This window comes from Chenopodium album, chromosome 11 (assembly GCF_948465745.1).
Source record: "Chenopodium album chromosome 11, dcCheAlbu1.1, whole genome shotgun sequence".
In the NCBI taxonomy this organism is placed as follows: domain Eukaryota; kingdom Viridiplantae; phylum Streptophyta; class Magnoliopsida; order Caryophyllales; family Amaranthaceae; genus Chenopodium; species Chenopodium album.
Genome location: NC_137844.1, coordinates 13,192,542 through 13,264,630, shown reverse-complemented (window position 1 = coordinate 13,264,630; position 72,089 = coordinate 13,192,542). Strand labels below are relative to the sequence as shown.

Below are 72,089 nucleotides of genomic sequence, written 5' to 3'. Positions count from 1 at the left end.
TTCCAATGAGATCTTTTTTATGCATATGACAATAATGTTAATCAAAATTACGCACATGAAATACTTAGAACTTTTCGAGTCTCATCCACTCATTCTAAATCATTGCCAAAATAAATTTTACGAATTAAAATAGAAATCCTCCCCAGTGGAGTCGCCAAAAACTGTAGGGAATATTTCAAGCATTACCCCAAACTTGAACCCCACCGTGATCATACACTAAAGCATGGTGGCGTCCAAAGGGAAGGAAGCAAGAGCAAAAGAGTTGCCAACAAGTTTTAGGAACTTGTAAACCGTTCACGAGGTGAAGGTTACACCCCTTAACGATCCATGAGATCGTCAACTCCAATAGGTATAGAACCAAGACTGGTGTTCAGGGATGAAGGTACAAATCCAACCTAAAAGAGATTGAACCTGCCCTAAATAGGCCTAACATAAAAATCAAAGCTTTAGCCCTAACATGATACTAACATGATATTAGGAAAGACAATAAAAGGCATCGCAGGAATCATAATAAGCATATTTGATATTATAACCTTTTCCCTAAACATGATACTAGAAATCAAAATAGGAACCTAAACATGATTTCTATATCATAATATCAATAAAACAATTAAAGCACTTACTTGGATACCTCGTATCTCTTTCTAATAACAAAACACACACGTTAGTAACTTCAAGGAAAATATAAAATCAAATAATCAAATTAAATAATTAAAATAGAGATTTGAGACCAAACCCTCAGAAATTAAACCTTTCACGTCTAGGACGAAGGCAACTTCGAACTTGGCTAGGTGTGTCTAGATCTTGTGAATTCGGAATTTTGTTTGTGAAAAGTTTAGAGAGAGAGAGATGATGATGATTGTTAATGAGAATTGATGATCGTAGATGATTGAAAACGGAGGTTTAAGGACGCTATTTATAACCAAAATCAGCCCGGATATGATAAAATAGAAACAGAGTTCGAAAAGAAATAAAACACGACGCTGTCATCGCAATAGCCTCTGTCGCCGCGCGATAGAGCATGTCGCCGAGCGACAGGCCTGTCGCCAGGTAACAGCCTATGGTGCGGCGCTGCAGACAATTTTTCCACACGTTTTCCTATTTCTGATAAAATTTAGCGTATGAGGGATAAAACTGTAATTTTATTTAAAACGCTTCTTTTATTCTAAATAAAACTCATAAAACTCATTTATCAATGCTAATCACATTAGGATTCAAAAGAACCTTCTAGAAATTCTAAAAGACTATGATCAATCCTAATTGCATTAGGAACCATAAATCATAATAGGCCCTCCTCTAGATCATTGGGCCGCACATAAAAGTCAACCGGGCCCAGTTTAGTATTTTGGCCATAACTTCCTCATTATTCATCGGAATTGGGCTTATAATATATCGCCGGAAAGCTCTTTTCGAGCCCAATCCAAAAACACTATTATTGGACCCCTATCATGGACCAAACTAAACTGGATTGGCTGTTTTTATAAAATAGGTTTTCAAAAACAAAGAGAAAGAAGAGAAATAAAACTAACCGCAACACTAAACTTTTCACACGTTCACTTCATTCTATTATGATTCGACATGAAAAGTATTCATCACCGGGTTTGGTTTTTGGAGAGACACATTTGGGTGTCTACAACACCATATTCAGTTATGGATAGAAATAACTTCTAAACGTCTTTTCAAGTATATGTCTAAAACTCATAGCCTCAGTGGGAGCTCAATGGCTCAGTGGGAGCTAGTAACTTGACAACACGATATTAACCATGATTTATATGTTATATTTGATCATATCTAATTTATTGTGTTTTCTTCATTCTCCTAATCTTTTTGAGCTATTATTCTTCCTATTTTGATATCGCTTTCCTCGGTTTGTTTGTTTTTGTTTTTATAGGAATAGGGCTCGATTTGTGTGGAATTCATTTTGATCACGAGATACTTCTTTATATGGATCGATTCTAGCATCAATGGAGCATTGTGGCAACCTACTCCACAACTTGGTTGTGGCGTGCAATCAGTTGGCCACAACCTGGTTGTGGGCGTCTATATTGGAGCAAGGGAAAGGCGAAGACAGCCCGCTCCACATCCTGGTTGTGGCGGTTTTCTTCGTGCCACAACCCGCCTGTGGCAGCTCGTTTTGGTGGCGTATGAGAGTCCTATTTAGATAGAAAAACCTAGTTTTATGCTAGGATATAAATAGGTTTTAGATAGTCTTTTATCGATGACTTTTACATACATTATTTTAGAGCTTTTGGTATTACGTTCTTCATCATTATTTTCTAGGGTTCTACTTTAAAGATTCAAGATTTCATAATTAATTCCAAGTATTGATTTCTTTTCTCAATTCTCTTATTTTATTATTGTTAATTATGTATTCTTTATTGATTATCATTCTTGATTTTATTATTATGTGTGAGTAGTTTCAAATCTAAGGTTAGGTTGAACCCTAACATGGATTAATGCGTTGTTTAATTCCCAATTCCCAATTTAATTAAATTATAATTCCTTTTTTTAGGGTTGGTTTTATTATCAATAATTAACTAGAAATAGTATTATTGAATGTGATTAGGTTTACAACGAAAGTTGATTCTTAGTTAATTTTAGAACCCTAATTAAAAGTGAGAGCTTTTATGCATGAAAATAGCTAATTGTTCTTGCTAGGACTCATAGGATGCCGTTCTTAATGTTTTTAATATGTATGATTCCATGAAAATAGGTATGATTGCATGTTAGGGAAGCTTTTAGTTGATCGAAAGAAACTCTTAGTATTGTTTCAGGGAGCATCTGTCCCTGGAATATTTGTTGATTTAATTGAGGGAAAGGGATTGTATAACATTGATTCATATTAGTGGGGATACTTAATCTTGGATGTCTTTAGTTCTTGATTAATTCATTATTGTAATTCTCATTGCTTGATAGTTCGTAATTGTTCTAGTATAGATTTCTCGATATTAATTGGTTACTTGCTTAGTATAAATTTGAGTCTGTTTAAATAGCCAGTCCTTAGTTTCTTGGGATCCGACCCTTACTTGCTCAACTACATAGTAGAGTTAGTTCGGTTATTTTTTTTCGGTACGCGATACGCCTATCATAACTCAGTGGGAGCTCATCGGCTTAGCAAGAGCTGGTGGCTCAGTGGGAGCTTTATGGCTCATTAAAGGCTAAGATAGCTCAAGTGAGACTACGGGCATTACCTCCACAATATAATTGAGAACATAATGTTTGTTTCTCTAAGTAGTGTCTTTCTGGAAAGTAACTCATTTCCAAAACGACAAGTGGGAGGAAAATGAACTCGATGACCATTGATCTTAGCTATAACTAGAACTGAGAATCTCGGAAGACTCCAAAGGGCTTCATGAGAATGAGTGATCAAGAATACTCAAAAGGACTTTACAAGTGCCTTAAAAGAGAATTCATTACTCATAAAACTTATGAAAAGTTGGAGTAAGATCAACATAATGAAAGGGCTTTGAAAGCGCCTTGAAACTTAGTGTTTGATGCAATCACCTCGTATACGTATAGAATTCACCAAAGGTTTGGATTGAATCCTATAAATTTTCTATTAAGTTAGAAATAAATCTAAGACTTACAAGCATACTATTTACTATTAGATAGTAAGGGAATAATTCCTTGTAAGATAGCTACGACAAATCCAAATTCCGAATAGAGGTTAGAGGCCATAAAATCCAAAATAGACTCCATGTTTGAAAATCATGATTAAAACTTGATTAATTTGCATGAAGGGTGAAAGACCTATCGATCGCAAATAAGATTTCAAGGAGAACACTAACAAATGTGGAAATGTATATGCATACATAGCTAGATTGGTTGAAAAGGATATAATTAAAGTCACAGTGTTAATTTTAATAAAAACCTATTCACCAATCGAAATGCTCAAGTCTTTTCGTGATTATTCTAGCAAAATTGCACATATGAAATATGGCAAAATAGATACCAAAATCGCTTTCCTAAAATAGGAATTTGGAAGTGACTATAAAAATAGAAATTCTTGTGGGTAAGAAGTTTAGTGGGAGCAAGAGTCAATCTTGTAAGGTTTAACAAGAAGTTTACGAACTCTGTTGTAAATTAACTATCAAATTCTAAATGGTTAGATTTGAAAGTATTTTCGACAATGGACCAAGCAAAAGACGATACTTAATACATATTGGGAATTAAGATCTATTGTATAGTCTTAAAAAAATGTTTAAACGAGTAAAGGAATTTACCGTGTTAAACATGAATTGAAGGACTTTTAAAGGCTTTCGACCCATATGTATAAAACTATGTAAATGTTTGAACTATGTATAAGCTAGGCTAAATACTAAGTCAAACAAGAAAGACTCTAGTAGAGACTTTCAACCGTATCACATAGCAAACAGTTTAGCAAGACTCAGTGAAACTGGATGAGCTAAAATGTAACATGGATTTAATAAGATTGATAATGATTCTACAATTAAATCCATCATGTGCGCTACGACATGGAATCGTCAAATGACTTACTTTCTTGGAGCATGAGAAGAATAAAGTACCAGTCAAAATAAATCTAAGTCATGGATCGTTAGATTATGATCAAGAACATACAAAGTACTTGGATAAGTAAGGGATGGATTCTTGAAGAATGGAAACAAATGTAATTTGAGAATTAATGTTGCAAGCACAAACCTTAACAAGGATCAGATCCTTAACAAAGAAGCCATTTATAAGCACGAGCTAATTGAAGCGTCATGGCTTGAGAATGGTAACATGGATGTGTATCTATGTTTAATGTGCAGAAATTTAAGGTAAATTTCCGCGATCACAAGTGATTAGGGTATCCCAAATCATTGTGAGCCGTTTGGAGTGAAACCCAAGGAAAGCATCATCAGGAAGTCTACTAAAATATATGTTGAGAATATTGTTGCCTTAAAGGCAATAATAAGGAAGATGTTAAATGGAAAGTTCATTGTTAAACGTTAATGATTGTAGGGTGTTGAGTTAAAGATCTCAATCATGAAAATGAGTGGGAGCCATCACTTGGACAATAAATCCTAAATCACAGATAATCCATAACACTCTCAAATTTTATCATCTTATTATGAAAATGATCAATAATGAAGATGCTAAGATTTCCAAAGTGATTATAACTAAACCTATTTAATAAGTGAACGACAACATTCACAATTGTACGAAAGTAATCAAGCATATTAAATATGGGTGTGATTTCTATAAATGTTTTATAAAGAGTATTACTCTTAAAACATTTAGAAAAACCATTTATCATAGGATGAAACGTTGAAAGGTTTCATAGTGGAATAAAAATTATTACTAATTATTCCACAAAATTATTTAATTGTGGTTTAGAATTAAATTATGAGTCCATTCAATTTTGAGAATATCAAAAAAAAAAAAAATAGGGTATCAAGACCAATCTTGGATAAAGAAACACCTATTAAGTAAACATTGAATATTTTAATCGAAAAGTATCCCTAGTCAAGGTCATTTATATGATAGACGATTAATTACGACTTGAGATTAGTGTGTAGTATGATTTATAGCACCGTTTCTTGTGCTACAAGGACATGATTGTCATAAATCATTTGCACAGGTATTGGTTTAGAATCATGCCGGATCGACCTATGAGAGTACTGTGAGTATTGTGGCTATCGGAACCTCTTTCCTCGACCATAAGTATTGTGAGTTATCTTTTTTGAGTACTAGTCCGCTTTGATGTTCGTCAAACGTTTTCCGTACATGGGGATTATAACGGTAACACTCGGGCGGCTAGGTGCCCTTAGTAAGAGTACTGACAGTACAAGATTAGGAATGTCCCCCTACTAACCATAGGGAACATGTCTTTGTTGTTTACAAGGCCTCTCGAAGAGCGAGACTGTAAAATGCATGGCCGTGCTCAGATGAATTTTAAGAAATCATCTGCTTATTGACAGTCGAACTCAGATTTCGAGAAACACTTCTAGACGTAATAAGGATGACGAACAATCTTACCTTATAGTTCATGAAAAGATATTAAGTGACATAAGAAATAGGCTGTACACTAAAAGCACACTTGTCCGGAAGGACAAGTGGGAGATTGAAAGGAATGGTGTCCTCCGAACAAGTGTATTATTCCGATAGAGGGTTCGGAGCTATTAGAAAGCTAATTATTCAATAAGGTCAAGTGATCGGAATGCCTAGGTGAAGGTCGCTTCTGATTAGTAATATTAATGAATAATTTTATATTACATCTTAATCTTGACTGAACCCTTCGGGTCACACCCAAGCAACTGACGATCTGACATGATGAATGAATCCGGAAGAAATTAATGAGTCGCTCGAGTAATATGAATTTAGACGTTAGATATTGAGCTAGGAGCGTCGAGACCAAGCGTCGCAAGTCGAATCGAATAAATAAATTGACGAGACGTAAAATAATCAATCGACACGACATATTAAGCTAACACACACTGCCGCAAGCAAGGCGTAAGCACCAAGCCGCTAGCTAAGGCTTGCGCACTTGCAAGGGCTCTTGCGGGCTGCTAGCAAGTCATGCTGGCCAGCCCGCATCGGCAACCAAGCAGCGCACAGCAGCCTTGCGGGCTTGCGGTGCATGCTGGCTGGTCAAGGCACAACAGCGCACAATAACCTTGTGGGCTTGCGGTGCGTGCTGGATGGCCGAGGCCCAGCAGCGCAAGGCAGCTTTGTGGGCTTGCGGTGCATGCTGGCAGGCAAAGCCCAAGTCGATGACCTGTTGGGCATAGTAAATGAATGGGCTCGATTTCCTTGGGCCTTACTCCAGCTAGTTCTTTAAGTCGGTGTCTGACTTTAGTGGCCTTTAACTCCACGCAGCTTTTGGATTATTATGCTTATAAAAGGATGGAATATTAGGGGGGTTAGAAAGCTTTTCTTTAGTTTTAGTTTAAGTGGGATTTGATAGTTTTGTTAGGAGTTGACTTTATCTTTTTAGTTTCCAGTTTCTTTATGCAACTTTTAGTTAGTTTTCATAAATTAGCTTATTTAGTTTTCTTCAAGTTTATGAAGTTTGGTGACTGTAGATTCGTTTCGTTATTTGAAGGATTAATGTTTGCTTCTTTGTTTCGACTATAGTTTAATCTGATTGTTTTCATATTAGTTTTATTATTATTATTTTAATTATGCTTTGTTTAATTGCCTAGATTAGTTCAGTTCTAATTATGTGCGACTAGATTAATTCTAGGGTTTTTGGGGATCCATGATTAATATGAAGGGTATAAGGAGGGTGAGCCCATCGTAGGGGATCCTTCTACTTAAATGCCCATGTCCCTTTAAAAGCCTAGGACTTTACACTTGTTAGGGTGTATTAGGATTTTAATTCTTGAATATTAGGGGGACCTTGAATTAGAATTGATCCTATCATTAAGCTTTTTTGTAAGAAACAAGTAGGAGTCGCCCATGAGTTTTAGGAAAACTCATAAACCTCGTTCATGCCTTTCTCCTAAATAGAGTTCAAGGGATATTTAACACGAATCGTAAGTTTACCCATGCCTAAATTGGTTTACGTGTACCAGAAATGAGTTCGGGAGCGAGGGTACTAAAATAACGTTCCCTTTAGGGGGGAATCACTATCCTAGCCCTGGTGCAGCCTCTACTAGCTCTTCCACTAGTAGCCTACATGGCTTGCGTGTGGTTTCAAGGCCTAGAGAAGTCAAAAGAGGCCTTGACCGGTTTTCCTTGGTGACTAAGGAGGTTGACCGGTCATGCCCTCTTATGATTGGTGGGTTAGGTGGCTTGGGGATCAAGGAGACCATGAGGTCCTCCTTGTGGTCCTTACCTAACCATTCCCATGTGTGTGCCAAGTGTTGTTTGATTATTTGCCTTGCAATTTAATTTAATTTAGAATTAAATTAATTGCTTATTTTTCTCACTCTATCATTTCTCCCATGTGGAAAGATGATGGGAATTTTGGAGAGCCTTTGCCTATAAATACCAACCTTAGGAGTTGGGATTATTCACTTGAGTAAGAACTCAATAAGGCATCTCCACTTGAGAGAAAACCTTTAAGTTCATTAATTACTAGAGTAGTGGTCCAACTTGGCTAACCTCCAAGTAATAGACAGGTCGGGGTTGTGTTGAGGGTGGATATCGTCGGAGGCCGTTGCACTTGCGAGGCTTAGCTTTCTCAAGTAAGAGCTCCAATGGTCAAGCGAAGCACGCTTCAAGGATAATTTAGTCTTTTCCTTAATCTTGTTATTTATGTCCTTTTGGTTTTATTAATTGTGAGTTTTCTTGGGCTCGGGTTTTATTTTCCGCGGTGAGTCGGACTCATCAAAACCTAACACTGAATTCAGGTCTTCTGTAGTCGAGTCTTCTAAACCTTCTATAGTTGCATCTCCTTCTATCCCTTCTAGTTCAAAACCTACTCCTAGGATAGTCAGTAGTCAAGTCCCAACGGACGTTTTTTTATTTGATGTAATGATTTCCGAGTTCAATAATACGTCTTCATTTTCTTAGTCCTCGTGTCATTCTCTCACCCAAGATTACGAGCATTGCTTATCTAACAATGAAAGTGACAAAGAAATAATTAAAGCAATGGAAACACTTGAAAATAAAACACCAGTAATTGAAGACACCGAAACAGTTGACATCTCAAAAGATCCCACCATTAAAAGAGAGGTTAAAATTGGTTTGACTCTTAACGAAGAAGAAAGAACTGATTTAATTAATCTACTTAAAGATTAATTGATGTTTTTGCTTGGTCATACGAAGATATGCCAAGAATAAATAGAGAAATAGCTCAACACAGTATACCACTAATTCCAGGAATGAAACTTGTAAAACAGAAGTTACGTCGAATGAAACCTAACGTAGCTCTTAAGATAAAAGAAGAAGTTCAAAAACAAATAACCGCAGGTTTTATCAAGGTATCCAAATACCCCGAATGGGTCGCAAATGTGGTACCAGTTCCTAAGAGAGATGGAAGGGTAAGAATGTGTGTCGACTACAGAGATCTAAATAAGGCAAGTCCAAAGAACGTCTTCCCTTTACCACACATTGACATTTTAGTAGATACTACAGCAAATCACGCGTTTCTCTCGTTCATGGATGGGTACGCAAGGTACAATCAGATTCTTATGGATGAAGAAGACATGGAAAAGACTACATTCATAACACCTTGGGGCACTTACTTTTACACGGTGATGCCATTCAGGTTGAAAAATGCGGGTGCAACTTACCAAAGAGAAGCGACTGCCTTAATCCACAACATGATGCATAAAGAGGTTGAAGTGTATGTGGACGATATGATTGTAAAATCAAAGGACCGTTCAGGACATCAAATAGCCAAGTGTGCTTTTGGAGTCACCTCAGGAAAACTCTTAGACTATGTCATTAGCTCTAGAGGAATAGATATAGATTCAACTAAGATCAAAGCAATCATGTCAATGCCGCCGCCCAAGATCGAGAAACAGATTCGAGGGTTTATTGGCCGGTTGCAATGCATAAGTAGGTTCATATCCAAGCTAACCACAATATGTGAACCAATATTTAAGAAACTAAAAAAGAATATGCCAGTGATATGGGACAATGAGTGTCAAAAAGCCTTTGATAAGTTCAAAGCCTATCTCGCTAATCCTCTTGTATTAGCGCCAGGGCTTCCAAGAATCCCTCTTTGATTGTACCTAACAATCACTAAAGAAATAATGGGAGCTATGCTTGCACAAGAAGTAGAAGGTTAAGATGATAGGAATGGTGTCCTTCGAACAAGTGTATTATTCTGGTAGAAGGTTCAGAATTATTAGAAAGCTAATTATTCAGTGAGGTCAAGTGATCGGAATGCCTAGGTGGAGGCCGCTTCCGATCAATAATATTAATGAATAACTAATATTATAGCTTAATCTCGACTGAACCCTTCGGGTCACACCCAAGCAACTAACGATATGACACGACGAATTAATTCGGAAGAAATTAATGAGTAGCTCTAGTAATTAATATTTAGACGTCGGAAATCGAGCATAGAGCGTCGACACCGAGCGTCGTAAGTCAAGTCGAATTAATTAAAGACGAGATGGTAAAACTAATTAATAAAAAATTTACCTAAAATACCCCTAGCATCGGAATGCCCCTAGCAAACCGAGTGCTAGGGGCAAAATGTGCTTAGAGCACATACCTAGCATGCACCAAGCCACGCACATAGCAGCAACAGCCCGCATGTGCGTGCGTGGCTTGTTGTGCTTGTGTGCGAGGCAGGTATGCTAGTGCCTTGCTGCTGGCGCGCCAAGCACAATGCAGCCAGCTAGCAGCGCAGCTTGCTGGGCTGCGTGTGCTAGCGTTGACACAGCAGCAGGCCTCGACCAGTAGCCCACACTTGTGTGCGTGGCTTGCTGGGCCGAGGCAGCAGAAGCGCGCCCAAGCAGCCACGCCAAGGGTAGTAGCAGCTAGTTGGGCCGAGGCAGCAGCCCACACCCGAGCTGCCTTGGTGCCCAAGGGTGGGTGCCACGTGGTAGTGGGTAATTGGGGGGTGTTTGGGTGTAAGTGGCCGATAATGGGGAGTGTTTGGGGATCAAGTTTGGTCCCCCCTTTCCTTGTGGTCCTCACCTAACCCCTCCTCTAAATGTGCCACTTGTTGATTAATTAGTTGTTGGCTATTTAATTTTATTTTTGATATTAAAATAAAAGGAAAAATATTAATTTTACCAACTCTCCCACATTGATGGGAGAGAGGATTTCACTCATGAGTTTCCCTATAAATACCCAACTTGGGGTATGGGAAAACTCACTTGAGTAAGAGTTAGAAAAGGCATCTCCATTGAGAAAACCTTTAAACTCATAATTACTCGAGTAGTTTGGTCGGGCTTGGTTAACCTCCAAGAAAGAGACCTAGTCAGGGTCATGTTGCGGGTGGATACCGTCAGAGGTTATCGCCCGTTGCGAGACTTAAGCTTTCTCAAGTAAGAGCTCGGTAGACGAGCGAAGCATGCTTCAAAGATAATTTCGTCTTTCCTTAATTCTTGTTAATTATGTCTTTTGATTATATTAATTGTGAGTTTGATTTTGGCTCGGGTTTTATTTCCGCGATGAGTCGGACTCATCAAAACCCAACATAAGAAAACGCCATCTACTACTTAAGTAAAAAGATGCTCGAGTATGAAGTACGATTCACACCGCTTAAGAAATTGTGCCTCACATTAGTGTGGGCCACAACCAAGCTAAGACACTACATGCTCGTCCATTATACGGTCAACGTACTATCTCGAATGGACCTACTTAAGTATCTCTTCGAGAAATCTACACTCAACGAGCGAATATCTAGATGGATAGTCAACTTAGCCCAATTCGACGTAAGGTTTATGCCTCAAAAATCCATTAAAGGATCAGTGGTCTCGGACTTCTTAGCGAACTTTCTAATAGAACATTCGACACCAATGCATGAGAATGATTTCTAGGATGAGGATTTGATGGTTACGGAAGATGATACTTGGACATTATACTTCGACGGAGCTTCCAACCAAAAAGGATGTGGTGTAGGGGTATTATTGGTATCACCTAAAGAAGAGCACGTCCCAATCTCAATAAAGTTAGATTTCGACGTTACCAACAATGCTGCGGAATACAAAGCATGCGTGGTAGGCCTCGAAAAAGATTTAGCATTGGGAGTAAAGAAACTTCGAATATTTAGAGATTCCTCCTTAATCATCAACTAGATTTCCAAAAGATGGAAAGTAAGGAGTGAAAGCTTGGGTCCTTACCAAATAAATCTAGAAACTCTTACCGATCAACTCGAAAAGGTAGAATACACATATCTACAAAGAGAAGAAAATCAATTTGCTGATGCCTTGCCAAGACTAACCTCGATGATTAGAATTCCTAAGGAAATTGAGTAAATGCCTCTAACAATAGAAAAAAGGCATAAACCAGCTTACACCCAAGCTACAGAAGATGATGACGTAATTCAAGAAGAAGAAGAGGAGGAAGAACCTTGGTACACTAACATCCTCAACTATGTCACCAAAGGAGAATATCCACTTCACGTTGACAAAAGAGAAAAACGAGCTCTAAGACTTTTGGCTTCCCAATATGTGCTCATAAATGATGAACTACATAAAAGGGTACCTAAAGGTATGACTCTCCTATGTGTAGGCAAAAAGGAAGCTCAAAGGGCAATGAGGATAATTCACGAAGGAGCATGTGGAACTCATATGAATGGCGAAATGCTAGTCCAAAAGATAGTGAGCCAAGGATATTATTGGACTACCATGAATAGGGATTGCCATCAATATGTATAAAAATGCCCTAAATGCCAATATACGCTAATTTGCAACATGTTCCTCCATCTCTCCTCTATACTTATACATCACCATGGCCCTTCTCAACATGTGGAATAGACATTATTGGAAAAATCAGCCCTCTTGGGATAGGAGGCCATAAATACATTCTTGTAGCAATTGATTACTTCACAAAATGGGTTGAAGCAACATCAACTCACAGCAAAACATGTAACACTCTTTATCAAAAGAAACATTGTATGTCGATATGGAGTCCCACATGAAATGATAAGTGACAATGGAACTCACTTTCAAGCAGAATGTGAAGAATTGCTTCAAAAATATGGCATCCAACATCATCACTCTTCCCCATATAGACCTCAAGCAAATGGTGCAGTAGAAGCGGCCAACAAGAACTTAAAAACTAGGAAATTTTGACTTTTACCTCCAAAAAAAAATCAAAAAAAATGTTTTTTACCACCAAAACATCTAAAACTTTTATTTTACCACCAAAAAAAACTCTAAAAATTGTTTTTTACCACCTAACATCATAAAAATTGTTAAATCTAACGGTTAAAAAAAAATTCTTCGAATTTCGTGCGCAAAACATGTTCTTTAAAGGTTTAGGGGGCATTTTGGGGCTCTGGGACCAATTTGAGGTCAGAATTGACAGAAAATGATCGAAAATGCTTCGTTTAGCGTGTTTCACGCAAATTAAGGTATTTTTAGACACGCAAAACGAGGCATTTTCGATAATTTTTTTCCAATTCTAACCTCAAATTGGATTCATAGGGCCAAAATGCCCCCCATAACCCCTATAGAGCATGTGTTTGACACGAAAATCGAAGAATTTAAAAAATTCCGTTAGGTTTTTGACGACAGGTGGTAATTAACAATTTTTAATTTTTTATTTGGTGGTAAAATAAAAGTTTTAGAAATTTTGGTGGTAAAAAACAATTTTTTGATTTTTTTTTTGGTAAAAGTAAAAAAATCCTAAAAACTATTATCGAAAAACGACAGAAAACTACACGGATTGACCTGACAAACTCCATTTCGCCCTTTGGGGTTATCGCTCGTCACTTCGTTCATCCACATAAAATACTCCATTCTCCTTAGTCTATGGAATGGATGTTGTACAACCTGTAGAATTGGAAATACCTTCCTTACACATCGCGTTGGAAAGTAAACTCGATGAAGTTGAATGGACTAGAGCGAGATATGAAGAGCTAATTCTACTCGATGAAAAACGACTAGAAGCTTTACATCATACTCAGTGCTATCAAAATCGCATGGCTAGACACTTTAATAAGAAGGTCAAGACAAGAAACATCAAAGTAGGAGACTTGGTGTTAAAAGCATTAAGGAAAAATGTTCTAGACCCAAGGGGCAAATTTAGGCCTAATTGGTCTAATTTGGAACATACATCGTCAAAACTATCCTATCAGGAGGTGCCTTACAACTAACTGATATGGATGGTAATGAGTTCTCGAATATGACGAATCTTGACCAACTTAAGAAATTCTACCCATGATAACTTAAGTAGTATACTCAAAAGAGCTATGTTTGGCCTGATTCTTAAAGAAAGGATACGTGGGCAACCCTTTACGGGGTGCGGCCATTTAATTTTTACAAACCTCGCACTTCTGCATCAGCACGCCACAACAAGGTCTGTCGCGCCGTGACAGCCTTGTCGCTCCGCGATAATTTCAAATTTCCAGTGCCAGGTGTTCTTCGTCGATTTGGGAAAATTTCAGCGTATTTCAAGAATTTTCGACTTCCGTACTCGAACTATTTTCGAAATTTATTCTAGTTGTTTTCATTGCTTTAATAAAATAAATTTTTTATTTAATATAAAAATTTAATTTAATTTGAAAAGCTAAAAAATTGCATTAATAATTAATAAAGTAAAATTACATTATTGATGGAATTAAAAGAAAGTTTAAAAATAAAATTGACTTGAAAAAAAAATGTCTAATAAATTGAAAGAAAAGTAATGCTCTTATCGGATTTCTCTTTCCTAGCCCTTCTCCAATTCTTGTCTGTTTCCTCTTCATCATCCATCTCTTTCACCAATAGGGATCCCTTAGATGATCTGCATACAATTTTGGTAGAAATAGTTTCTACCTTGGCCAATCCACCAATCTTTTTTCTACCCACACTTTCTTTTCTGTAGAGTCAGCTTTTCTTTTCTCTTTGCCTTTAGCAACACTTTTCTTCTTACGCATAATAGGAGTCTTGAATTCAACTCTTGCACCAAGGCGATCTTTCAGAGGAATTTTCTTATCTCCTAGGAGATCTATAACACTAGCTTTGTCTCTAGTCATGTTTAGGACTTTGTTCTTGTCCTTTTGAGATCTACCAAGTAGCCATTGCTTCACATCTCTGGACAAAGGAGGAGGAACTTTGTGGGACACAACTTCCCATAAAGGTCTAGTGCACCTATAGTCATCAATTCTTTCCATATCCTGTGAAACGGGAAATTCATAAGGGCGACGAAGATCCCCGGAAGGAATGGTTTGAGCAAGGCTATATTGTGTTCTTACTCTAGAAGGGTAGTAAAAAGTTAACTTGGACAAACTTGGAAGACGACAAAAAGGTCGAGTATTGACACCAACCATCTTCTTAATTTTCCACCAAGGAAGAACTCATTTAATGGAGAATTCGCGAGTTTCAAAGATTCTACTCCACTCCTGACGACCCATTTTATGGAAAAACGTTTCTTCCTTCTTACAAGACAATTTGGTGTATACTTTTCAATGTTGTCAAGAGGGCTAATTAATTCAAGCCTTTCCATATTAGCCAAATCTGCAAAAATTCAATGAAAATAATTAGTATACTACACAAAATTAAATATTTTTAATTTCTGTAACTAAAAGTATTGATTTTCTACCTGTAATAAAATTGAAGAACCTCGAAGAGGTGCTTTAGGATCCCTTTTTAATTCATCCAAGCTAAGCATAGTTTCTCCAATAATTAATGGCATTAGATTTCTTCCTGAGTCGATTTGCTCCATGACAGATACCAAAATTGCTTGACCCTTATGAATATTTCCACTAGTGAGGAGATATTGACTAAACATGTAAAAGAGGAAAGCCCTCCTCTTATAAACATGAAAAGACTCGGATCATGGTATATAAAAATAAAAACATGCAAACTCTTTTAAATTGACCACATTACCATGAACTATATCTTTCAAGTCCCTATCCCTAGGGTTAAGGAAACACTCAAAATCTTTATAGTAATATTCGCTCACCTTAGGAATTACCGCAAGATTTAAAGAAGGAAAGCCAAGAATGACACCAAATTCTTCCGGTAAAGGGCAAATTTCATCATCACATAGTCTAAACAATGGGTATTTGAATCCCAATATTCTAAGGCGATATGAATAAAGTCTATGTCAACATCTTCCCCCTTAATGCTATATAAACCCCCCAAGTGGAAAAAGTAAAGTTCTTTCTCTTCTTAGCGGTTAAAGACCGACACCACTCACGAGTAAAATCACTAAAACTCTTAGCCATGACTACTTAATTGAAAATTAAAAGCTAATAACAATTTTTAATCTGCTCGAATTACACTGATATCGGCAGATTTGGGGGCTATTTATTAGCAGAAGTTGACGCAAACCGAATCCTAAACGGATTTGGGAATTTAAATTTATTGCGCCGCGATAGCCTACTCTTGCCTGCGACATCGCCACACGTTATGCTGATCGCGTTTTTCTAACTTTGACTCGGATTTGTATTTTGACTTTACGGTTTTTGGTCCTTTCAAAGCCTTATCCAATTCTATTTTTGGTAATTTTCCTTCAAACACTTATCCCATATTGATTATTTTAAGTTTAATTAATTAAGCTTATTTTGAGTCAAACTTCATTTGATTTTTTCATTTTTTCTCTTGGGGGAGAAAGTAGGATATCCTCCATTAGTAATAAAAATGACGGAAATTTTTGTGCAAATATTTGACACAATTTTTCTCACACTCACATGAACATAAAATGAAAAATAAAATGCAAGAGATAAAATAGACATAATAGTAACATTTATATGCAATATGTCTAATTAAAACATAAGTGTTAATAATACAACGCAAATAGCAAAGTCCTATATAGTCAAACAATAAATAAACACAGGTACATCTATGATCCTGGAGGACGAATGCCGAAGGTATCATAAAACCGCAAAGTCTACGGAGTCACCTCATGCCCAGCATCAGCCTATAAAGTCGAAGGAATAGAATGAGTAGGGCCAGCCCATCCAGGCTCACCCTGCTGTGGCTCCTGACAAGGCAGTTGCTACGACGATGATCCAACCTCGTATGTCCCACCAGTCGTGGAAAGAATCGGCATCGAAGTACCCAGACTAGGGGGCTACCTCACCTCCTCCTTAGTAGAGGAACCAGAGCCCTCTACGACAATAGTGCAATCCAACCCCTCTCGTTGGTCCTGAGTCTCAACCGAGGTGCGGCGACGTCTCGATCCAGATCTAGATTTCTCCCTCCTACCCTTAGGTCTCATTCGAGTACACGTCGGATCGGAGAGACAGGCAGAAACGGAAAAGTAAGCCAAGTCAGATACAGGGAAAAAAACTAAAGTAACCCAATATAAGTAAAGAGACATACCTCTGCCACATCGCTATCACGATGACACGATACCTGTTGGTTGAATCTCATGAACTAGTAACGAAAGGCATCCATGGCTCTCGCCATCCTCATCATCACCTCGCGAGAAAACTACAAAAGTAAAAGAGGTTAGAAATAATCAAAAAACACATACAGAAAGAGATCAGAGATAACTTACCGAAGTCTGACGGCAAGGAATCGATCTCTCCACCAGACGCCACTCCTCGGGGGCTGGAGGTATCATGTCCTCTATGGGTCCAAAAGATCCCTGGTAGGTGATAGACATGGGCGGAGGTACAAACTCCGCAGCAACCGTAGCCTGCAAAAAAAAATGAACTCTAACGGTCAAAATCGTTGAAGGCTACCAAAAGATAAACAAATCAAAAGATATAAAGCACACCTCCTCCTCCTCCGATATGCAAGGTAGTGAAGCCAATCGCGGCAAGAGTCTTTTAGCATAGCACTGGGTCAAATGGCTATGTCTCTGCCAACCCTCACCAGCCGGTGAACTCTCCATGTGAGTCCTAAGACCCTTTTGGTCCATCATATGCGATGGAGGACGTCTCGGAACCACAAAAAACTCCGTAGAGTGCTGAATCGCAAATCTCTGGCCCAAATACACCACAGCATCGTATGTCCACTAAAAGTAACAACGCTGAGCTGTATACGCGAAAGCTCGCGCAGGAACGTCCAATTTAGCCCTTGGACGGAAAAGAGGCTCAGGCTCCTGTAAAGGAGACATCCATAAGTCAGAATCCTACGAAACAAAGTAAATAGAAATAACAACGACAATGCATACTGAGAAAAGTGCCTCTCGAACAAGTGTGGTAGTGGTCAGGCTAACATAACATCCTCCCCAACTAGCAGCATTGGGGAGCCCTCGTGGCGAAGGCCTGGCTGGCGCCAAAGATGTTAAATACTCATAGAACCACACCTGTAGCAACAGGGAAGGGTCAGCAAAAGCTAACGTGTATCAAAAGTAAGTTTCTGTCATATGAAATGGAATATACCTCTACGATCCTCCAGAAGCTAGAGAATGTGACTTTCTCCTCGTAGTTGCGATGGCGATAGGAGAGTCGCAATCCAAGAAGGAAGCTAGGTAGAGCTCGGCAAATGGATCGGCCGCTCATCTGCACTGATCTCGACTCAGCACGGGCCCGAAAGACAATAGGACCCAGCAGCTCGTCCACCTCTGGTGAGAAAAGGGTAATATCCCTACCCAAAGGAACCGTAGTCGAGTGGAACTCCAATACAGTGATGACAGAGAAGTTGAGGGGAGTGAAGGTCATCTCACCCCATGGAAAATGGGACGTGTTGGTGGTGTCCCAAAAGAACACTACCAAAGCTCGAATGATGTAACGGCTCGACCACAAAGAATAAAGAGCCCTAGTGGCCTGTAGCAAAGGAGTTAAGCCACATGACTCCCACAGTGCGCGCATCTCCGCATTGTTGACAAAGAAGGTGTTATACAAAGGGCCAATGCTATCATTGTCCAAACCATGGTAACAAACCCGCTTGTCGGTCATACCGCACCGGACACGCTCAAAAATGTGGAACTAGGGTGCAAAATACAGAGTACGCCCGTCCCACTCAAGGAACTCCCCAAGGCTAGTAGAAGTCCCCTCGCCTGCGTCGACATGCTCATCCTCCCGATGAGCCCCGCGAGATCGAGAGCCAGAACCTCGACGTCAAGCCATGCTTATTACGTACAAAACATAAAAAACAATAAATTAATGGTTCTATAGTATCTAAGGTTCGCCTAGCCCCATGACACTATGTTCATCAAAAACAAAGTATGTTTTTTTTCTACAATAACAATATTTCTGAGCAATCAAACAATTTCTTGCAATATTATGACAAATATTGTGACAAATTAAGCATGAAAAGCAAGTGAAAACATGAAGAACAACCTACATTGTATTCACAAACTCAAGATGTTCAACAATGGCAATTTGCTCGTTTCTTCACCAAATTGAGCCAAACAAGTTTCAAAATACTCCCAAGGCAATATACAAGAAAAAACAAGTGATTTCATGGCAAGAAATTCAACAAACAAAGCAAAACAAGCGAAATTGTTTTCGAAATTTTCGAAAACCCGAGAGAAAAAATGCACATAATTCGCACAAAATAAAGTGAGTTTGGAGAAAAACATACATAGATCGGCAAAATAGAGATTAAAAGCTTTGATTTGCAAAAAGTGAAGATTTTTGAGCGAAAAGCAAAAAATGAGAGCAGCGGCGATGAAATGATGTAGAAGCGGTTTAAATCCGGAAAACCCGACTCCATCGCGACGTGATAAATTTATCGCGACGCTATAATTTTGACGCGTTGCGATGGCACGTTGCAGTGAGCGATAGTCTTCTTTATTCAGTGATGTAATTCCTTAGGCCCCATATTAGTTTATGCGGACCTTATTCAGTAGTTTGGGTTCCTTGGTACGCTAGTTAACCCCTATAAGCAAATTGACATGACTAGTAGTCGGCTCGATTACAATCTCAGTAAGTGATCGACCTGATGATAATCGTCGCACTTAGCTTAAGCGCCTAAACATTTGCTCATCGCAAGCACCGAGATATTGGTTCAACGCAAGCACCAAGATATTGGTTCACAGCAAAATCATAGCAAAGCAACAGCACAACGAGCGTTCAAGCAAAGCATTAGAAAAACTGAGGATCGTTACAAGTAGAATGGTCTTCGACGACGTTCCCTAAGATGTGGAAGATTGTCACAAACAACTGAAGATGACTACAAGAAGAGTCACCTTCGACGATGTTCCCTAGGATGTCGAATATTGTCACAAAAATGGGAGATGGCTACAAGTAGAGTTATCTTCGAATATGTTCCCTAGCTTGCGGAAGATGGTCACAAATTGGCAGAAGATCGCTACGAGCAGAGCAATCTTCGACGGTGTTCCCTAGATTGCGGAGGACTATCACAAAAAAAAAAATTGAAGACAGCTACAAGCGGAGCGGTCTTCGGCGATATCCCTTGGCTTGAGGAAGGTCGTCACAAATGAAGCAAACAAAATCGGTGACTCTAGAGACATGTACTCGACAGTGCAAGATACGCGTTTCTAACTGTCTTATCTATTTAACTAACGCTAGTGTGCAGGCATTGGCGTTACAAGAATGATTTAGGATCGAAGAACATTGTGAATCATTCTCCGATCCATCCCTATCGCTACTTTGACTTTTTTTCGAAACTTACGTTTCTCAAAACTCAGTCAAAGTGAGGCCTTCTATTGACACCAAATTGTGTCTCCCCAAAAAACCAAACCCAGTGATGAATATCTTTCACGTCATTGATTATTGAACGAGGTGAAATGTGAAAGAGTCTTGTGATGCACTCGTTTTAATAAAAATACTTCTTTCTGTTCTCGAAAATATTTCTTTTCATACCCTATTTATGAAAATGTCCAGTGCAGTTTAGTTTGGTCCATGATAGGGGTCCAATGAATGTGTAGTTGGATGGGGCTCGAAAAGATCTTTCCAACGATATATTATAAGCCCAATTCCGATGAATAATTAGAAAGTTATGGCCAAAATACTAAACTGGACCCAAAATGAATTTTATATACGGTCCAATGATCAAGTGGAGGGCCCATTAATTGTTATTCCTAAAGTCATTAGGATTGAATTTAATCTTCTAGAATAATCTAGAAGGTTCTTTTAAGTTCTAGTGGAATTAGAATTAATAATTATACTTTTATTTGATTTAGAAAAGATGATAAATTTGTTTTGGAATAAACAAGTAAATCTGATCTTAAATTAATGATAATTACGGAGTTTGATTACCTAATTATATTGGGAAAAGGACTCCGTACAACATTTTTATCATATCTACGCCATCGTTCTGCGAAGAGTCTATCACATCACGATGGGAGCAGTTTTACTCCGAGTCGATTTCAAACTCTTTTATATCGTTTACGGTCGTTTTTCTCTATAAATAGGGTCGTATTTCCCCGTTTTCAATGAATCAACAATCACCATCTCTCTCTCTCTCTTTATGCTAAAGCTTATTATTTCTTTCTCTCGGGGGAAGCAAAGTCCAACATCAAAAGCAGCGTGATAGACGCTAAAAGACCTTTGGCGCGGCCGCTCTTCTTCCCAGGCGGCCACAGAAAGAGAGCGCTTAAGCGCTTTCAACTTAAAACCTTCTCCCAATTGGAGGAATTCCCTATACTCGGCCCAGAACCCAGATTTTTCGCCCAAAAATAGTGAATTTTGGGTGGAAAAGGTGTTCTGGGCTGTGTTTTAGGCCAAAATCTAACCAGAAATGCCTTTTTCGAGGGATTTTTCGTTTTGACGAAAAATTTTATGTCTTTCTAACCTTGAATCTTAATGGCATATTTATGGTGATAATGTATGTGGTTCTTTCCTTAATGTTTCTGCAATTTTGAACCTCTTTAAGAATGGTTACTTGGTAGTAATTGGTGATTGAAAGATTGGTTTATATTTTCACATAATTGCAAATCCATTGCATTAAGTGTGAAAAATTTGTTCTTTGAGGCTTCTAAGTACCAAAGATTCAATATTTAATTATTTTAAGCGATTGAAACTTTGAGTTACTAGATTCCATGAATTTTGGGTGGAACTTTTGATTTAATCATGTATTAAGTTGATTGGAAACATAAAGTTTGAATCTTGTGATAGAAATTTCATTTATCTTCATATTGGAAGATATAATTTTTCAAGTATTCACAAGTTAAAGTTGGAATCTTTGTTTGAATATTTGTGTTCATAATTCCAACTCCCCAATATTTTGTCAAAATCTCATGATTATCTTAAATTAATTAAATTAATATTGAGTTATTACCCTTGTTCATTTTGTTGCACCAAGTTAAACCAATTTTATTAAAGAATGGTTCTTGGAAATAATTTTGGTTATGTGCACCTTGATGAATTTTTATTTAAGTTGAACTTGTAATAATTTTTTCATTTTTGGCTCATTTTATTACTTCTAAAATTAATTTGGAATTAATTATTTATTTACGCAAAATTTGGGTTAAAAACCGGAGGACATGGCACGGAAATTGAGGGCAAAGCTTCCCTTGGCGAGCTGGTGACAGGATAAAGTCGTATCACCTAGCCAAAAATAATTCCAAAGTTCCTCTAACTATGCATATAGGGAAGAAGGGTCGATCCATAGGGAAACAAGTCTTCCTATTCCTAATTAATTAACATAATCTAAATTATAAAGTAATTAAATTATAGATAAAAGGAATTAAATTAAGGGAGATAAAAATAGGGAGAAATCAATTAATAAAAGCCTAGGGCATAGGTTCACCACTAAATAATATTCTAGGGTAAGATACAATAATCAATCATCAATGCATCAATTAATCAGATCATAAAGGGCTTTCGCTACGTATTACAATCACAAAGTTAATTTACCGGTATTAAATCTCATCTCTCGAATCTCGACTTAACTATTTATAAATTAGTCCGCCTATTGAAACTGAGCCTAGATCCCCATAAACCCTACAAAGAAAACTACTCACGCATAATTAAATCTAAACTAATCAAAGCAATTAAACAAGGCATGATGAATAAAGAAATTAAATTACTGAAAATAATAGAGAAGGAATCGTTACCAAAATTAACGAAAACAATGAATTGAGTTAAGAACAAATTTGTAATGTTGTAGAGAGAGAAACAATGAGGGAGTACTAATCTGAAAACTAAGTAGAGAGAGAAAGCTAAGAGAAAAAGGGTTCTAAAGTTGCTTAACAAAAACGTATTTATATTAAGCTCAAAAATCCTAAACTTAAACGAACTAAAATCGAGCTTAATTATCCTCCAAAAACACGCGCCCGGTCGGGCGCCACACCGCCCGATCGGGCCCGCTTTTTTTTCATCAGGGCTTCTCTTCTTCTTGGGCTATCTTGGACTTCTTGATTGGGCTATTACTTCGGCCCAAACTAAATTTCCTCCTTGGGGCTTGACTACTCGGTCCAATTGCCTCGGTATAATGGTCGTGCTCCTCCAATGCTCGCAGTCTCTTCATAAAATCCCGGGAAAATGCTCTAAATGTGCAATTCCCTACAAAACTCAACCAAAACTACGAAAACACCAATTAGTAATAAAATGGCTCGGGAGAGCCAAAAACACTACCAATTATGACCCAGTGTAGACACCCAAATGTGTCTCCCCAAAACCAAACCCGGTGATGAATACCTTTTGCGTCGAATGATTATCGAATAAGGTGAAAGTGTGAAAAGTCAAGTGTTTCGGTTGGTTTTTATTAAATTCTTTCTTTCTGTTTTCGGAAACAACTCTATTTTATGAAAACAGCCAATCCAGTTTAGTTGGGTCCACGACAAGGGTCCAATAATAGTGTAGTTGGATGGGGCTTGCAAAGAGCTTTCCAACAATATATTATAAGCCCAATTCCGATGAATAATGATGAAGTTATGGCCAAAATACTAAACTGGGCCCGGTTTGATCTTTACTTGCGGCCCAATGATCTAAGGGAGGGCCCAATGTTAATTGTTATTCCTAAAGTTATTAAAATTAATTATAGTCTTTTAGAATTCTCTAGAAGGTTCTCTTTAATCCTAATAAGATTAGAATTAATAATTATATTTTGATAAGTTTTATTTGGAATAAAACATTATTTTATGAAAGATACGATTTCAGTTTTCATACGGACTTTACAAATCAATTTTGATTCATATGTGGACTCCGTGTTGAAAGCGCGTAGAAATCCAAGCTGTCGCCACGCGACAGACCCTGTCGCCTGGCGACAATGTCGGTTTTGCAGCGACAGCGTGGAATTTTATAAATAGGGTCCTGAACCTCCGTTTTTATTCATCAACAATCATCAATCAATCATCATCTTTCTCTCCCTCTCTTTTTCTAAGCCTTCCCTCTTATAAAATTCCGCATTCACGAGCACTAGATACACCTAGCCAAGTTCGAAGTTGCCTTCGCCCTAGACGTGAAAGGTTATAATTTCTGAGGGTTTGGTCCCAAATCTCTCTTTCAATTATTTAATTTGATTGTTTGATTTTATATTTTCCTTGAAGTTACTAACACGTGTATTTTGTTATTAGAAAGAGATACGAGGCATCCAAGTAAGTACTTTAATTGTTTATTTGATATTATGATATAGAAATCATGCTTAGATTATTATTTTGAAACCTAGTATCATGTCAGGATGTTTTATTGCTCCCTAGTATCATGTCTAGGGTAATGAATAAGTTTCTTATATCAATTATGATTTCTATGATGCTTCCTATTTCTTTCCTAATAGCATGTTAGTATCATGTTAGGTTTAAAGCTTTTATTTTTATTGTTTAGTGGCATGCTAGGGTTTGTTATTAATCTTGTTAGTATCATGCCTAGGATCTTGCTAATATTATGCTTTAACATGATTATTTTGATTATGATTGTTATTATGATTATAATTATGATGATTATTATTATGTTGCTTGATGCTTATTTACTGTTATTGCTTGATCACGCCTTTTATGCAGGATTAAAGGGAATATGTACTTGTAATCACACTTAATAAGATAATTAATAATCTTGTTTAGGGTTAATTTGATTATAATTCAAGTGATCGCCAATAATAGTTTTATCTGTGCATTAAATTCAACCAACATAGATAAACAGGTCTAGGGTTAATCTGTTGATTGCATGTTAGTCAGAGAGCGCACGTGAATACGAGAAGAATAAAGTAGAGGCCTATTTAGGGCAGGTTCAATCTCTTTTAGGTTGGATTTGTACCTTCATCCCCGAACCCTACTTGGTTAAGACCTTTTGGAGTTGACGATCTCATGGATCGTTAAGGGGTGTAATCTTCACCTTGTGAATGGTTTACAAGTTCCTAAAACTTGTTGGCGACTCTTTTGCTCTAGCTTCCTTCCCTTTGGACGCCACCATGCTTAAGTGTATGATCACAGTGGGGTTCAAGCTTAGAGTTAATGGCTTGAAATATTCCCTACAGTTTTTGGCGACTCCACTGGGGAGGATTTCTATTTTAATTCCTGAAATTTATTTCGGCAATGATTTAGAATGAGTGGATGAGACTCGAAAAGTTCTAAGTATTTCATGTGCGTAATTTTTATTAACATTATTGTCATATGCATAAAAAAGGTCCTCATTGGATAGACCATCCGAAATGAGTAAAAAACATAGGATTTTTACACGTAGGAAATTTGAGGAATATATTTCACAGCTAGAATTGAAATAACGCTGCGAAATCTGGAAAATTCTAAGAACGTAGATACCTGCTGAGGCATGTAGGAACTAGCGCCTAGAAAACAGGATTGTCGCCTGTAAAGTCCTGTCACCTGGCGACAGTTCTGTCGCCTGGCGACAAGGGTACTTTTGCGGCGACAGTCCCTGTAGTCTGGCGCCAAGTTCTTCCAATACCGAGCCAGAACTCTGCCTTCTTGTTTTGACCATTTCTAGCACTGTTGGCTCGATTCTACTTCCTGATTGAGTTTTTCTCACTTTTCTGAAACCCATATGTGTTCTACATATAGACATAACCCTCTGGGGGTTCACGCTCCATCTACCCAATCGAACGCTCCTGGCAACGACGGGTACATCCGAGTTTGTGAATCCACCAAACCATGGAAGCAAGTTTTTAACTTGCGGGGTCCCATCCACTCACGCCAACCCTTCTAAAGGTAAGGCTTCTACGCGGTGCATCCGGACTCATAACCATGGACCCTCTTTGACTAACCCATATCCCGAACTTTAGAGAACTAGAGCCATGGTTAGGTTGCAAACTCATTGCATCATTTTGTGACTACTTGATTATTTGTGCATTCTTTGCTTGTGCATACTTTATATATGCTAACCGTTTGTTTGACTTGTGTTTAAGTCTAAATAAACCAATTAATGACTAAAAAGGACTTTGTCTAATTAATGAATTAATTAATTAATTTGACTAATTAAAGACTAATGAAATAATTAATCTGACTTAGTACGACTTTAGGCATGTCCCCTTAGAGTACAATCACTGGAAACAGTCCCAGATTAATGTTCCAGAAATGGCGCAGGAGTTTGGGCTGTGGCGCTGCAGTTTATTGTTTGTAACCTGGCGACAGGTTTGTCGTCTGGCGACAAGCTTTAAATTGTGGCGACAGTTCTGTTGTTCCGGCGACAGTCCAGATTTTTACTCGAGACATCACGACGAGTCTAATAAGCAGTATGTTAATCAGTTTAATCAATTTGTTAAGTCCTTAATTGAGTCTTGGCACCTAGTCCCATGGTCATACACAAGAGTCAAAGCATGTCACCTGCACTCACTTATAAAACACACACTTAACATGTATGTCACACCTTGATCATGTCTAGAGAGTCTTGAATGCGTGTTTTCCGTCATTTTTTTAGGGGGGTAAGTCGGATATTAATCCTCCAATTAAACCACTTGTTTGAACCCATTCCCAAAAATATACACCCTATTTTTGTTTTTTTAAACCATAAAGTCAAAATCGATTTGAGTCAAGTCATTAAAACAAATATGGTTTAATCTACAACGCGTGGTTAAGAAAGGAAGGGCGTCTAATCAAGGACAACACTTTTGTTCAAGTCTCACTTTTCGATAAGCCAATCAATCGAAGAAGGAAAGCTAAGAAGACAATGGCAAGTCAGGAAGAAGTCAACGAACTCAGGGGACAGGTAGCTAACATGGCTGAAATGTTGAAGAGTTTGACTCTTCAAATCAATGACCCTGCAAGACAACAACAGATGGAGCTCATCCAGGAAAGTTTGAGCAAATTATCTAATGACTATAGATTGCAAGGCATCAGCTCACAAGGGGTCTCGGTGGACAAGGATCTTCTTCCGCAGAAGTTCAATGCCAACGACATCCCGAAATTCAAAGCAATGGATAACCCTTATTTTCATTTAAGAGCTTTTGAAACTGTAATGGATATTAAGGGTATAGACAAAAAAGCTTTTCACTCTGTATTTTCTCTATCTTTAGAAACCGTTTGTCAGCAATGGTATTTCTCTCTCGATAAAGAGAAAACCTCCAGTTGGGAGTCAATTGTAAACGCTTTCATTGATAGATATAAATGCAATATTCAAGTTGAAACTGATCATAGGGAACTTGAAATACTCAAATAGAAAGAGAATGAAGGCTTTACTTCCTTCTTCAATAAATGGAGGGAAACTTCTGCAAAGATGGTTGACGTGCCTAGTGAGAAAGAATCTGTGAGGATGTTTATCAAGAACCTCCAAGAAAAATATTCTTAGCATCTCAAATACCAAAATAACTTGCACACTTTCAAGGCCGTCTATGACATTGGTATCAATATTGAAGACGACCTAGCTAAACAGAAAGCTGCTAACAGTACCTCTAGTAGTGGTTGGAAAGGCAAAAAGAACGACAATCCTTATTCTTCCAAAAACACCCACTCAAATAATGTTAGCACCTTTAATTTGAGTGAAGTCCTCGCCATGAATAATCAAGGACAAAAGAAACCACTTAGGAGGAACTTTACTCCTATTGGTATGAGTTATGACACCGCATTCGATCGCTTACATGCAAAAGGTTTTATAACTCCCATAGGACCGTTTGGGGACCCACCTGTCGAGAAGAGAACGACTAGCTGGAACCCCAATGCACATTGCAAATATCATCAGGGTAGGGGCCATCTCACAGAAAATTGTTGGAAGCTAAAGGAAGCAATCCAAGATTTAATTGACAACAACAAACTTCCATTGCCCCCTGCAAGCAAGAAGCCAAGTATCAATAGCGCACCACTGTCGGATTCCTTGGTTATTTCCGATGAGGAAAATCAGGTTGACCCCTTAAACCTCATCAAACTTGTCGAAGCTATTGAAAAATAGGAGGAAATCTTCGAAGATGCCGAGGATCATTTTCCTTGTGGACAAGAACCCGCGACAAACAAGAAGTGTGTATCCTTATTCTGGTTGTGTTGGAAGCAAGAGAATTATTACGCGAGGCCATGGAAGTGGTAAAAGAACGAAATGAACTACTCAAAAGTAGACCTCTTCCTAAAGTGAAGAAATCATTCTCCCTCCAAGTAATTGACGCACCCAAAAGGAGCAAAAGTCCATACACCCCAATTGGAACTTCTTATGCAAACATGTTCAAAATGCTCTCCGAGAATGGTAAAATTCAACCTCTCGAACCGAGACCATTTGAATCACTAAAAAGGACAGATAGGTACTACTGTCCATATCATCAATCGGGAGGACATACTATAGAAAATTGTTTCAAGTTCAAAGACTTGGTCCAAAGATTGATTGATAACAAGAAGCTAGTTCAAATCCCACAAGAACGAGATGCTACCGTTAATGGGGTTTGGGATAGTGATGATGAGGATGTCTACCTTAATGACGTCGAAGAAACTCCACTCTCGACAATATACCCAGTAGGTGACATTTGGAATGAAGAGGATTCACCAATTGATGTCCTCACAAGATCCGGGAGAATGCAACCTCCCATTACTACACAACCTATTCCCACTACTCAACAAGTTCCCATACCAATCGTAGAAGACAATGATGTTGTCAAACAATTAAAAAAGACTAAAGTCGAAATGAACGTATGGAAACTTCTAGCTACATCTCGAGAACATAGAATCGCAGTCATGGATGCCTTAGCTAAAGTAGGGATAGAATCGGACACTACTCCTGAGGGGTTGGCTAATTTCCTCATAAGTGATCTCCCAAGTCCTACTAATTTGATCACTTTTTCTGACAAAGATCTACCGCCGGAAGGTGACAAACACAACAAAGCTCTCAACCTCACAGTAATTTGCAAGAGAATGAACGTCCCTATGACTCTTGTAGATAATGGATCGACAATTAACGTTTGCCCACTTAGAACCGCGAGGATGTTGGGGATAAGGGATGAAGATTTATCTCCATCAACACAAGGGATAAGAGCTTACGATAACTCACGTCGCCAAGCAATGGGCACAATTACCATGAACATAACGACGGGAGTAATTGAACATGCCACCACATTCCAAGTGGTAGATATTAAGGCTTCGTTCAATTTACTGTTGGGACGCCCTTGGCTTCATGACCTCAAGGCCATCCCTTCATCTCTTCACCAACAAGTGAAAGCAATAGTTGGAGGAGTACCAATTACAATCGACGCTTCACCCATGAGGAGCAAAACAGTAGAAAACCCACTAATCAATGTGGAGCACGATGAGAATGACGAAGATCTGTGGGGCTTTAATGAAGAGGTCTCCTTGATCGAGGAAGATGAAAGGACCCCTCTTCGCTACGACCTCCACTCAAACATGATAACCAATGCTATCCTGAGAAAACAAGGACACTTCCCTGGAATGACCCTAGGAAAGAGGAAAGGGATAGCAAAACAGATGGGACTACCTGGCCTCCCTAAATTAGATACTTTCGGACTTGGTTTCGAACCGACTCTCGAAGATCTAAAGCGAGCCCAGGAAAAATCCAAAGCACGTAGAAATGCTCGCGCACAAAAGAAAGCAATCCCAATGGATCAATACCCTCTTACCTTAAATGGACAATTCATAAGAGAGGGAGAAGATTATCCATGTTACGAATTTCCAGAACCCTTCGTTGTAAACGGCATAAGACAACCTGGGTTCGAAATATTTCAGGATTGTTGCTTTCTAGATGAGATTCCAACTCCCATACATAAAGAAAAAGCACCCCGATGCTTTGACTTTAACGTCATGGGACTTCTCTTTGGGCAAGAAAAGAATGAGCCAAGATACATAGAGGATAACTCTTCACTCATTCAAACAGTCCTACAAAGCGAGAACTTTGAAAGAGACAAACCTAAGCTAAGCATAGAGAACTAATGATTTCATCCTCCGCCCTAGCCCCATCCAAGACGGTCCACGTTCTCTCCGCTAGCTTCAATTCACCCCCTAGTTGGCTCCTCATGATTCCTCGAGGGAACCGAAAAAAATTACTTCTATGTGGAACAATGAGGTTATCCCGACATCTCAACTATGCATACTCTCTCCATAGGGTTGAAATCTATCTCCCTCCACCGTTCTTTGACCACGCCCCTCTAAAGTCCAAGGGTCTTAGTTAGGGTTGTAATGTCATGGCTAAAGGTTAAGGTTGGGAGCCAATTTGAAAAATTTGGTGGAAACTCCTAAGTGAAGCATAAGAGTGGCCATCTCTCAATAACAACATAGGAATCTAACCTAATCTCAAATTACAACCTTCAATACAAAATACATGACAATACTACTCCTCTTTGCATGTTTTTCATTGATCTCAATTTTTCCTTTTCTCTTTCCTTTCTTTCTTTCCTCATTTTTTTTTTCATGAATAAACTTTCAAGACCTTATTTGAACCAAATTGCACAACTTCCTTGCTTAAAATCAAAACTCTCAAACTCGAACCACAAGCCGATGCTTCACTAACTATAAGGGTTGGTAGAACATAGGCCGCTAGGTTTGTAATATGGTTTAACCAAGAAAGGGGAAATAAGGCTCAACATGGCTATCAAGAAGGTGAATGTAAAATAAAAACCAAATTTGTAACAAAACACAAGGAAAACAAAGAAAAATGAGAAGAAATGCCCTATTCCTCCTCTAGAGTTATATGATCACGATCTTGGGAGCTAGATACCAACACAAGGATTAAGACACACATAGTTAAGGATCCAATATGCCGTTCAACAAAAGTGATGGAGGCTTGAACAATTGACGCTCACATGGGACATGAAAATAAGCAAATACCAACCAAGGGAATCCTATTCACTACGGAGAGCAACACCATATTACCACTTTCCTGTGAACTAGGGGTTCAAACGTCCTCAAGAGTTCTAAACCGGGCTACCTTAGCTTAAAATGTGTCTAGTCCAACCCTAAGCACTCTCAAACCGTGAAGACCCTCTTCAACCAGGAAGGTAAGCATTCAAAAATATGTCATCACAAAAGCATATAAGTCCACATGTCCAAATGAACGAGCAAATTCTCACACTACTAAAAATTAAGGTTTTTGCGACCGCCTCTAATGGTCGCAAAATATAGAAAAAACGGTCGCAATTCATAATTGCGACCGTCAACGATCGTAAAGGGGTGGTCGCAAAAAAAAATTATTACGACCGTTTGACGGTCGCAGATTTATTGCGACCGTTTTTAATATTTTCAACGACCGCCAGGGAAACGGTCGCAATTATTAAATTTTACGACCGTTTTTTAAGCAGTCGCAATTTAGAGAATTACCGACGGCCAAAGGCGGTCGCTAAAAAGTTTAAAAAAAATCCAAAAAAAAAAAAGAAAAAACCCCACCCACATCCTGTACCCCGCAGCCAGTTTTCCCACCACCCAAACCAACTGTACCCAATGCTACTACCCACCACCATCACTTCCCACCCAAACCACCACCATCGCCACCCACCCAAATAGCCACCACCGCCAATTCACCTCAACCCACCAGCTCTCACCCGAAACAACCTCAACACACAACCACTAACTACCTCTCACCCGAAAAACCCTTAACCCACAACCACCTACTACCTCTCACCTGAAACCACCGTTACCCACCAAACACCTCTGACCCAAAACCACCCTTACCCACCACCACTAGCCACAAAATTATCAAAAATTGAAAAAAAAAACCCACAAAATCATAAATAAAAATTATACAAAATACAGAAAATTACCTATAAATTCGAAATGAAACAATTATACAAAATACAAAATATTACCCATAAATTCGAAATGAAACTATAATAAAAAATTTTCAAAATTTATAAACTAAAATTACAATATAACAAATATACAAAATCAGAAATAATTAGAAACAATAAAACTAGATCTACAATCTACCTAATTTAAATATCATATCTAGAAAACCTTGACTTGTTTTAGGTTCGTTCTTGTGTCGGTGGAGGTCGTGACGGTGGCTCGAGTGTGCAGTCATGACGAGCAGCGCGGAGGAGAGAGCAAGCGTCGGCATCAACACCACAAGTGAAGCTTCTGATTTGAGCCAAAGCTAGCGTTGAGGAAAAATATTTCACACGAGTAGCGAATTTATCAACTTCTAATTCTTCAATTCTTAGGAAAGAGATGGAGGATGAGGAAAGAGAAAGGTAGGAGAAGAAAGAGAAAGAAGAGATGAAAGAAATCAGAGATTTAGTGGAGAGAGGAAAGAAAAAGAAGAGAGGAGCGGCGTGAGGGTTAGTAAATTAGGGTTGGGGTGAGATGGGTCACATTTTATACCCGAATTTCTTTTATAAAAACAAAAGCTTTTTGCGACCGTCTTTGACGGTCGCAAATTATGAATTTTACGACCGTCTCTGTGGCGGTCACAGATTATGAATTTTACGACCGTCTTTGACGGTCGTAGATTATGACATTTACGACTGTCTTTGACGGTCGCAGATTATCACATTTACGACCGTCTCTTTGACGGTCGCAGATTATGACATTTACGACCGTCTTTGACGGTCGCAAACGATTTATTTTAATTTAGAATTATTTTTAATTGTTCAAACATCCTAGCGACCGTTTAAAAGGCCAAAAACGGTCGCAAATTTGCGACCGTTTTCAAAGCAGTCGTAATATTGCGACCGCATAAAAAACGGTCGCAAATTTATCCTTTTGCGACCGTTTTTCAGACGGTCGTAGAAAAACGGTCGCAATTTAGCCGAATTTTAGTAGTGTCAACTTTCAAAAAATTTCACTTGTCATGGTCATGAATGTCACACAAAAGAAAGAAGAAAAGCAACACACAAAGAAAAAGGAAGAAATAGAAAAGGTTCATAAAAGAGGCATGTAAATCACATAAATCCCAATCGACATACAATGATCGTTGAATACAACATCAACGATCCCAGGTTCCTTAGAACCAAATCAAACAACCTCGAACCATTCAACTCCTTCCTAATCTAACCTAAACTATGCAACCAATCAAATATTTAAAGAGTTAAGAAGGAGAATTTGTCACCCAAATACGCTTAGAAAACGCAAGTCCACTATCAATGAAGCTCCATTGCACGGAAAAATTTAGGGAATGCGCCAATAAGCCCTACAAAATGTCAAAATCCAAAACAACTCGGCAAATATTTGATTAGTAGCAAGAGAAATATATACAATGAAATAAAAAGAAAGCAAAATAGAGAAAAGAAACTACTAAAGAAAAAGAACAAAGAAAAGAGGAAAAGGTTTGGATTAAAAGGGAATTTGGATTTTCGAAAACGGGAGCCAAAACAACACAAGGTTTCATTAAAAACATCATCATCATCATTTTGAGAAGAGGGGAAGGAAGCTTCCAAAAAGACACCTATTGGCCCAAAAATGCGCCCCATAAGAACAAAACCCTTGAATGAAACAATGAATAAGCACCCCCCCACACTTGAACGGAAAACCGTCCTCGGTTTGAACAAAGTGGAAAATGGGGTGGGAGGAAGGGCTAAACTCGGCCCGAGGGCCCTAGTCCTCCATGTGAGAACTAGAGCCCTCTCCATATGGACGCCACTCGTAGTCGACGTCGATAGGAGGGCCATGGGGGTCCCAACCACCGGTGTAACCCGATGGAAAACCACGGTTCCGGTACAACTCTTGTTGATAGTCCGGAAGAGGGTCAAAGGGAGAGGGCATCTCAAGAGGCTCGGATGTATACATGGGGTAGTTGGGATCCCCTCGGTAATCACATCCCCCCGGTGCCTTGTAATCGTACCCCTCAGAGGTGGGGTAGTTCACACGGGGGCCCCTTGAGATGAAGGCCCGGGCCAATAGGGCCAAACCGGTTGACGCGGTGTGCCGTCAGCATGCGGTTCCTTGTGACAAGGAACCTGCCCCTGTTGGGGCGGAAAATACGGATAGTTAACCGGTGGGTCAAAATTCCCTTGGTTTACATGCCAATCATAAATGTTGGCATTGTAAACCGAGTACCCATCGGCGGCCTCCGTCAACCGGTTTACTTGCATAGACAAGTTTTGGAATGCACGCTCAAGATTGAAAGAAGAAGAGGAAGAGGCCATACCTCCCTCGCTAAAGGAGGGGACGTGCAAACCTTGTTGGGATCCCTCCCCATATTGGAATCCTTGTTGTTGAAACCCTTGTTGTTGTTGATGAAATTGTTGTTGATGAAATTGTTGCTGTTGTTGAAATTGTTGTTGTTGTTCTTGTTGTTGTTGTTGTTGTTTTTGTTGGTGACGCTCGCGGACAATCATATTACGCTCACCTCAAAGAGCGTTAGGCAGGACACCATTGTCCATAGGGATCTTCCACACATTCCTAGAGTTCCGCTCCAAGGATGTGCGGCTAGGGAACGGTAAGATGCAATGGTGCACCCGCTCAACGCACCATTCGTGGAAGTTGTTCACATCGTTGGTCGGTTGGATGAAGACCGACTTCCTCATATAAGAAATGTCCACGAACATATCCTTGTCCTTTCCAACCCTCGTGCAAAAAGGGAAGAGACACTCACCCCCTAGCTTCGAAGCAATCCTTGTAATCATCCCACCAAGGGCAATCTCTCCTGTCTTGTTCCCATTCTTAATTGCCTCACAACACAACACAAACCAGTACCCCATGTTGAGCCGCCCACTCAATTCCTCCTTTGTGGCGACCCAAAGTGTGAAAATCTCTTCATGAGAGAGCTTGCTCAAATCTTGTTTGCTAAACACCGCAAACCCCAAGATGCGGTGTAGGATGCGGCGTACTGGGTGGATAATTTGGCTTGCCACCGAGTACCGAGTACTAAACTCTTCCATGTCGGTAATTGCCCGCCACCAACAGAAGGCATCGTACTCGGGGAAGAGCTCGGTGGATGGGGTAAGGAGATCAGCGTCAGGGTTAAAATCCAAAAGTTCATTTAGACGCCTTAAGGAGATCACATGGCGGGCATTGAAGAGTTGGAAGGAGATTTGGAACTCGTTGTTTCCAACGGGTTCCTTCTCAAAGGAGGCTAGGAACTCGTAGGTGGGCTCCTTGAAAGTTGGGTATTGGTGCTGGATGAACTCACTCATCCCAAGGTTATCAAGAAGGGACCGAAGGTCCTCATCTATACCCAAATCACGCATTGAGCGTTGATAGTAGTGTCGAGTGGGGTTTAGTTTGTGTTTGATGAGGGTTCGATGGATGGGAGCGTGGTGTCGGTTTACAAATTTCAAGGTGGGTTGAGTTGTTTGTTCTTGGTTTAGATTTTAAGAGGAGGGTTGGGGTTCATCAATTGTTATCCTGGGCTCCTTCCTACTCCTTCTCCTACTACTCATCTTCACCAAGTTTAACTCAACAATCCCAAAAATACCGAGAACACCAAATGAGTGATCCAACACTCAAGAATACCCAATTCTTCCCACAACAACAACAACAATTAAAGCTTTGACTTTGTTATCTGAAAAGAGGTTAGGAGCAACAACTTTCCAAGATACAAATAGCACAAGAAGAACACAAGAATCGCCAACAATATTCAATGCCAAAATTTGCAATACTCAATCACGAAAGAGACAATTACTAAGTAAATTTCAATATCAAGTATCAAAAACTCTCAACATCACAAATTTTCAATTTCACATGCATCAACAATTCTCGATACTCAATATCAAGCTAGTAATTACTTTCAACAATTCTCAATACCCACAATCAAGTAATTGCTAGGCAAATTGCATAAAAACAACAATTTTCAACAACAATACTCAACAAATCACCAAGAAATTCATATCAAATTCCACAATTACAAGCAAAACTACCCATAATTGAAGAGCATGAAGACCACCACGACCACTCACGGACCACCACTTCGACCACCAAGGAGCAATCTCGAATTTGGTGAAAATGGGTGATTTTGAGAGGGGAAAATGATGAATTTGTGAGAAAAGTGAGGGAATATAGGGGATTTGATGAAATTTCAAGGTAATAGGTGAGATTAGAGGGGATTTGAGAGGTTAGGGTTTGTGTTCTTGAGGAGAGAGAGTGAGAATCGGTATGAGAGGCGTGAAAATGATGATGAAATCGGGGAAAAAGAGAAGCTATCCCCCGATAAACCCAGATCTGCGCGCCCGCGCAGGTATCCTGCGCGCCCGCGCAAGTGTATTGCGCGCCCGCGCAGATGTCGCACACACGTCGCGCAAAATTTTCTGCCAGAATCTGAAAATTAGCCTTAATTCTGTGCTGGTTCTCCCAGGCCTGCGCGCCCGCACAGCATTCTCTTGCGCGCCCGCGCAGATGTCGCGCACAGGGCGCGCATAACCTTCTGCTAGATTCTGCCTTGCTGAGCTTCCCTGTGCGCGGGTTCTCCCAGGCCTGCGCGCCCGCGCACAGGGTCTTCATCAATATTTTTGCTTTAAATCCCCCTCACTCACTTCCAAGTCTCCAAACCCCAACTTAGCTCCATATATAACACCAAACGGCCTCCAAATTCCCTCCAAACACGCACCAAAGAGACAAGTGCCTACAAAGCAAGAGGAAAAACGAAAGCCATAAGACAAAAATCAAACAAACAACCTACCAAAAATATGGAAAATAGAGAAGAAAAGGGTTTAAAAGCCGGGTTGCCTCCCGGGAGCGCTTCTTTATAAGGTCATTAGCTTGACCATGATGAAAATCCATTCAAAAGGGTGGCTTAGGACCCAAAGGGTTAAGCCTTAGATACTCAATCACACCAACTTCTTCCTTGCAGAAATAGTGCTTTAAACGAGAGCCGTTCACCATGAATTTGTTTCCGTCAGCATCCAACTCAAAAGAACCATAGGGAGTGGTCTTTGATACAACGAAAGGCCTCGACCACTTAGATTTGAGCTTGCCCGGAAACAAGCGAAGCCTTGAGTTGAAGAGCAAGACTTTGTCCCCAACCTTGAAACTCTTGTTCCGGATATGTTGGTCGTGCCACTTTTTTGTCTTCTCCTTATACACTCTTGATTTTTCATAGGCATCATCTCTAAGCTCCTCGAGCTCGTTGAGCTTCAACAACCTCTTTTCACCCGCTAACGACAAATCCATGTTTAGCTCTTTGATGGCCCACCAAGCTTTGTATTCTAGCTCGACCGGCAAGTGACAAGCCTTCCCATAGACCAACCTATAGGGGGTTGTACCTATGGGAGTCTTGTATGTCGTTCGAAGAGCCCAAAGTGTATCATCAAGATTGAGAGACCAATCTTTCCTTGATTTGTTCACCATCCTCTCAAGTATATTCTTGATCTCACGATTCGAGACCTCCACTTGACCTTGAGTTTGAGGATGGTAAGGTAGACCAACCTTGTGATGAACGCCATATTTCTTGAGAAGAGCTTCCAATTGCTTCTTGGCAAAATGAGACCCTCCATCACTAATTAGAACTCTTGGCACCCCAAATCTAGGAAAAATGATTTTCTTAAGAAGCTTGAGCACCACCTTGTGATCATTGGTAGGAGAGGGTATAGCTTCGATCCATTTCGTCACATAGTCAACCGCCACCAAGATGTGTAGGTTCCCACATGAAGAAATGAACGGTCCCATGAAATCCACCCCCCAAACATCGAAGGGCTCCACCTCTAGAATACTTTGTTGGGGCATCTCGTCCCTTTTGGTAATGCCACCACTCCTTTAGCATCGATCACATTGCATAAAGAATTTGTGAGTATCCTTGTGCATTGAAGGCCACCAAAGCAAAGATTGAGAGATTTTTGCTACCGTCTTGTCAACACCACCATGTCCCCCATATGGTAGTGAGTGACAATGCTCAAGGACACCCTCAATCTCATGATCGGGGACACACTTCCTAAAGAGACCACCACCACATTGCTTGAATAGGTACGGATCATTCCAAAAATATCTTCTCACTTCTTTGAAGAACTTTTTCTTTTGTTGAGAGGAGAATTCCGGAGGAACTACCCCACAAGCAAGATAGTTGGCAATATCCGCATACCAAGGTGTAGAAGTCGCCACCATAGCCATGAGGGCCTCGATCCCTATCTCATCATTAATTGGAACATCCTCCTTGTTCTCAAATGGAAGCCTAGACAAGTGATTCGCCACATAATTCTCCGCTCCCTTTTTGTCCCTCATTTACATGTGAAAGTCTTGAAGAGAGAGAACCCAACTGATCAAGCGAGGCTTCGCTTCTTTCTTGGTCATGAGGTATCGCACCGCGATGTGATCCGTGTACACAATGACTTTTGAACATATGAGATAGGACCGGAACTTATCAAATGCAAACACCACCGCTAGCATCTCCTTCTCCGTTGTTGTATAGTTCTTTTGAGCTTCATCGAGAGTCCTACTTGCATAGTAGATGACACATGATTTCCCTTCTTTCTATTGACCAAGGACGGCACCTACTGAAAAATCACTCGCATTGCACATTAGCTCAAAAGGCAAGCTCCAATACGGAGCTTGCACAACAGGAGAAGAGATGAGAGCTTCCTTGAGCTTACGAAATGCCTCAAGGCAAGCCTCATCAAAGCTAAAAACAACATCTTTCTTAAGTAATTCGGTCAAAGGTTTGGCAATTGAGGAGAAATCTTTTATAAACCTCCGGTAGAAACCGACATGCCCAAGAAAAGCTCGTACTCCCGTGACGGAAGTAGGAGGGGGCAACCTCTCAATCACCGAAACTTTGGCCGGATCAACCTCAATGCCATTTTTTGAAACTTTATGACCGAGGACAATGCCCTCCTTGACCATAAAATGGCATTTTTCCCAATTCAAAACCAAACTCATCTCTTGACACCTTTGCAAAACTCTTTCAAGGTTAAAAAGACAAGTGTCAAAAGACGACCCACCAACACTAAAATCATCCATGAAAACCTCAATTTCTTTTTCAAGCATTTCGGAGAAAATGGAAGTCATGCATCTTTGAAAAGTAGAGGGGGCATTGCATAATCCGAATGGCATTCTTCGGTATGCAAATGTTCCATATGGACATGTGAAAGTAGTTTTCTCTTGATCGCTTGGATGGATAGGGATTTGGAAAAATCCGGAGTACCCATCCAAGAAACAAAATAAAGCATGGTGAGAAAGCCTTTCAAGCATTTGGTCCATGAAAGGGAGAGGAAAATGATCTTTTTTTGTGTTCTTGTTCAATCTCCTATAATCAATACACATTCTCCACCCGATCACCGTCCGGGTGGAGAAGTCCTCTCCCTTTTCATCCTTGACAATGGTCATTCCACCCTTTTTGGGAACTACATGAACCGGGCTCACCCACTTGCTATCGGAGATAGCATAGATGATGCCCGCCTCACGTAGTTTCAAAATTTCTTTCTTGACAACCTCTTGAAGGTTGGGGTTCAACCTCCTTTGAGGTTCAATGGAGGTGGAATGATCATCCTCAAGATGAATACGATGCACGCATAGAGAAGGACTAATGCCCTTGATATCATCAATGCTATACCCTATCACATCTTTGTATTTTCTCAAAACATCAAGCAATTTTTTCAAATTAAGTTCATCAAGGGTAGCATTGACAATAATAGGGTATTTTTCCTCCTCATCAAGATAATCATATTTCAAAGAAGGGGGGAGGGGCTTGAGTTCTACCTTGGGAGGAGGCTTGGAACTCTCCTCCGATTTTTCCTCCATTGATTCAAGCTCAATCTTGCTTTGTTGATCAACTTCCTCCTTTGAGGATTCCTCCATTGCCATGACAAATTCTTTGGCTTCTTGAGAGTGGAACTCCTCTTTACATGTGAGAGCTTCCACAATTGGATCTTGAGGCTTCATCATGACCCTTTCCAAACGGTCTAACTCCTCATTCACAACATCAACTCGATAACACTTTTCAACCATAGGGGTCTTTAGCAACTTTGAAAACTCAAAGACTATCTTCTCATCGGCCACTTCACATGTGATGGTGTTGTTTTTGCAATTGATGACCGCCCCCAAAGTCTTAAGAGCTTCCCGACCCAAAATCAAGGGTGTGTCCACATCTTCTTCCATGTCCATCACTACAAAGTCACAAGGCACATAGATGTGTCCCACTTGAATTGGAACATCCTCAAGTTCTCCACAAGGTAACTTCAACGAGCGGTCGGCTAGTTGAATTGTCTTCCTTGTAGGGATCATCTCAATATTGAGTTTTTGAGCAATGGATAAGGGGATTAGACTAACACTTGCTCCAAGATCGGCCAATGCACCCCTAGCTTCCATATTTCCAATTTTCACCGGCAAAGTGAAACTCCCCGGGTCTTTCTCCTTCTTGGGCATTTTATGTTGAACAAGAGCACTCACTTGGTGTGGAAGGGTGATAAGCTCATCATTGAGCTTCCTTTTGTTGGTGAGGATGTCCTTGAGAAATTTGGAGTAAGATGGCATTTGTGTCACTACTTCAAGAAAAGGGAGATTGATGTGCAAGTTCTTCATCACACTTAGAAACTTTGCAAACTTGTCATTCAACTTCCTCTCCGCAAGCCTACTTGGAAAAGGAACCGGTCCATCAAGGTTCCTAGTCTCACTAGGAATTGAAGTTGTCTTCTCGTTGTTGACCTTCTTCTTCTCCGAACTTCCTTCTACCTCATCAACTTTTTCCTCCTCACCTCTCTTATCTTCATTCACACTCTCTTCTCCTCCCTTCTTTCCCTCACTATCCCCCTCATTTGGACCATCATAGCAAGTTCCCGACCTCAAAGTGATTGCCTTGCATGTATCGGGTTTTTGGTTATGAGAAGGGTTAGGTTGTGGTTGTCCGGGTAGAGTTGATGGTGAATTGAAAGGAGTCCTCTCGGCCAATTGAGCTAGTTGTGAATCAACCATCTTGTTGTGAGCCCTTATTTCTTGCATTTGTTGCCCAAAAGTTTGCATTTGTGAATGCATAGCTTGAAGGAGTTGTGTGGGTGTTGGCTCCGCTTGAGGTGCTTGTTCTTGATTTCTTTGGGGTGCTTGGGTTTGATTGTTGTATTGGTGTTGGTTATTGTATTGGTTTTGGTTGTTGTATTAGTTGTTCCTTGGGTAGGTTCCTCTTGGGTTTTGGTTTTGAGATGGAGGTGGATTTTGTATTGGGGGTTCGAATTGTAAGAGGGTTGAGCTTGTTGGCCCCATTGTTGAGGTTGAGATGCAAACCCGGGTGGTGGTTGTCTCCAAGCCACTCCACCACCGCCTTCTCTAAAACCATCTTGCCTTGTGTTGTATGCCGCTACATGCTCGAGGCTCAAACCTCCACAATAAGATGTATCATGGTTCGTTCCTCCACAATTTTGACAAGAGAAAGAGTTGACTTGAGAAGAGCTTGCTCCACCGCTTGAGCTTGCATTTACACTTGTGTTCAACTTTGAGAGCCCTTTTGTGAGTTGCTCAATTTGATGTTGCAATTGATCGACCTTCTCCAATTCATACATCCCACCTTTCTTCGGTGCACTCCTTCTCCTACCTCCCCAAGAGTAGTTCTTTGCTACCTCCTCGATCGTTGCCTCCACTTGATTTTGGGGAATCTTGATCAATTGTCCACCCGCCCCCCGCATCCAAGTTAGCTCTAGACATGGGCTCCAATCCATCGTAGAAAAACCTCATGAGCAAACTTTGATTGTATTCATGGCGAGAACACGCTTGTACCAACTCTTTGAACCTCTCCCAAGCTTCATTAAGGCTCTCATCTGCTTCTTGTTCAAATGATGCAATCTTCCTTCTCATCTCGGCGGTCTTTGCCTCGGAAATGAACCTCTTCAAGAATGCCTTAACTACCTCCCTCCAAGATGTGAGTGAGTTAGGCTTCACTTGCTTCAACCACTTCTTTGCTCTACCCGAAAGAGATTGTCGAAATAGGTGCATCCGGATGTATTCTTGAGAAACTTGGTTGGTTTGAATCATGGCACATAGCTCAAGGAATCTATCAAGGTGCTCTATGGGGTCTTCACTTGTAGAACCCGAAAATTGCTCCGATTGAACCATTCTTGTATATTGGGGATGAATTGTGAAGTTAGTTTCCGTGACGGGTAACAAAATCCCTCCCGTGAGCTCATAATCCTCCGGATTTCCGAACTCACGAAATAAAATATCATCCTCTTGTCCCGCCATTGATTCACTTTGCGAACTAGAAGAGTAAGAATCACTCCCACTATCAATTATAGCACCAAGTCCTCTTCCTTCTTCTTGAAAAAGTCTACGGATTTGTCTTAGTTCGGTTGATTTCTTGGTCGATATGATGTGTAGGTGGTCCTTGAGATCTTCTAAGCATTCACCAAAGCTAAGCAAACAATTAGCAATGACAAGTATGATAAAACAAATCAAAACAAAAAAGAAAGCAATTAAAATTACCCTAACAAAAGCAAAATTAGACACTAAACAAGCCGCTTCCCCGGCAACGGCGCCAAAATTTGATCGGGCTAGGATAGGTCGTTAAACTATTAACCCTAATCAAATTAACTATTTATAAAACCTAGACTTCACACTAAACTGGTTAGTGGCAAGCAAGGGTCGATCCACTGAGGAAGCTTTCTCATTTAATATCAAAATCACCATGCAAGAGTAAGAAAGGGGTATATTTTGTTGGAATTTGGAATGTAGACACTAGAACTATAAATAAACAAGTAAAAGGGTGATTAAATCAAGGAATAACAACGCTAGGGATTAGGGGGTTTCAAATATGATTAGAATGAAGGAAAACAATGATAAGCATCATGATTAACATGCCAAAGAATATAAAATTCTACCTAAACAACTCATTTTCATGCAAAAGTTTAGGCAAACCAATGAAAATGATCCTAATCAGCTTAGACCACTTTCATTGGTTTACCTAAACTTTTGCATGAAAATGAGTTGTTTAGGTAGAATTTTATATTCTTTGGCATGTTAATCATGATGCTTATCATTGTTTTCCTTCATTCTAATCATGTTTGAAACCCCCTAATCCCTAGCGTTGTTATTCCTTGATTTAATCACCCTTTTACTTGTTTATTTATAGTTCTAGTGTCTACATTCCAAATTCCAACAAAATATACCCCTTTTTTACTCTTGCATGGTGATTTTGATATTAAATGAGAAAGCTTCCTCAGTGGATCGACCCTTGCTTGCCACAAACCAGTTTAGTGTGAAGTCTAGGTTTTATAAATAGTTAATTTGATTAGGGTTAATAGTTTAACGACCTATCCTAGTCCGATCAGTTAGCCCAGGAATTTGGGGTGAGCTGCCAAACGCCCAAGCCATAACCCCTGAGTATGGCTCTAACAGCATTGTGAAGCGGGAACCGAAAGCTAGCCAGGAATGCCTCCTCATAGCATCCAAAGTAGGTATTGGCATTCTCCTGGTCATCTTTCCAAGAGATGGTGCCTAGCTCAGGCGGCACCTGGATAGTATATCCATTTCCCGGGCCGCTTCTTCACAAAGCTTTCAATGCCCTTTAGCATTATCCGCCTATCTTTGGCGGAGATATGGATCTTAAAAGGATCATCCTTTGCTTCCCATTTTTTCCTCTCTTCGGCCTCACTATCCTCAAGTGGGGAAAGAGGGGCATCACTATCATCCTCAGGGCTAGACCCTGAGACGGAGTTTTCACCGTCTCCCTCGTCGCCAGTTGACCCCGATGCAGACTCTTCTCCGTCTCTATCTTCAGGGCCAGCTTCATCAAGGTCCATCTGGGAGACGGCTCCCTCTCCGTCTCTACCCTCATCGTATAAGATTGTGTCACTTGGGGTTCTAGGAATCCCAGATGAGGAATATTCCCCTGAGTCTTCATTGCTCTCTGACCCCTCAACCGGGGTTACCTCATTAGACGACACTTCCAAAGTACCGTCTCTTCGACGCCATCAGGTGGCTATCGGTTTAGTTCTGGCCATCGTGTCCTGCACAGACACATAGATGGTCGATTGAGGAGTACAAAATTGCTCCATGCACCCATAGCCGGCACTCCCAGTCCTCGACTCAGCCGTACCAGGAGACCGGCTGACTACTGACCTAGGTCGTGCCGTGTGTGTTGGTGATGAGTCCATTTATTGAACGAATTGAAGCAAATGTAAATGAGCTGAAGGGGGTAGAGGCGGTACCTTACGTTTGTCTCTAAAAGGGGGGCAAACGGTGATGACTGACTGAGATGTTGCTAGAGTTGACTTTGCTTGCTTGGGGCATAGGCGGCTGTAAACCGGCTGAGGCAGGCGGAAAATGAGCAGAGCTTGTGTTCACACGAACGGACGGCAGACTCTCTCTCTCTAGAATTAGTGATTTTCTCTCTCTAGAATGTTTTAGAAACGTCCAAAATGAGGAGGGTAAATCGTGTATTTATAGAGGGGTAAAAAACAGGGGCATCCTGGTAATTTTCCCGTAATGTGAAAGGTTAAACTTTCATCGTGAAAAAAAAAACTTTATTACTATTTCCTATGGCTAAGTGACATGTGTCACAGATGCCACGTGGCGCGCCACATCACATTTGTGAGGGGCAAATGTTTTGGGTAATTTTACCCATGCCACGTGGACCAATCATGTAGTGACACGTGTCATACTCTAGTTGGTCCGAATTGGACCAACCTCCATTCGACACGTGTCCTTCCTAGAACTTGGGAGAAAAAGGCAGCCTTTAAGGGCCCAAATCCCGAGAAAGCCGTAATACGGCGCAGCCTAGTAGAATTAGGTCAGAGTGACCTAGTCAAGGGCACGTTTCCCAATGACCCTATAAATAGGGAGATTCCCTCCATTTTTGGGGCTTCCACAATTTATTACAGCATGCCCTACATTCTCTTACATCAGAGAAACACCTGATCTCGGAATCCGAGAAGATCTCATTTCATTTTCTGCACCTTCTCCTACTCATATTCAAGTACTAACTTGACCGTCAGAGGCGGACCTCCCATCACCCAGAGTCTCCATTGTTTTGCAGGTACAGGCGCGGTCGGATCAGTCCTCCCGAGGGACAAAAACACCTAAAATAAAAGGTAATTAATCTTTCCTTAATTCTTGTTAATTAAGTTAATTATGTCTTTTGATTATATTAATTGTGAGTGTGATCTTGGCTCGGGTTTTATTCCGCGATGAGTCGGACTCATCAAAACCCAATAGAAAGCTCCTCTTGGTGATCATTCTTCATTAGAACGATCTCATTCTTGAGCTAGCTATTGTCTTGCCTGAGCTGGATATTCTCCTTGTTCGCCTCCTCCAAAGCCTTCAGATCAGACTTGGCATTTTTCAACTCCAACTCGAGGTTGGTGGCTTTGGTGTTGGCCTCCTCCACTGCAGCCCCCAAAGTCTTGATCAGCTCCTCCTATTTAAACTCTTGAGCTTTAATTTCAATTTCACTCGTGTATTTTGATATTGAGCAGAGTTGAGAGCATCTAGGGCCCTTTGTTTAGCGTCATTTACCTCCTCCTGCTTCCTCCTAAATGAGTTCTTGAGCCCGTCTACCCTCAGCATTGGCTGTAGAATACAGGTGGTAAAAGAGAGGTTAGATGAGAAATCTAAAAAACAAAAGTACTTGAAATAAACTCTAAGTTACCTCAGCCAGTAGGGCAAGGATCTGATCAAAGTTGACCGCCTGCAGTCCAAGCATCTGGTCTGACCTGGTGAGGGTCCTTAGCATCCGTTTGGCGAACTACTAGACATCAGGCCGGCTGGTGGAGGCATATGCACCATAAGAAGTATGTGGTGAGAAAGCAGCATAAGCGGCAGCTATATTGTGCCGACTGTTAAGTGAATCTCTAGATAGGCTAGCTTAAGTTTTGACTCGCTTAAAGTCAAGCGGCCATGGGAGTTCAAAACAATCGTCCTTATCTTGGCCTCTAGGCTGGGAAGTCCCTCCATCCCCATCCGTTGCAATGCTGGTTACAGCATTAAGTGGCACGCCACTCTTCGACGTCGTAGAGGCGTCCGGCAATTTCCCAGCCACTTCTGAGCTTTCGCTCAAAGCCTTCAGCACCGCCGGGCTTTTACCACCGGTTATAGGGCGTTTGGGGTCTGGCAGGGCAGAGGAAGTTGACTGGGAAGGATTTTTATTCCCCGCCTTAGTAGGGGTTTTCCCTAGCTCATCCCTAGGCTGCTTGAGCATTTTGGAGATGGAGTGGGGGATGGTTCTACTGCCACTCTGCAAGTGAAACAAACATGTTATAGCCGGCAAACATCAGTAATTTGAATCAAGGTAAAAAACTATGGCAGGAGGGCCTTACCTCGTCTTTTTTGGCATCTAAAGCCGCCTTTTTCTTTTCAAGCTGCTCCTTTTTACGTTGAGCAACCGGCTTAGCAGGCGTCTTAGCTGCGTCCACCATTCTTAAAGCTATTTCTACAAAAGAAAATCGGTTTGTCAAATACATTATAACAAGTATGCTTAAAACAAATAGTAAGACAATGTCAACCGGGATAAACAACATACGTCTCTCAAACATGGTGCTCAGACCACAAGCGGAGAGAAACTCCTCATCTTTTAGGAAATCCGGATGGGGTACCCAATTCTTGGGCACAATTATTTGAGTCCCATCATCCAAGGGGGTGGTAGTAGTTTTGAAAAACTCCGGCTCTATTATTAGCTCTTAGGCCCTGGATGGAATGCGAAGAAGGGCGCACTTCTTTCTAAGAAGAGTCGGGTCTTTATTGTACCGGCGCAGGAATCAGTTGTGGCCTAACGTGGGCGAGGAGATCAAGTAAAACTTCTCCTTCCAGCCAGTCCACTTAGACGACTTGTCCAAAGTCATCATATATTCCGGGTGCATGGTTAAAATGTACCAAGCCCCCCATCCGCCTGGAGCTCGGCTCATGTAATGCATGTGAGCAAAAGCCTCAAAAATTGGCTCAATATTTTGGAACTCGCAGGCGGCAATATAACTTAGTATATTTATCCACGAGTTGGGTGTGAGCTACCAAACGCCTAACTCGTACCCTTTCAATATCCCATTAATCCCTCGGTGGAGGGGGAAGTGAAGCCCGGCTCTAATCACCGCCTCATAGCAGTCGAAATAGTTGTCGGCGTGCTCAACGTCGTCCTCCCATGTCACTGTCGCCTCCACGGGCAGGACTCTTATTCCCAATTAGGCCCGATGGGATACTTGTCCTTAAAAGCTTTGAAGCTGGACTTCAGGGTCTGTACATCCAAGGCAGTCATGTGCGCCTCAATTAGGTTGGAAATGGACAGGCCCTTAACCGTCTGTTGAACCTCATAGCTAGCTTCCGCCTAACAAGAGCTTGAAGTTTCGGATCCAGACCGATTAGTGGCTTCTTAGCCATCCACCGGATCCGAGTTATTTTGGATAGAGGCGGAGACGGGTCCTTCACCGTTTGACTCCTCCAATATTTTGTCACTATGGGTAGACAGGGCGTCACCCGGGGAGGAACTTGCTCGCTCATCGGATCCCTCATACTCCTCATCCGGAGTAATTTCATCAGCGGGCACTTCTAGAGAGCGTTTTCTTCTCGTCTTGGTAGCCGTATGTTTCACTTTTTCCATTGTGTCTTGCATAGACACAGAGATGGTGGGATTCGGGGATGAGCAAAGCAGGTCCAAACATCCAGAGACGGCACCCCCAATTCTACACTCTGCCGTACCAGGAGACCGGCTGACCGTCCTAGGCTGTGCCGTGTCACACGGCCCGTGTGTGTCGATAGAGAATCCATTTTATTTGAAAAACTACATACACAAACGAAAAAAATTTTGAAAAAGTTGAGAAGAGGATAGACGGTTACCTTACTGTAGTTGCTGAAATGAGTCTCAAACGGTGACCGGTTGTGTCAACAAAATTGCTGACGGAAAAGTTCACAAATGCTGCTACAGGCGGTGACAGAGCCTCTCTCTCTAGAAAATTCTCTCTCTTTCTCTCTCTAAACTTATGCAAATGGTCAAAGATGAGGGATGTTGGGGGGGGGGGGGGTAAAATGTTATTTATCCCCGTCATTCTCCCGAAAAGTGAACAGTTAAAATACTGTTCACCATATACAGGGGGACGCGTGTCACAGGCGCCCCGTGGCCTGCCACGTCACCCCTGTGAGGAGCAAATGTTTAGGGTAAAAATACCCAGACACGTGGCCCAATCAGAGAGGGACACATGTCATCCCTGGATAGGTCCAACATGGACCACTCACCAGCTGACACGTGTCATCCTCAGATGACAAGAAGAATTGCGGCCTTCGAGGCCCAATTCCTGAGAAAGCCGCAAAACAGCGCAGCCCATTAGGTCAGAATGACCTAAGGGGCACATTTTCCAACGACCCTATAAATAGCGAGATTTTCCCCATTATAGGGGCACGCTCATTTATTTAAACACCTTAATTCTCTCACATTAGAGAAAACACCTGATCTCGGAATCCGAGAAGATCTCACTTTTACCCTTTTCGCACCTTTTCGTATTTTTCGACTGATACTAACTTGATCGTCGGAGGCGGAGCTCTTACCAACCGAAGTCTCCGTGTTTTTGCAGGTACAGACCGCGTGGGACCAAACTTAGTGACGTAACTCTCCCGAGGGACCAGAAAAACCCCAAAACACTTAGCTACATAGTGATGCAACTAAACTAGCTACAACACCATCAAAACACAGCATTTTTCTAATAAAACGCAAGATCTCTTTTTCCTTTCTTCTTCAACATTCTTTGTAACACCCCCAAATTACTCTCCAATAATAATGATTACAAAACCTAATTAAGAGAGTAACTTAGGAGCATTACCGCCACGTGATTACGTAAGGCTTTTCAAAACAAAGATTTACAGTGGAAGAAATACATACTTTACTTATATTAATAATAATAGTAATAATAGCTTTTAAAATTGAACCATATGAGAACTCTTCATACAAAACGTCAACCATGGAACCTAGACTACATGATTATCTCCCTTTATCCCCAATGCCACATTTAGATTACGTCGAGTCATCATTACCTATCTACTTAAAAATACGTATTAGCAAAAATGCTAAGTACATACCAATGCTAGATACGTAAAACCAAGTTATTTAATTAAACATGCTTTCGTAAGATTTAGCATTTGTAAATAATAATTATTCAAACCTTCCATAAATAGAAATTTCACATTTAGAAATGTTTAGAAGCATTCCAAAAATTATCAACATTTCAAAACCAACGACTATCCCAAAATAGATTCCAATAGAAATGGAAGATCAATGTTTTCGTAAACCATTTTTCCACCTAAGTTTGCACACCTCCAAAGCTAGTAACTCCTTACATAGTGCTATCAAGGGGAAAGACTAGGTCATACATAGCTCATAGCCTTCAATTTTATCTCCGCATAGTGGGAGTCATAAAAATCCAATATATATCTTTGATAAATCAACCTTTCAATTCCCATGTATAGGATTTCAATATCACTTGTTCTTTAAAATGAATTTTAATTCAAGTATGTGTATAAACAACTTTTTAGAACATTGAAATTATTTCCAAAGATCAAACAATAAAACATTTCACAATATTTATTTCATAAACATTCATAAATCCTTGTTCGACATCCAAACATAGTTCATCATTCAAAACACAAAACACATTTGTATAAAATCATATATTTAAAGATCTAGCCACGAGTGCGTACCTTGAATTTTACAACTATTCCACCTAAATTTACAACCACGAACTATCTCCTAAATAAACATTATATGGAGTATTTTAAATAAGAATCAAATATGAAACTTATAAAAATCATAAATTGAAAATAGATATTAGTTTTGGAAGACTAACCGCAAAACAATGTAAAGTAGCAAAGCTCACGGGAAGGTTCACATTGGAAAGAAGCAGGCATATCTTGCAAAGGTCATATCTCATAGTAAATAACTCCGAATTGGGTGATTCTTGAGCCTAACCTCAAGGAATGTTTGAGAGGAACAACTTTGTCTCAACAACAAAAGGCTAAAAAATATCAAAAGTGGTTGAAAAATGGCTTGCAACTTATACGGGCTTAACTAATACGAAAATAAAAGACATAAGAAGAAAGAAAGAAGAAAAGAAGCTAAGGTTGGAGCTTTGAGAGAAAGATGAGAGTTTTGGCATAAAATGGCTGAACTTTGGGTTCTACTTATAGAGTTTGAGAACTCTATTGACATCATGTATGATATCAACAACTTGGAGGTCAAGTATTCAAGCTTGTAGAGGAAGGTTATGACTTTGGTCATGCTATTGATGTCAACAACTTGAGGGTCAAGTATGATGTCAAAACTTGGTGACCAAGTTCACTTGGTCAAACTCAAAGAAAAGAAATAGAATTTGGTCATGCTTATAGAAGAAGTATTAACTTTGGTCTTTATGTTGACTTGGAGAAGGATGCACACAAAGTAGAAAAACCTTATTTTCGGCTTTTGAATTCCCGGCTTGCATACCAAAATCTTTTATAAAACATAATTTTAACCAAATGATTTTTGTAAATAAAACTAAATAAAATTCTTTTGAGTCAATTCAAAACATAATACTATGTATTACTAACACCAGTTCTCGTTACTTGCAATGAACTTTCAGAGGCATTGCGGACTCCTAGGCAAAAGATCCTAAGCATGTTTATTGAAAGATAAGAATATGTATTAATTCTAATCCAACTAAAAAAACAAATTCAACCAAATTTAAAATAAATAGCCCAGACACCACCACCAGGACCACCTAGTTGTACTTCAACCACCCACCAGGCCGCCACCACCACCTACCACCGAACCTATCTAGCAAACCCAACACCGACTACCCCCGAACCCAACGACCCAAGCACCAACGAACCCAGCATTATCGAACCTAGCATTGCCGAACCCACTAACCTACGAACCCAACAACCACTAAACCACGACCCCACCTAACCCACCGATCTCATTCAGCCACGACCACATCAAACCCACCACAGCAACCCACCAAACCACGTACCCATCGATCTAATTAACCTCAGCAAACCACCGAACCACCGATCTAACCTCAGCAAACCACCGATCCACCGATCTAACCTCAACAACCCACCGATCCACCGATCTAACCTCAACAACCTACCAAACCCACCGATCTAACCTAAGCAACCCACCAAACCACCGACCTCAGTCAACCCACCGAACCATCAACCTCATTAACCCACCGACCAAGCGACCGCAGCAACCCATGCTTGAAACACCGACGAACCCATGCTTGGAACACCGACAAACCCACCTTGAAACTGGGGTTGGAGAAGGAGAGAGAAAAAAAAATTGGGGATGAGTAATTTAATTAAGCTTGGGTTTAATTTAATATAATCAGATTTGTAGTTTAATAAGGTTGAATAAAAAAAAGTAAGGGTAAAATGGTAAATTTAAGCCTAAAAACTTACCAAAAAAGGAAAGAAAGAATCATCCAAAAATGGCAAAAGTTGCGAGTAACAAGAACCGGGGGTAGTATTATTATTTTCCCAATAAACTATGACGTATTCAAATCCAAACATAATTAATAGTTCATAAAACGGGTTTAAAAATATGGGGTATTACATTCTTCCTTGAGTTCCTTTGTCAACATTCTTCCTACAAGATGTTTCTTTGATTTTATAATTTTTAGAGTTTGTGATTCATGTTTTGATGGATATACTCCTCTCATTTAAAATCTATAAGTTTTAGTGACAATCCATTGAATTTATTGAAGAGGAAAGAGAAAAATTAAGGAGAGAGAAAGTTAAAGCTCAAAAGAGATTAAATTTTATCAATTTGTAATTGTAATTTGTATGATTTCATTGTTCATGATGATTTATTGTTTAATATTTGAGTTTTGTATGAATTTATGATGAATATCAATTGAATTGGTTAATTATATTTGTAATGTATATCAATTGGATTGCTTAATTATATTTGTGATGAATATCAATTTATTGTAGTCATTTTCTCTCTCCTCTCTCTTTCCCCCTTTTTTTAAAAATTCCCAATCATGTAACAAATCAATAATTATTTTCTCTATGATGAATCAAATTTAGATTTAAGGTGTGTATTATTTTATAGCGTTAGAATAATGATAACCGAACTTGAGTATAACTTCCATTAAAATGACACGTAGTAATTTAAAAATGAACATTTAGTACATTAAAATTGAACATTTAGTACATTAAAAAATTGAACATATGCATTAAAATATGAATATGTACATTTTAGAAAATGAACATACACATTCAAAAAATGAACAAATACATTGGTTCATTTTTTTATGCATATGAACTTAAGCATTTCAGAAGGTGAACATATACATAAAAAAATATGAACATATGGATTTCAGAAAGTGAGCATATGCATTTCAGATTGTTTACATAAGCATTCAAAATATGAACATAAGCATTTAAGAAAGTAGATATATGCATAAAAAAATATGAACATATGCATTTTAGTAAGTGAACACAAGCATTTAAAATATGAACATAAGCATAAACAGACAAAATGAGAACATTTTATGAACATTAATTAAGAATATTTATCATACGAATAACAAATATTAATATAATGAACATTTCAAAATATTTTATGAACATAAGGTATCCATTTGATTTCACTAGATTTTTAACAATTTCAATAAAAAGTTCAAACAATAGAGTATCGAACAATATTCAAACAAAATTAAGAGATATTCATATAAATTCAACAAAATTAAGTGATATTTACATAAAATCACCTTTTTTTTGTGGGAGAATCCATTTAATTTTTCATCTCATCTCGAATATCCATGATTGTTTTTTAAGGAGAAAGAGTGAATTGTGTTTGATTGTTAGAGAGAGAAAACCAAAGAGAGGAGTAATAACTTTCATAAATTTAAGTTTGAAAGTGACAGTTTATAAATATATATATATATATATATATATATATATATATATATTTAAAAAAATAGATGTTGGAAGTGACAATTTTGTATAAATGACGGTTGGGTAGGCTGCGTTTTAAATATATATATGTTCTGTTTTTTGGGTGGGCTCCTTTTGGTTTGGGGCTTTTTTTAATGAAGCACATTTGAAATTGGGCTTGTGGGTTGGTGTTGCAGCTAGAATGGCTACTCAAGGGTACAACTTAGACAAATTTGGATAAAATATCAAGCCCACTAAAAAGGTTCGGGTTTGCTACATAAAGCCCGTTGGACAAACCTTGGTATTGGTCTTTCGATTGATTTTTCACAAAGGATGCACCAAAATAGTGTTAGTATTTTTATGTAATTACCTTTTCAAGGTTTTTTTTAGATATGATTCATAATAAATCTAATGCATTGGAATTTTTTCATCATTGCTGAAGTTTAGTACATCAAACAAACGAAAAACTGGTATTTTTATTTTCCAATCATTTTTGCTTGAATTCAATTCCCAGAGTAAATTAAATATGCATGTAAAACAAAATTTAGTAAACAAGACATAAACATATAATCGTTAAGTATTTCAAATAAACATAATGTAAGTAAACATGGATTTTAAAAATTAAACTAAGAATTAGTCAGCCATTGATGACCTGAAATTGACACAAAATTACTAACACAAAATTTGTTAGATTTGGTTTTGTATTGATACGAAATTTTGTTGGTTTCGTATGATGCGTCAATAAGTATCAAAATTTTAATTTAATTATAATTAAGAAAAAAATTTTATTTCTCATCCTAAATACTATCAAAATTTATATCATCCGTATAAATTTTTTATTTTTTTTATTTTTATTTTATTGGATTGATTTCACGTTAGTATTTTTTTTTCTTTTTTTATAAATATGTCACGTTAGTATGTCCCATAAGGGATTTAGCAAATTATTAACTAATAAATATCATTTTGGAGATATTTTTTTTTTTGGAGATTTATCTTTTCACACGACAATAGTGAGAAAACCGTATGAAAATATAATTTGTTACTTTTATCTAGGTGGCATTTTAATTTTTTAATTCAAAAATTAAATACAATTCTAATTCTAATTTTTAATTGGTCGAAATAATTAGATTGCTTATGTGGCATCCCTAATGCTCTCCAAAAATGCCTACTATATATATATATATATATATATATATATATATATATATATATATATATATATATATATATATATATATATATATATATATATATATATATATATATATATATATATATATATATATAATTAAATAAAATTTTATACAAAATATCTTTTCGTGAGAACTTTTTTTTTTTTAGGGTTTTTCTACATTATAACCCTCTAAGTTTCCGTTTTCTACGATGTGCCCCCCTTTTTGAGAAATCCACATTGTAACCCCAAAATACATTTAGTTTCTATACGGTAACCTTGCTGTTATCCCGCCGTTAACAAATTCCGTTAGTGGGGCCCACCCTCCACTTAATAATTATTTTTTTAATTGATTTGCGTGTTAAAAATTGTTCCGTTAAAGGTTTTGGGGGCTATTTTGTCCCCTGAGGATCCAAATTGAGCTCAAAGTTTGAAAAAAAAAATGACACAAATGTCTCGTTCTGCATATTAAATACGTAAACATGCAAATCGAGACATTTTTAATATGCAAAACGGGGCATTTATGTAATTTTTTTGCTAAATCTGAGCTCAATTTGGTTCTTTAAAGTTCAAAAAGCCCCCAAAACCTTTAACAGAACCATTTTCAACACGCAAATCGGTAAAAAAATATTATTAAGTGGTGAGTAGGCCCCACTGGCGGAATTTGTTAACGGCAAGGTTATCGTATAGAAACTAAACGTATTTTGGGGTTATAATGTGGATTTCTTAAAAAGGAGGGCATATCGTAGAAAACGAAAAGTTAGAGGGTTATAATGTAGAAAAACCCTTTTTTAAAAAAACATATCGCATGGGCTTACCTGTAATTTACTCGGTAATAATTTTGGATACTTAAGAGGGAAAAAAATAATAATAAACGGTTGAGATTAATTAACAAATGGACGTCTAAGATTAAAATAGGTGAAGAAAACCATCATACGAGTAGAATTCCGTTATTAGACCTCCGTTTTTCTGCTATAAAAGCATCGGTAGTGCTGGTTTTTCAATTCCAAAGAACGAAGTGATCCCCTGCTTTCTGCAAATTCATTGAATACCGTAGCCCAACACAAAAATCTGCAGAGTAAGGTATTCATCACTTTTGAGTCTGTGTTGTTTCATCTCTTTTGAGTCTGTGTTGTTTGTTACGTTTCAGTTGGTTTGGTAAAATCAATTAGGGTTAACACTAAATAGCAGAAAGATTGAAAATTTCTTTGTTTTCTGCAAATTCCTGAATTCCATTGCAGGTAATCGTCAATTGGATTTGGAATTGGAAATGACGGACATTGAATTGAAACAAGATTGTTTGATTGAGATTTTGAGTCGATTGCCCGTTAAATCATTGATTCGATTTACTTGTGTGAGTAAGGGTTGGTTGTCTTTAATTCGATCCCCTGAGTTTGCTACTAAACACTATTCCAGTCGTTCGAAATCTCATCAATCTCTTTTATCCCTTTTTAAGTTAGGTTGTTCCATCTCCTTATTTTCCTCCCAAAACCAAAACTGATAGATATTATATTTACGATAATATTTATCGCAGATTAGGATAATTTTGTATATATAACATGGTATCACAGCTTAGGTTTTCGATCTCAAATTAAATTTTTTTTTTCCAACTTTCCTTGGTTTTTTGTTTTTAATTTGGGACCTTCGTTTCCGCAATTTCTTAACTGGTTAATTCATACCCAAATTCTTTTTCCTTCGTTGACTTGTAATATATTGTGCAGCTCTTTGCTTCTTTGTCTTCTAGTTAGCACTTCCATAGGATCACTTGCACATATTTCATTCTGCCATCATCTCTTAATTTCTTATGTCATGGCTAAAGACGATGAACCCACCCCACCACCTCCTCCACCATCAACGGAATACCATCCGGCCCTTTCCGTCAACAACATCAAGAACGCTATACCTTTGATTCTTGATCGGGAAAAGGTTCAATACTCGAATTGGGTCGAGTTATTCGAGGTTCATTGTCATGCTTTTCACGTCCTTGATCATATTGATCCAAAGACTCCGCGTCCGGCTGATATTTCAGATTCCTTGTGGCTTCGTCTTGACTCCATTGCTAAACAATAGATTTATGGCACTATCTCCATGGACTTACTTACTACTGTTCTTGGCAGAGGCGACTCGGCTCAGGCAATTTGGGACAAATTGAAGGCTTTGTTTCAAGATAATAAAAATACTAGAGCCGTCTACCTCGAAAATCAATTCAATAGCCTTCATCTTTCAAATTTTGCCGATATCAATTCCTACTGTCAACAATTGAAAGTCTTAAAAGATCAATTGGCAGCCGTCGATCAACCGGTTTCGGAGCAAAAACTGGTCATTCGCCTTGTCTCAGGGCTAGTTAATACGGATTATGATACCGTGGCCACAATTATTCAACAGACGGACCCCCTTCCGTCTTTCGAGACAGCTCGTTCTCGTCTCCTTTTGGAAGAAACAAGGCGCTCCAATGACCAAGGCACACAAACTTCGTCGTTCGTGGCTCTACAATCCACCGGTAACAATGCCACACAACCACCACCGCCAAGCCACTCACAACAACAGCAGAGGACCGGTGGCGGTGGCGGCGGCAGGGGTGCTGGCAGGGGACGCGGTCGTGGTGGCAGCAACAACAAAGGAAAAGGGAGGGGTCGAGGTCGTGATAGCAATCAGCAGCAACAACAATCAAACCCACCCCAACAAAATCAATGGGCCGCACCTCCAAATTGGGCCCAACAGCAGCCACCTCCTCATTGGGTTCCAGCTGCACCCTTTCCTTACCCTCAACAAGAACGGCCCAATGCTGCACCTTCCAGGCCTACTTATGCACCTCAATTCCCACAACAGGCTTATCAAGCCCAATACCAATATCCGGCTTATCAACAGCCTCCGGTTTATGGACCACCGATGACTCCTACGGATTTGGGTAATTCTTTTGCCACCATGACCCTTCCGCAAGACAACTCTTGGTACGTGGATTCGGGTGCGACATCTCACATGACAAATAATTCAGGTACTCTCATGCCCTTGTTTAATTTGAGCAATAATAATCATATTTTAGTTGGTAATGGAAGTCGCATTCCGGTAACGGGTTATGGTCACACCACTCTACCTTATTCAAAACCTCCTCTTGCACTTCATGATGTTCTTTTAGCACCTCAAATTGTCAAAAACCTTATTTCTGTTCGAAAATTCACATCTGATAACTCTGTGTCTATTAAATTTGACCCATTTGGTTTTTCTATGAATGATCTACATACGGGGAAGGTAATAACGAGATGCAATAGTTCGGGGGACTTATATCCAGTAACCAATACCACTAGCCCATCCACTTGTCTTGCAACATCACTCATTGCTGCCACCTCACCCTCTTGGCATGATCGTCTTGGACATCCCGGGAACTCTATTTTAAGCTTTCTTAGGTCTAAAAATTTAATTTCATGTAATAAGGAGCATGACTCTATTTTTTGTGTTTCTTGTCAATTAGGAAAACATATTCGGTTACCGTTTCATAATTCAAATAGTACTACTTCTACTGCTTTTGAAATCATTCATGCCGATGTGTGGACTTCACCTATTCGTAGTTATCAAGGTCACAAATATTATCTAGTACTATTGGATGATTTTACTCATTTTGTGTGGACTATTCCATTAAAATTCAAATCACAAGCCTTTTAATCTTTTTTGAATTTTAGAGCTTATGTTGCCAATCAATTTGAACGGCCAATTAAATCTTTTCAAAGTGACCATGGTAGGGAGTTTGATAATGAACCTTTTAAATTATTTTGTGTCACTAATGGTTTAGTTTTCCGTTTTTCTTGTCCACACACTTCATCTCAAAATGGGAAGGCTGAACGCATGATCCGAACCTTGAATAACATCTCTCGTACTCTTCTTATTCATGCTTCGATTCCCCCTCCTTATTGGGTAGATTCTCTAGAAACGGCAACTTATCTTCTTAACATTATGCCAACCAAAGCTCTTGCCAATGGGACTCTCGCTTATGCCTTGTTTCGTAAAACTCCGTCCTATGATCATTTGCGAGTCTTTGGGTGTCTTTGTTTTCCTAATCTATCGGCTACGGCCTCACACAAATTAGCTCCAAGATCAACCCCTTGTGTCTTTTTGGGATACCCCGCAAACCATAGAGGTTATAAGTGTCTAGATCTATCTACAAATAAGCTTATTATTTCCCGACATGTCACTTTTGATGAGTCTCAATTTCCCTATCGAAATCTACCAAATTTCAGAAATTCGGACTACACCTTCTTGGAGCCCACTAACCCAAGCCCACTTCTTTCTCCATTATGGCAGCATACCACACCCCAATCCTGCGGCCCACACTCCACACCCGCAGCCCACAATCGGACTGATCTGTTTCCCTCACCAAACCAGATCAATCCGCCACCTAGCAGCCCACTAACAAACCCCACTACACCCTTGCGCACAAATCAACCCATTTCCACTAACCTCCCTTTTGGGCCCACCTCACCAAATCAGCCCACTTCCTCTAATTCCTTAAATTCACCAATCCAACCCATTACTCTACCTACAAACAATTCCACATACACGCCCCCACCATTGAGGGGCATTATGCCCATTCGGCCCACTCATCCCCCACCACCTTCCCCACGTGTGACTCGTAGTCAACATGGAATTTTTAAACCTAACCCTAAATATCACCAAGCTAATATGACCATCCCTTCACATAAATCACCGCTCCCTAAGACATATAAAAATGCTCTTAATGACCCTAACTGGAATGCGGCAATGCAAGATGAATTTGATGCTCTTATTAGAACAGGGACATGGGATTTGGTGCCTAGGCCTACGGGGGTGAATATTGTTAATTGTATGTGGCTTTTCAAGCATAAATACAAGTCTAATGGTGACCTTGAAAGGCACAAAGCTCGTCTTGTATGTGATGGCAGGTCGCAGGAAATAGGTGTGGATTGTGATGAGACTTTTAGTCCGGTAGTTAAACCGGCCACTATTCGTACTGTCCTCAGTTTAGCATTGGCTAAAAAGTGGTCGATACATCAATTAGATGTCAAAAATGCCTTTTTACATGGTGATTTGCAGGAAACTGTTTATATGCATCAACCGCCGGGTTTTGTTGATCGGAGGGCTCCCTCTCATGTTTGTCGGCTCCGCAAGGCTCTCTATGGTTTAAAACAAGCTCCCAGAGCTTGGTACCAACGCTTTGCAAATTTTCTCATCAAATTGGGTTTTGTCATTGCCAAGAGTGACAACTCTCTTTTTACTTTTCGGCAGGGTGATGATATGGCATATTTGCTCCTATATGTTGATGATATTATTTTAGCTACCTCATCTGACAGGTTGCGTACAGGGATCATCTCTCAGTTGCAAACTGAGTTTCCTATGTCTGACTTGGGGCCTCTGAGTTATTTTTTGGGAATTGCAGTGACCCGAAAACCTTCTTATTTGCTACTTTCACAGGAAAAGTATGCACAGGAGATTCTAGAGCGTGCAGGTATGTCCTCTTGTAAACCTGCTGCCACTCCAGTTGACACTAAGTCCAAACTTAGTGTAGATTCAGGAGCACCTTTTCGGGATCCTACTTTGTATCGCAGTTTAGCAGGTGCTCTTCAATATCTCACCTTCACCAGGCCAGATATTTCCTATGCGGTACAACAGGTGTGTCTTTTTATGCATGATCCTCGGGAACCTCACTATGAGGCATTGAAACGCATTCTGCGTTATGTTCAGGGTACCATTGATCACGGTTTACATTTATATCCTACTACTTCTCATCGCTTGATTACTTACACTGACGCTGACTGGGGAGGTTGTCCCGATACCCGGCGTTCTACTTCGGGCTATTGTTGTTTTCTTGGGGACAACCTCGTGTCTTAGTCATCTAAGCGTCAACATACATTATCTATGTCGAGTGCAGAAGCAGAATATCGAGGTGTCGCAAACGTTGTCTCTGAGGCATGTTGGCTTCGTAATCTTTTACTTGAGTTACATTGTCCTTTACGGCAGGCTACTATCGTCTATTGTGATAATGTCAGCGCTATTTACCTTTCTGGCAACCCGGTACAGCACCAACGCACCAAACATGTGGAGATGGATATTCATTTTGTTCGAGAAAAGGTTGCTTTGGGGCAAGTCCGGGTTCTCCATGTTCCCTCTAGATATCAGTTTGCGGACATTTTCACAAAAGGCCTACCGCGAGAATTATTTCTGGAATTCAGGTCCAGTCTTAGCGTACGACCTCCTCCCGCTACGACTGCGGGGGTGTGATAGATATTATATTTACGATAATATTTGTCACAGATTAGGATAATTTTGTATATATTTTGTTATACCTCGTATCCTTATCATAATAGGATTACGACTCTTGTAAACCTCTATATATGATAATCAATGGTACACACTCCAATCTGAGGAGTTTTCCCGAAATCTAACAAAAACTACGAACGAACCCTTACTTTTAAAACCGCCTTCAAATTCCGCCCCGCCGTTGCCTATGACCCCCTCCGCTTTCAAATCTATCATCGCGATATTATCCAACAAATCTCGGTTGTGGGGCCATGTAACGGCCTCTTCCTTATCAGTCTTATCAAAGGACATTTTGATGTTGCTTATGTGCTTTTGTTATGGAACCCGGCTACTCGTGAAGTCTTTAAACTCGCTCCCTTGCTCGATGACAACAACAATCCTGTTAGTTGCTATTTTTACGGCTTTGGCTTCACAAGGTAGTTGGTTTGTATGATTGGAATTACAATGGCTTTGATCACAGTGTTGTGTGGTTGTACTCCTTAGCTACTAATTCTTGGAGGCGCCTCCATCATGCTTATGAAAATGTTCAATTTGATCCAGAAATGACGGTGGGGGACACGTCTTCTTGTAATGGTCGCATGTATAATTGGATATTGGATCACAGCTATGTTTATCCCGCTCAAACGAGAAGAGACTCTCTTCTCTCGTTCGATGTGGTTGATGAGGTTTTTGTCGAGACCCCTTTGCCTCCTGATGTACAAATACTTGGCTTTTTGAATCACGGCTCCAACCAACCTAGTGTGTATTCTATTGATCAAAATGGGAGCGGTTTAAGCCTGCAAATTTGGGTTCTTTCGGGGTATGGTCCAACCGGTGTTTGGAACAAAGTACTCAATGTCAGCCTGCCTGGATGGCCATCAACTTGGAGTATGGTATTGTGGAACAGCAGTGAGATTGTGTTCAGCTATGATGATACAATAACGTTGCTCAATTTGACTACCAAACAAATGAAATCCCTTGGAATTCCTGCTTATGACACTCTTGTTGCATATACAGAGAGTTTAGTTTCAATAGCAAAATATGTGCGCCAACAGCCTATAATTGATCACTCATCAGTTCAAATCAACACCACAGTATCATCCTTGCCCTTTCCCTTGCACTTGCCCTTGCCATTACAACAGATTCTACCTCAAGAAGATGATGGTGATGATAGTGATGATTCGGCCTCATCCACTGACAGCGCTTTCATAACTCCTGATATAACTGCTTTCACTGACTGTAACACAGTTTATATAAATTATGAAGCACACGCTGACTTTTATCCTTATAGATTAAACGAGGTTTTGAGGTTATCCAATCTACCTTATTGTCTTGTTGAAATCAACCGCCCAATGGTTTCCAACCCCTGCACATTCTAAATTTTATTAGAAACACAATGTTTTTTTTTTTTTTAGTTTATCATTATTATTATCTATAATAAAATCAAGTTGTGTTATTTAGTACTCTATGATGTAATTTGAAATTCTTATATAAGCTTCCTTACAAAAGTTAAGTATTTGTTTAGATCGTAAACAAGTGTTTTAATTTTTTCTCGATTTGTTGAAATAAATCCTATTAAGTTGAGACAGTATGATCAAGGCAAAAACGCTTCCAAAGTATATATATCCTATGAAATGATACCAATGTTGGAAAGGTATTGAAGGGCAAAAGGGTGAGTTTACAAGGAAGTTGCACTTGTGGAATAAAGGGCACTTTGTATGCAGTGGGATTTCTATGTACCCAACTACCTATAGCATCATGTGAGTATGATATGTTGTCTTTCATAAGATAAAGAATTTAGTGAGACACTGATACGAACCCTTGCAATCTAAAGATTAGATGGCTTCAGACTTCAGGTAATGTCGTAAATTGACAAATCACTCGTCGTTGATGTCTTTTCGACTCCTAACTATGGCCACAAAACTAAGCGCCACAAAACTAAGCGCTTTCAATTGTACTCCGAGTGTGTGCACTTACACAAGTGCGTTCATTTGCATGTACCTGTTTTGTGAAAACCTTCCCTGTACTCAAACCGAAAGCTAATTCTTTTAATAGATTGTACTTTATTGAAGGTAGTGTGTCTCTGCTTGCGGTGTTAGTTGCCAACAATCTCATTACTGAGAGATCCTACTTAGACACCCACTCGTAAACCCCTGGCTGTAATCGAAAATGCACTTAAAGACGTATATGAAGCTGACACTACTGAAATTTGCCTCTCAAAAGACTACTTCAATGTTGTGCTATTATTATGAATACAAGATCTTGACCTTTCTCGCTATACTCTCCTCCATAATTCGCGTACTTGTACAATCTTAGCACAAAAATCACATAATGCTCAATAATCTTATGCATCAATTCTAAGGAAATTGTAAGATAGGTGTCTGTGGTAATCAATCGACCACACATACAACTTGTAATCTTCCATCAAGTTCCTGTCTGAAATAGGATTTGTGCACTTCGTAATTATGGGTGTTTAGGACCCTTAATTGCTTCATGCACAGCTGAAAAATCCTGATCTCCAAGACCCATGCTTCTAGCCTTTTTGAATGCCTGAATAGAATATGAAAGGTAACGCTAATCAGATTTGACAACCACTACATTTTAACTCTTTTTGCATACAAACTATGCAAGACTCAGCATAGCACATGTATGTTCAGATTAGATCAGATAGCGATAGTCTGTTTAGATACAGAAATTATGTTTAATCAAGGCTAATAATTTCAGACGAGGGCTTTTCATGAAAAAGAAGGAAGCTTGGTTTTTACAAAATGTCATTATAGATTTATAGATGCTTTATGTGCAATATGCCCTTTCAGTTCACCATTCACACAAATCTTATTAATCTTTTAATCTGACGGCACACAGAATTTGCATATTCCCTAATATAATCTAAATCTAGGATGACCACAAAAATGCTTAGTTTTTACTTCGTATTTTACTACTAGGACAAATGGTCTATCCTGTTTGAAAATTTTACTTTAGAATAAAGGTGCAGAGAATCTCAGAAATACTGCAGAGTTTAAAGCTCAGATGAAATAAGAGAAGATGACATCAATAACCTAGAGCCCTAGAGGGTAGGGTGTTGGCTTGCTTTAGGATCATCTTTGAAGTGGCGAGGCATGAGCAAGACCCAAGACATGACCAAGGTGGGGGCGATTTAAGACATGATTACGAAAGGTACAAAGTCATGAGCTAAGGAATGAATTCAATGGTTCTGGGTACCACATAGGCCTCAAGGATCTTTTGGGGACCCCAAGAAGCACCTTGATGCCCACCTTTCTAGGCTTGAAAAAATGTTGTCCGGAGGCAAAATTTGAGAGCAATAAATACATGAAAACAGGTCATTTTTGGAGAATTTAATATTACTAGTGTATGCATAAGACAATTATTCAATATAACAGATAGATTTTCACCTCATTTACAGCAGCTGCTACTGGCATTGAAACAGCATTCTCGTCTCCAAGGGCAAGAGAATCTCATATCTTTCTGTTGATGCTTTAAAGGAAACGCAGGGGGGTATTTACTTTGAAGCATTGAAGGCCCTTCATCTTGAACATTGGATTAGCCATAGCTCCCAAGTTCTAGGGAAAAGTAATTTTAGTTCCCATCCAAACCAACAAGATACATTAAAAGTCACATGAGCCATCTTACCAGCACATCAAGAAGAGTATGAGGATCTAGTCCACTGCTTTCAGTCAATTCCAGCCCTTCTGAAAATGCATTCATCATACTGAAGCAAACACAGTACCAAAAGCCTAAAAATTCCGAATTTTAAGGTAATAGACAGTTTCTCATGCTATAAAACAAAGTGTCAGATTAAATATGAGTTAAGCAGAAGCTGTTCCACAGGCCTTTGAGGAACTCGCAGGCATCTAATGATGGCCAATGGTCAAAGTCATCAGACAAACAAATTATGCTACTTCTGCAGGTATTGAAGAGCAAACTCTGCAGTTAGTTAAATTTGCATCAAGACCTCTCCAGAACCAACCTACAGCGGGTATGTCACCGGATCCTTGTTGTTGGGTTAATTATAAATCAGTCATGTGTTCTATTGAGATCCGAAAACAACACACTGGACCTCAGTAAAAATGGGCAACGGGCCGTGCCGTGCCGCCGCGGGCCGTGCCTAAATTTGGCACACCCCAGCCCACGTGCCTGGCGGGCCGGGCCGGGCCGCGGGCCAGACCGTGCCACTTTTTTTTTTATATATATATATATATATATAAATAAAAAAATGTAAATTAAAAACGATTATATATATATATATATATATATATATTAGTACAACTTAATTTTATATAAATAATGTTATTAATTTATGTTTATGTTAATGTTAATATATATATTTTGTTTTGAACAACTTTATTTTAATTAAGGTTATATAAATTATTTATCTAATTATGTTTAAGTTTATATAAATAATTCTATTAATTTAGCAGAAAAACAACAATACATATAATAAAAAAAAAATTATGAGTGCCGTGCCGGACCGCGCCCGGCCGTGCCACGTGCCGTGCCGCCCGCCGTGCCTCGTGCCTGTGCCGATTCCCAGATTTTTGTTCACGGCCCACAGGTGGGCCGCCGTGCCGTGTCGTGCCGGAATCGTGCCGGCCCGTGCCCATCTTTAGACCTCATCAAGGAAGATGTATCCTTAATTATTAGCCAACTTAAATTAAAAGATTGTTTTATAGAGTAAAATTTGAGAATATAAAAGCTAAAATGAGTTAGTACCAGGTTAAACTAAAAAAAAAAGAGTCCTAGTGTCACGGTCCGGGATATTGGGTCCCGAAACGTACGGCGTGCTCTTGCCTTTTGGCGGCAAGAACGCAAGCCTTGAGCGGAAGTGGGGCTTGTGAGCACAAAGCAACACAAACGGGCAATAAAATCACAGGAGCACTCACATCTATTTGGGCGACGGAGTGCGGGTGGTCGGGGCTTGTGACGGCCGATACTTCAAGGCGGGTACAAGCCACAGGTTCTTAGTGCATCAAGTTGGGTTGGAGGGGATCTAATATGCAAGTAGGTCACAATATCTATAAAGGTCTAACAACAAACAAGCATAAAAGCAAGCCAACACTTGGTAGAAAGCTAAGATTTCATTAATCATTCACCCTCTAAAGAGCTTTAATTTGATTATAAGGAGAATCCCTAGTGAACACTGAATTGACAGTAATACAATAATGGGACCTCAAGCTTAGGAAACATAAACTAAACTCTAAGAAAGCATCTAGAGGGAATCTAATACATCAAAAAGAATCGGATTCTAACACCTAGGCTCCAAGTGACACAGTTGATATTACCATTCAGTGCAAAGTATGGAGCTTTTTTAGATTGGTATGCTAGAAAAGGTCAACATTGTTGTCATTTCTTAATCAGTGTCTTTCTTTCCCAAATTTACGTACCCAAACCCTGAACCTGACTAGAGAGCAAACGGACTAAATAACGTAGAACAACTGAAGCAAGGGAATGTAAAGGTTGCGTGTGAGGACTAGGCAATTTAAAACATTAATGATGACAATAAGCAGTCCTCCCCATCTTAATAATCATTGACACAAATTGAATAATCTTCAATGGCTTTAAAATATAGATTATAACGGACACAAAACGAATTAACCTTCACGGCTTTCTTTTTTAAGGCAAAAGCAAAACAGCCACCACCATCCAGTGTGTGTTTGGCTAGTGTAAAAATTACTTATCAACTCCACAAAAAAAATAGAGGTTGTTCCCCATAAAATTCCCAGCAGACTGAAACCAATATAATATTTTCAATAACCAAGTTTGATCCCATCAACTTGTTAGTATAAAGACATAAAATTAACAGAGAATTTGCTTTCAAGTGAAGTCAATAAATGGGTCAAGAGAGGTCCAAATGTACACAGCTCTAAACATTGTTAGTATAAAACCACAGAAACTGATCTGAAGTGCAGTCAATACATGCTTTGTGCTTTGTTAATTATGAAAGGCAGAAGACAACCATGAAGTCATGTCATGTCCACAATAAGGATGTAACTAATATAAGTTGCAAGTCGAATGAAGCACAGGATATCAGGTTATCTTGTTCTACAGGAGTACAGGTGACTTGTCTTTAAATCTCTACCCTAGTATCTATCGCTGAATTTTTACAGAAAGTGGAAATGCAAATACAGAATATTCACTAATTCTGGGGGAAAAAAACCCTCACCTGCCCTTTATTATGTTGACCACAAGCTTCCTTTTAGCTCCATTTCCAACCTGCCCCAAGAAGAAAGACTTCTTCCCGAGCACATCAAAAATTGGAATTGCCTCATCACATTGCCCCTACAGTTACAAAACATAACACTTAGAAGTCTTAAGCAACTATCCATGTGGTACAGAAAATACTAAAAGGCCATCAACGAATGTTTAAAGATGGCCATCGTCATACATCAACCATCTAGATACAGAATCAAGGCTCGTCAAGCAAATTTACAGAAAAAAGCAATTTAAAGATGCTCACTAGAACACCAACTCTGAATAATCAATCAATCAAAGCCTTACCAACTCTTAATAACTGAATTATAAATAAAACATAAATAAAAAATCACTCCGAACTGAAGTAGTAAAGCAGATAGGATGTGGTCATAAGTTATTACATGTATGACAAACACCCGTCTTTTTACCTTCTCTCCACCGGCTAGGATAATCAATTGACCATCCTCTGCAGGTTTTTTGCTACCGGAAACGGGACCTTCAAGAAATCGCCCACCCTTGGATATAATTCCCTGCAAATCAAATTGAAGTTGGAGGTTTTAAAGAGGAAATTCTGCTGAAGCAAAAGGTATAAAAAAAATGTAGTATGAACCACAACACAGACTGGTAATCAATCACCTGAGGTTGCTGGGAGATGGAAATTTTATTTGCAACTCAAAGTCAACAAAAACACAGCCAAACACCAATAAAGAGCTAGGATCATCCCAGAATTTGGAGACGAGAAAAAAATTCTCTAATTACCACCATGATCCATACAAGACAGCCAATTATTCTCTGGTTATGCGGTAGGTCATCAAGATATCTCAACAAAATCTAGCAATATATGATTGTCTTGAGCAAACCCGGGTTTTAAATTATTCAATTTGCTTATTAGACTGGAGACAATACAGTGTAATTACACTTGGAAAACCTACATTGGAAATCGTAGTTCAAATGTAAAGCATAAAAGATTTGAGTCAAACCACAAATAATGGAAAAGGTGATGTTCAGAAATCTGGAAAAAGGAATCAGAATCACGCGGACATAAACCATAACAAAGCACTACAAGTCTCCACTAGAAATCAATATACAATACAGACCTCACTGATCTTTATGGATGTATCAGCATCGACAGTTGACATATCAATATAGCTTTTTCCATTGCAAATTTCCTCAAGGACTCCATCTTTATCAAAAACAACCTAAAGAATCATGAATTATGATCAGATAATAAATCTTCATGATTTGACAAAGCATTCAGCACTAATTTACCAACCGAAATGGCAGCTGAGGGGTCCGACAACATTGCAATTGTATACTTGCACTTCTTGACCACAGCTGCAGGTGTTTTTCCAACAGCAGCTCCATGTTCCACAAGTTCATCACACTGGTTATATGAGACAATACATATAGCTAAGATTATAATATAGATATACTCATCAAGGATTCCAGATGAAAAGGTTATTCACGGTAAAAAAATATAATTGATAACCTCGGATCAATAAGCATTGAATATCTCTGCTTTCACGGCCAGAAATAAAATAACTACAGATATTTTACTAGTTTAAGATCCATATTATATTCTTCCAAACCCTGATGTAAGTTTAGGAAACCTTTTCGTGGCACAAGCTATCCTCATTGACATTGCCCAAATACTTTTAAAGAGGCTACGCAACTAACTAACTAAGGCAGGGGACTTTGTACCAAAGACATATAGCGGAGAACTAAAAGGATATCCCTGCTTCATAAATTTCAAAATTAAACAGTAAGTGCTTCACAGGAGCACGAAAGGTTGTTATAATTCCAATTCATTTTAACAAATAAATCTAAAGAACAGACCACATCACCACACTGTTTGTCGTTGGTATCAACAAAAAGACTGCTAGAGTTTCCAATACTACTTGAATTGAAGTAAACATTTTAAAATCTTTTCTGCTATTCTATATCAGCATTTCTCATACCCACTTTCTTGCAACTTAATTTCATTGCCACATGATAAGTTGCAGGAACAAGCTTTATTCAGAAATACTCGATATATGGGTGCAAGAAAAAAATTGAGGAGCAGGATGGAAGAACAGGATTCAAACATAACGAGGCCAATAATTACCTCCTATCAAAAAGGCCAGTATTTGTAGCTACCATGTGCTCATATTCCTCATAATCAAAACTTCAACAATTAACATCTAAAAAGCTCAAAATACACTCCCAATACAACACAACTCCATATTAACTACTAAAGATTGTAATCTCCCCATCTGCCTATGATTCAACTAATACATGAACCATCATATAGTAACAAAAATTTGCTGTCTCAGAAGTTTAGAACCTCTTTCAAATGATTAACATTCCGATCAAATCTTCGGCACCCGCCTGCCCGCCACCTACTGGGAAGCTAGCCTCCCATTTTCTGGGTTTCTCTTTTCATCAGCCAATAATCCCATATAAAAGTGATGTTTTTTGAATACTAACAAATGTTCTCATAATTTAAATACATACATAAATGATGGAAATAAGACCCTAAAACCATGAGCTCTGATGAATGAACAGAATTAAGCTCCAAATAGCTCCAAATACATCAATTTCATAGCAAAAAAAAGCAATTGAAAAAAAGAATGAATTTTGCAGCGGATTACCTTGGAAAGAGTTCTATTCCAAACAGTAACCTTGAAGCCATTGCGCAGCAAATTCATGGACATGGCTTTGCCCATTATACCCGGACCCAAAAACCCTACCTCCATTGTTTTTTGTTTTTGATAGAAGATTAGCTGATAATTGGGAGTTGGGAGTTTGAGGAAGAGAGTAGTGGTTCACTGGTGTTATTTTCAGAAACAGACAACTGAAGTCTGAAGGCAGATTTTGATACCCAGATATTATAATAAGATTATAAGAGTACTTATGATGTGGATTTAAACCCCTTAAATTAATAAAGAATCTAAAATCACACAATAAGAATAAAGCTTCGTTCTTGATAAGAAATTCGAACCAAAAACGATTGAAAGTAACCGGATATGACCTTGAAAACGACCACTCCTGGAACGAGTTCAATGCCTAATCAAACTACTTAGACTACTCCTAGAACTAAGTATTTTGATAAACAAATCTTAGACTACTCCTAGAACTAAGAATTGCACGTTCTAATTATCCAAACAACTCCTTGAATTGAAAACTAGCAAGAAAACGTTTAAGCAAAGCTAAACAATTTTTATTGAAATTAATCTGATTTTCTATGTCTCTAAGAGCCACGAAATTCCCCTATTTATAGACTAAAAATAAGCTAATTCCATCGCTACAAGGATTAGGACAAACCCCTAACCTTGCCCCCCAAGTATCCTAACTAGAATAGGAAACTACTTCTAATTAGAATAGAAAAACTAAAACTAATCCTAAACAAACTTTACTTAATTAACTAAAAACTTTCCTAATATACTTAGGAAGTTTATAGCAACTAAATAATCAGAAAATAAACCTAATCCTAAGTGTTTAAACCAAGAAAAACCCTTTCAAGTGAAAGGTAAAAACTTGCAAGCAAAACTCTAAAAAAAACTAAGTATTTAAAAACTACCATTTCACACCGCCGCCTAAAAATACCCTCACGCGCCACCATAGGTGACACGCGCCTGACCGGCGTGTAGCTGGCCTCAATCCGGTGCCGGGATGCTGGCGCGTGTGCATCGTCATCATCGCCGGAAGTGAACTGCTGCAAATCTTCTTCCTTGGTGATCAAGCTTCCTTCATTCTCAATTGATCTATTGAACCTTTCCTTGTTTATTTCCTTGTTTGGGCAGCCTATAATGAAGTTATTAAAACCTTCTAAAAGTACATTAAATCCTTCAAAAGAATTCCCCTCTTGATTCACATCAACTTAGATTAATTGCAAGAACAAACCAAGCTAAGCTTGGTCTAGTGGTAAGATTGTCACCTTCCAAGAGGTGGGGATCTCTTACCCTTCTCCCAAAGAGTCACCAAAGTTTAGGGACCAAAGTGCTCATGTGGCAAAAAATTAAATAATATTTTAAAGAAAGTTTAGGGACCTTCGGATGTTGAGTTGGCATTTACTTTACTAAACAATGAACGTTTAGGGACTAACAAGATGACTAGGCATAATTTATTACACTATCGAAAGTTTAGGGACCAAGTACATATGCTTATGTGGCGGAGCTCATAATTGCAATGGAAAGTTTAGGGATTTATCCATATTTTAATGAATTCCGTGATGCTTGGACTATGTTGATATTATGGATTAATAATTAGGCAAAGACATTTAATATTATATCAAACTATAAGAAAATAATTAAGATGTTTTTAAAAATCATAGCAAATTCAATTGAAAATATACATAAAAGCATTTTTTTTTTTTTTTTGAAAGATATAAGCATTTTTTTATTTATATTTAAATGTAAAAAATAATTAAAATTCATTTTTATTATTTTATCAAAAACTATAATGAACGGTGTACGGATTTTTTTATTGCGCCTTTTTTTTTTTAATAATTAGCTAACCCATTCTTCTCTTGTCAAGATGTTCTTATTATGCACGACCTCCCAAAGATTGATTGGGAGACCCGATTGAGCATCGAGCGCACTTGTAAGAAGTGTGTCAATTTATTAGATGCTTTTATTAAGAAGAATTTTTATGTGTCAATATATCAATTTGTTTATATAAATCATATTATATTTTTATATCATTTTTTAACTTAATACTTCGTATATGATATATTTATTTATCTATTTATTTGCAAATGATATAATTGTTTATATTCTAATATTGCTCATATTTTTTATTGTCTGATATGTTAATATTGTCATTATTTAATTGGATAATGCTAATCAATTATCCATTCAAAGAGCACAAAGAGTAACAACTTAATTTTACTTTGGTTGTACTGAAATCCTTCAACATTAATTGTAAAGGCCCTAAACTTTTGCTTAGTCATCACTCGTAGTCCCTAAACTTTGCTTAGTCATCACTCCTAGTCCCTAAACTGTGCTAGTCCTTATACATCCCTAAACTTTGCTGACTCAGAAGTTCCTCCCTCCACCAGAAATGGTGAGGCAAGGGTGGTAGAGGGACCAATTTGCCTCATTTGAAAGATAAGGGATCAAATGTGCAACTAATGGCAAAGTTAAGGGACCGTAATTTAACTTATCTCCTATATAGAAAGAGATTCTTGGGTGATAAATTTATTTTTTCCAAAAATACCCTTCTCAATTTACAAAATTACCTCTTTTTACAATTAAAAATTTAAGAATTACTTTCTTACTAAAAAAAATTACCTATCATAACTACCCTATAATAACTACTCCACTTTTTCCACACATGGAAAAATTGATAGGAATAATCCCAACTTTTAGTGATCCGCTCAAAATAATCCCAACGATCATTATTCTCAATATAATCCCAACTTTAACAAAATTTGCTTAATTTGATTCATAACCTGTTGAGAGGTGTTGATAACCTATTGAGTAGGTTAATAAGACAAATGTTTTGTTTTCATTGAATCTAATCTAATTAATCAAAGTTGAACATAATTTAGCTTTTTATTATTTTGGTAACCACCCCACACTATAGCCACCCCACCACCACTGATACCCCAAATCATTACCATCTTTGGCTCTTTGCCCCATCACAGCTCCCACTATCACTCCCACTATCACTGACACAGTCCCTATCGCCACTACCCCTATGGCCCTATCACACTACAACTACTCTGAATTGTACTCCAGTTGAAAAATGGAGAATCAGGGTTTGACAAAGACTAAAATAAAGAAGCCGATTACTGTTTTTTGGAAATAGAAATTGGATGATATGAATCTAATTCATAAGATAGCATCCACAAATAAATTAAAATTAGAGTTGTGGTCAGCGTGAATTAGTTAATTTGGTACTGTTAAAAACGTTACCATTTTCTCACTAATTTTCTACTCATCATTGTTAGATTGAAGGATTGTTTAATTGATGTTAAAAATGTTTTAGTTAATTCTTCATTATTATTTTATTTTATCATTGGGAAGTATGATTGCTTCCTTTGCATTGGTTATTCGTCAATTTGAGTGGAACTAGGAAGTAAGCACTTCTTCAATGTAGTCTTAAATGC

At 39.0% G+C, this 72,089-nt stretch overlaps 1 protein-coding gene, 1 non-coding gene and 2 pseudogenes across 3 annotated transcripts; 2 read left to right on the top strand and 2 right to left on the bottom strand.

Annotated features, from left to right (window-relative positions):
• Window positions 1-36,327: 36,327 nt before the first annotated feature.
• LOC145566322 (uncharacterized) lies at window positions 36,328-37,761 on the bottom strand. The gene is made up of 3 exons (XM_081625777.1): window positions 37,622-37,761; window positions 36,973-37,297; window positions 36,328-36,777 (listed from the first exon to the last, which is right to left on the bottom strand). The coding sequence occupies exons 1-3, from the start codon at window positions 37,759-37,761 to the stop codon at window positions 36,328-36,330; spliced, it is 915 nt and encodes a 304-aa protein (XP_081481903.1).
• Window positions 37,762-41,216: 3,455 nt separating this feature from the next.
• On the top strand, window positions 41,217-41,321 carry LOC145569640 (small nucleolar RNA R71). The gene has a single exon (XR_014096213.1). It is a non-coding gene; the product is annotated as a small nucleolar RNA R71 (small nucleolar RNA).
• A 13,470-nt stretch (window positions 41,322-54,791) lies between these two features.
• On the top strand, window positions 54,792-61,167 carry LOC145568614 (F-box/kelch-repeat protein At3g23880-like; annotated as a pseudogene).
• Window positions 61,168-61,996: 829 nt separating this feature from the next.
• LOC145567408 (glyoxylate/succinic semialdehyde reductase 1-like) lies at window positions 61,997-69,766 on the bottom strand (annotated as a pseudogene). The gene is made up of 8 exons (XR_014095598.1): window positions 68,629-69,766; window positions 67,272-67,382; window positions 67,096-67,197; window positions 66,427-66,528; window positions 65,970-66,085; window positions 63,440-63,518; window positions 63,202-63,369; window positions 61,997-62,338 (listed from the first exon to the last, which is right to left on the bottom strand). The product of XR_014095598.1 is annotated as a glyoxylate/succinic semialdehyde reductase 1-like (transcript).
• Window positions 69,767-72,089: the final 2,323 nt, after the last annotated feature.

What these genes read in the sequence shown, in the direction of transcription:
- LOC145566322 (XM_081625777.1), bottom strand. Translation starts at nt 37,761, where the DNA reads ATGAGGGACAAAAAGGGAGCGGAGAATTATGTGGCGAATCACTTGTCT. An exon ending in GTGGCGACTTCTACACCTTG is followed by an intron (nt 37,298 to 37,621) that starts GTATGCGGATAT and finishes TCGATGCTAAAG; the next exon opens with GAGTGGTGGCATTACCAAAA. An exon ending in AATATGGCGTTCATCACAAG is followed by an intron (nt 36,778 to 36,972) that starts GTTGGTCTACCT and finishes GTCTATGGGAAG; the next exon opens with GCTTGTCACTTGCCGGTCGA.